The 72,089-nt window shown below is 44.3% G+C and overlaps 2 protein-coding genes and 1 pseudogene across 3 annotated transcripts; all 3 read right to left on the bottom strand.

The window, feature by feature from the left end:
* Positions 1-8,830: 8,830 nt before the first annotated feature.
* Positions 8,831-27,977, bottom strand: INTS15 (integrator complex subunit 15). Of its 2 annotated transcripts, none has more exons than XM_068244350.1 (7): positions 27,897-27,977; positions 22,262-22,457; positions 19,313-19,534; positions 18,148-18,313; positions 16,642-17,127; positions 11,941-11,980; positions 8,831-9,356 (listed from the first exon to the last, which is right to left on the bottom strand). In XM_068244350.1, the coding sequence occupies exons 2-7, from the start codon at positions 22,451-22,453 to the stop codon at positions 8,996-8,998; spliced, it is 1,467 nt and encodes a 488-aa protein (XP_068100451.1). In that variant the 5' UTR covers positions 22,454-22,457; positions 27,897-27,977; the 3' UTR covers positions 8,831-8,995. The 2 variants fall into 2 exon arrangements, with proteins under 2 accessions (XP_068100451.1, XP_068100450.1); XM_068244349.1 differs by lacking the exon at positions 27,897-27,977 and adding an exon at positions 27,408-27,488.
* Positions 27,978-37,746: 9,769 nt separating this feature from the next.
* Positions 37,747-59,690, bottom strand: DNASE1L2 (deoxyribonuclease 1 like 2). Its single transcript, XM_068244348.1, has 9 exons — positions 59,600-59,690; positions 56,790-56,923; positions 52,500-52,588; positions 50,939-51,025; positions 47,398-47,516; positions 45,728-45,840; positions 42,736-42,890; positions 39,819-39,915; positions 37,747-39,645 (listed from the first exon to the last, which is right to left on the bottom strand). Exons 2-9 carry the CDS (start codon positions 56,919-56,921, stop codon positions 39,592-39,594), a joined length of 846 nt encoding a protein of 281 aa, XP_068100449.1. The 5' UTR covers positions 56,922-56,923; positions 59,600-59,690; the 3' UTR covers positions 37,747-39,591.
* Positions 50,414-50,510, bottom strand: LOC137526285 (U6 spliceosomal RNA; annotated as a pseudogene).
* Positions 59,691-72,089: the final 12,399 nt, after the last annotated feature.

The following is a 72,089-nucleotide window of genomic DNA, read 5'->3' as shown; positions in this document are numbered from 1 at the left end:
ATGGTACGGTTTTTAGTGTAAGAATATTAGAGTACAGATTCTCTTTAAGGCCGCTATCGAAGCATCCTGGGGCTCCATAACACCTGAGCAGTGCCACAGGCTGATTGCCTCCATGCCACGCCGCATTGAAGCAGTCATTTCTGCAAAAGGATTACCGACCAAGTATTGAGTGCATAACTGAGCATAATTATTTGAAGGTTGACTTTTTTTTGTTTTAAAAACACTTTTCTTTTATTGGTCGGATGAAACATGCTAATTTTTAGAGATAGGAAATTTGGGTTTTCATGAGCTGTATGCCAAAATCATCAATATTAAAACAATAAAAGGCTTGAACTACTTCAGTTGTGTGTAATGAATCTAAAATATATGAAAGTCTAATGTTTATCAGTACATTACAGAAAATAATGAACTGTATCACAATATGCAAATTTTTTAGAAGGACCTGTACATGCTATTGTGTACATTTTTTCTTGTTTAAAGTATTGAATCTTTGCTCATTTTACTCTTTACCATGCAGCTGACAGCAAGCTAGATTAAATGGCTAAGCTGGAAAGATGCAGGTGGAAGTGAAACCCAGTGGTTACATTCTGTACTCACGTTTGTTGTTGTTCCCTGGGCAATGAAGAAAAATTTCTACAAGCATGTTGTGATCTCAGCAGTAAAATATATACAATACATTAAAGTATGGAGAGCTGCTAAAATCAAATACAAGGAGCACAATGTATTCTCCCCATTTGCCCCCTTGTGGTGTAATCCTAAAGGTGGCCATACACTGGTCGATTTGCCATTAGATCGACCAGCTGACAGATCCCTATCTGATCAAATCTGATCAGAGAGGGATCGTATGGCCACCTTTACTGCAAACAGATTGTGAATAGATTTCAGCCTGAAACCGATTCACAATCTGCTGAGCTGCTCCTGCCGCCTGTCCCCCCCCCCCATATACATTACCTGATGCTGGCTCCCGGGCATCTTCTCCGCTCTGCACCGCTCTGTTCCGGCTCCATCCCGGAGCTTCCTGCGTTACTCCGTGACCAGGAAGTTCAAATAGAGCGCCCTCTATTTCAACTTCCTGGTCACCGGAGTGACACAGGAAGTATAAGCGTACACTGGGACATGCGGAAATGCGGTGCAGCGAGGAGAAGAGGACCCCGGAGCCAGCTTCAGGTAATGTATACATGCGTCGAATCGGGCCCGAATCCTACGCCGCAAGCGACGCGCTCCTACCGCCGGGCGATCGAGGGTAATTTCCCGCACGGCGCGATCGACGGACCGATCAGATTTCGGGAGGAAATCGGATCGGCGGGTGCGTTTAGCGCAAGCGATTGGCAGCAGATTCGATCCCAGGATCGAATCTGCTGTCGAAACGGATGCGAATCGGGCCAGTGTATGGCCACCTTAACTTTCTTCATTCTCTAACAATCCCTGATCCCCTGCTCTGGGCTAAACAAGGGATCAAATTGCTCCAACGTTTATTTCCCAATGGTCAATTACTATCATGTGACCAACTAAAATCTGAATTTGCGCTCAACAATAAAATGTTTTTCAGATACCTCCAGGTCAGGCATGCTGTGCAGGTCCAATTTCCCAATCCAATTACATTAAAATCTGACCCACTTGAATCTTTATTGCTTCAAAAACAAATCGAATCACCCTTATCTACTATTTATGCAACATTAGACACAGGGTCCCCTAAAGTGAATAAGGCATTCCAGAGCTGGTGCAGAGATGTGCCTGATCTGGAGGAGTCAGAATGGAGGGACCTGTTGGAAGCCACGGGGGAGTATCTGATATCCATGAAGGATAGACTTATCCAGATGAAATTTATATATAGAATCTATTATAGCCCTACTCGTATGGCACGGATGTTCCCAAATAGAACGAATGAGTGCCCTAAATGTGGTGTTTCGCCTGGAGATTTTATTCACATGATGTGGGGATGTTCTCACATACAAACATACTGGAAAGGAATTAATAACTTGCTTCAAAAAGTGTTTGCGCAACATATCTCCCTTGATCCTCCTAAGTTACACTTGCTAGGAATCTCTGGTAAAATTCTAAATTCCAGCTTGATACTTCTATGGGATTTGTTGTGCTATTATGCACGGAAAACCATCAATCTTCATTGGATACGACACAATGCACCTACAGTGGCGGAATGGGTTAAGATAATTAATGCTGCGCTGCTGCTTTATACTGACATATATACTGACATATATCCAACGTGACTGCCCTCTAAAATTCCATAGAATATGGATCCCATGGGTAGAATATCTCAAGGAAAATGGTGTAGACTATGAGGCATAGATCCAACACTTGCCATTCACTGCTTTTATACGTATGTAAATTTGAAAATATAACTGACAGGACAGACCACGTTTGTGATGAATACAAATTGCAAATGCTGTAGTGAGAATGGTCAGATAGGGATGCAGAAAAGCACCCCAGTGTGAACCAGGCCTTATGGATGGCACCGAAAACACCTGATGCTGTTCTGTTCTATCAACTGCTACTGCATATCACTTGTGTTGTGTAGACAAAATAAAAATGTCCGAAAATGTAATTAAACACTTTTTTTATTCACATTTTGTAAAAAAAAAAAAAATAAAAAAAAAAGGATGAAATAACAGACATCATGACCAGTCTTCTTCCAATGTATTGGTTAAAACTAAAAAAGAAGTGTCAAGTCCATTCTTATGAATTTTTTTATACAAAATGACAAAAATGCAATAAAGTTTTATGGGGTATAACTCTGACCAAGGCATTAAAGGGAATATCCAAGCAAAATAAAAAAATGAGTTTCACTTACCTGGGGCTTCTACCGGCCCCTGCAGCCATCCTGTGCCCTCGTAGTCACTCACTGCTGCTCCAGTCCCCCGCTGGCAGCGCATTGCGTACATTTTTACGCATTCCCGCTAGTGCAGGAACATTATCACATACATTTTAAGCATTACTGGTTCAATGCGTAAAAATGTATGTATTGAACCACTAACGCGTAAAAATGTATGTTAATGTTCCTGCACTAGCGGGAATGCGTAAAAATGTACGCAATGTGTCCCGCCGACCTCCGAGGTCGGCAAGCTGCCAGTGGGGGACTGGAGCAGCAGTGAGTGACTACGAGGGCACAGGATGGCTGCATGGGGCTGGTAGAAGCCCCAGGTAAGTGAAACTCTTTTTTTATTTTGCTTGAACCTTCCCTTTAAGATAGGACATGATGAACAGTGTGTGATTGTAGATAGTATTAGCCCTACTAATAACTAGGCATGGTAAATGAGATGTTAATACTCGCAGGATTATGAATATTAATTGTGCAAATACATGCAGTTTGAAAACAGACCAATCCAATCCCGCCAACATGGAATTTAATTGTTGCTTTTTAAGCTGTATAAATTTGCACAATCCTGCATCAACTGGGAATGATTTGCTTCACATGGACTTGAACTTGTCCCCTTTTCAATATTTTTTTTCCATAACAAGAGTTAACAAACCAGTGTTTTATTTATGCAAATGAGGCAGTCGAATGCAGCCACAGATCTCCTGAAAAACAGAAACAAAACACTTCTGTTTGGCTGAAGAAACATTGCTGGTAGCAAGAGTGCTGAAAAGTTCAAAAGGATCATATTTCTTTTGCTTTGCTCAACCCTTAGATTAAAAATATGAGACATTAGAGAACTTCTATTTACCATTAGTATTACATATATAGTTAATTCTCAAGTTTATTTTCAGTTCAGGTTTGCTTTAAGGATTAGAACCTCTTGGGTTTTATTGGTTGTCTGCATCCCCAATTGACAGAATTTTAATCACTTTCTTTCCAGGCAGAAAGATGGGTAAAGCTCTAGAAAAGGCCTCAGGCCTGGAACCCACTGAAATCCGCAAACGCAAAACGCAACCGCTAGCGTTTTGCATGAGCGGTTTGCAAGCGGATTCATGCGAGTTTTCGGTCGCGTTTTGCAACAGTGTATTTTTTTCCTCAGCGGTTGTGTAGCGTTTTGCGTTTTTATCCTGATTGGTCCTGTGAATTATTTTTAATTTTGTTACAGTGTGCTGAACCGCAAAACGCTAGCAAAACCGCTCAGTTTAGGTTTTGCTGAGCGTTTCAATACTTGACATTGAAGCGCTAACGCTCCCAAAATGCTGCAGGTCCTGCGTTTGCGTTTCTGGGAAACACAAACGCTCCTGTGGAAGTTGCCCCATCCATTAACATCAGCTGAGCGTTTTGGCAAAACGCTAGCGTATCGCATCGCTGGAAAAATGCTCAAAAAAACGCTCTTGTGGGTTCCAGCCCTTATACAGGATTCATTTTCTGCCAGTCTTCAACAAGACTGAAATGATCAAGATTGAGAGGTGCTGCAAAGGAGTGAATGTATCACTTCTCCCCAATCAACTGCTTTTCAATCAAGCCCCTCTTTACACTAGGTGAGGCTAATTTTACAAAGACAGCAACGGCAGTGAGAATCACACTGTGGTAGATCCAGCTGTAAAACGTGCATTCAATATATGGTATGAACCCCAGACACAGCACAGCATTCTGTTGCATAGTACAAGCACCATGCTGTTAATCCATCAGCAATCCTGAGGCCTGGTCCACACCATGCAATTCCCATCAAACAGAATGGTTGGATCGATTATTACCGACAGGTGCGGTCTGATTTCTGATCGATTTCGTATAGAAGCAATTGTAAAATCGATCAGAAAAAAACGATCAGAAATGAGATTAAACCTCTTGGAAATAATCGATTCAGCTCGTCTATCTGACGGGAGATTGCATGGTGTGTACCAGGCATAAGGTCCTTATCAGCTGCTCCCCTGCACAGGCCAGGCGCTTGATAGCATTAAGCAGGTGTGTTCGACAGACTGCTCCCTATGGACCTACATCTGAGCCTGGCCCTGGCTGCTTGCACACTTGATGTTGTGTTTTCTTGCCACCGGATAACATCAGGTATCAAACAAGGTCACCCGTGGTGTTACAAATGCTGCCATCAGCAGGCAGATTTGTTATTAAGGGATACACGAGGCAAAAACAGTAGAGAAAGGCTTTACTCACCTGGGGCTTCTTCCAGCCCCTAGCAGTGTAACCGCTTCAGCGGTGAAGTTCTGCTGTACTCAACGCCACCAGTGCCCTCAGTGAGATCGCAAGTTGTACAGTGCTACGGAAGAGGTTGGTGCTATATATAATAATAATGCAGGAATATGAGCTGAAAGACTGCCCTCCAGAGTACTGCTGTCATGTTTGGACAGAACAGCATTTTGAGCCGACCGCCAGCTTTCAAAATTCATAACTGGCTGGAAGTTGAGATTGACAGATCATTTCTATTACTGTTACATCACTAATTCATGTTCATAATACATTTTAACAAAAAGTTGAATTTCCCTTTAAAAAGTGTTATAGGGTTAAAATTTAGGCTTATTTTACATGGATTTCTTTTTCAAAACACCTGAAACTGCTTGTATGTGTTTAGCCAGGTATCTTGGAGCCTTGGTTAATTTATCTGGTCCCAATATTTTAACTTTACGCATTCTAAAGGGAGCTTTTCCCATTCAAAAAAGTTAGGGTTAAGGTCAAGTAGAGGTAGCCTAAGCTCTATGCTATGTTACCACCTATCGCTGGGTGTTTTATGAATGCTAAGGCAGCCTCCATATCCCTCTTGCTTCAGTTGTTATTTAGGTCTGACCACATGACTGTTTTAGGTGTATGATTCAGACATTATACTGAAAGGGAAACTGAAGTAAGAAGTATACGGAGGCTGCCATATTTATTTCCTTTTAATGAATACCAGTTGCCTGGCAGCCCTGCCGATCCTCTGCCTCTAATACTATTAGCCATAGCCCCTGAACAAGCATGCAGCAGATCAGGTGTTTCAGACTTTAAAGTCAGATCTGACAAGACTAGCTGCATGTTTGATTCTGGTGTTATTCAGACACTACTGCAGAGAAATAGACCAGCAGGGCTGCCAGGCAACTGGTATTGATTAAAAGGAAATAAATATGGCAGCCTCCGTATACCTCTTACTTCAGTTCCCCTTGAAGTCAGAAAGATCAGCAGGACAGCCAAGTAGCTAGCATTGTGCTTGATTCATTTAGCTTGAAGCTGCGCAAGTTAAATTTGCGCACACTACGAGCAGTAGTGCTACGTAGCGTGCGCTGATAGGAAGCCTATTGGGCCAAAGTGCGGGGATCTTCAACACCCCCCCCACAGAACCCATTTAAGCTGCGCTGCTTTAGCAATGCAGCTTAAAGGACAACTGTAGTGAGAGGGATATAGAGGCTGCCATATTTGTTTCCTTATAAGAAATACCAGTTGCTTGGCTGTCCTGCTAATCCTCTGCCTCTAATACTTTTAGTCATAGCCTCTGAACAAGCATGCAGCATATGGAGGTGTTTCTGACATTAATCTCCTTGGCGTTATGAACGAGCTCAGCTCGTCCATAACCGCAGCAGGGTACCGCTCAGGCCTTGGTGGGCCGATTTTCGTATTTTTTTTTTAAAAAACACGCAGCTAGTACTTTGCGATGCGCTGCTACACGCCGCATAACAGCCCCCCTGAGACCCAGTGGGCAGCCTGGCCAATCAGTGCCAGGCAGTGCTGAGGGGTGGATCGGGACTCCCTGTGACGTCATTACGTTCGTCGCCATGGCGACAAGGGAAGCCCTAAAGGAAATCCCGTTCAGAACGGGATTTCCGGATGAGCTTGATTGCCGGCGGGGGTGGGAGGGATGCCGCAGGAAGGGGGGGAAATCATGTAGCTAGCAGGGGGGTCCTGGAGGCACACCATGGGGCAACAGAGGCTGGTGTTAGTGTGCACAACCAGCCTCTGTGCCCCACTAACATAAGTAAATCCCACCTCGGGTTCTCTTTAAAGGACAGTTGAAGTTAGGATATGGAGGCTGCCATGTTTATTTCCTGTTAAACAATACCAGTTACCTGGCAGGCTTGCTAAACTATTTGGCTGCAGTAGTGTCTGAATCACACCAGAAACAAGTATGCAGCTAATCTTGTCAGATCTGACAATACTGTCAGAAACATCTGATCTGCTGCATGCTTGTTCAGGGTATATGGCTGAAAGCATTAGAGGCAAAGGATCAGCATGATAGCCAGGCAACTGGTATTGCTTGAAAGGAAATAAACATGGCAGCCTCCATATTCCTCTCACTTCAGTTGTCCTTCAAAAACTTCCTTTAAAAAGAACACATACTTCCTTCTACATGAATCTAATTTAATTTTTCTTTGGATGTACAAAATGGACAAACAGCTCAGGATTTAACAGTGGGAGTTGGAAAACCCAAGTTCATTCAGGAAAGGCTATCACACTTTCTACATAAACTTTATTTAAAACCATTAAAACCAGTGCCTCGTGTTCCGCTTTGAGTGCAGATTGAGATTATGATGCTTAAAACTTCCATTCCTGTCTGGATGTCTTTAGGAGACCTGTGGGCTATTCGGGAAGCAGGCACTAAAACATGACAAATATCACATCTGGAGAGATAATTTAATGCAGTGTTCTCCAGCCCTGTCCCCCATCAGTGCCTGTTTTTACTGGGAATGCACAGAGATGGTTATTCAGCTCTACTGCAACACCAATTACCCCACCTGTCAATGGTTGCAGTTTCCTGGAAAGCATGCATTGTTGGTGGGCCTTGAGCACAGGGTTAACGTCTACCCGAAGTGAAACCTGCACGTAAAACCACTTACCTAGGTAGAGGGAATCCTCTGGATCCCACAGACTTCCAACGTTATCGTAGCCGTGCTCCCAGTGTGTACAAGCACAGACACACCAGCACAGTAGGCCACTGTGGTAATGCTCAGAAGCGGTTGTACTTGCGAGGGCACAGCATGGTTGCTCTTGTAAAAGAGGCATGCAGCCTGGGGCTTCCAGAAGTTCCAGCGACGCTAGGGGCAAGGAGGACACAGGAAGCCTATGGAGGATCCAGAGGCTTCCCTCCATCAAGGCAAGTTTCCGTTTTTTTTGTGCAGGTTTCACTTACGGTTTACTTTAAGGAATTCTGATTTTAAGCGCACCATCAGTGTGAACATTCCATTGACCCTCTTCTAACAAAGTTATAACAACCCGCTTGGTCTTTTTCTTCCCAATCCCTCCCGGAGCCCCGTGTCTACCGGACTCTGGCACATAGCTCTGCTCTCTTGCAGAAACGGGCCTCGGCACCTCCTCTATCTCAGATAAATAAAGGCATCAAGGCCCTTTTCTGGAACAGGGCAGGGCTGTGCACTGGAAGCCTGCAGACACCGGGCTCTGGGAGGGATACAGAAGAAAAAACCCAGCAGGTTGTTATAACTTTATATTAGAAGAGGATCGATCAAATGTGTAATTTACACTGAGGACCCTCTTTAAACAACATCTGTAGTTACAAATAAGTAAAGATATCAGTTTGGCCTCTAGGGACCATCAAAAACCAGACCTCCTATTTAAGATGTTCCGATAGAGAAATCTGGCCACTGAGATCTAGTGCTTCGCTTCACTAGCATATGTAACAGGGCTCAGATGTAGGAGGTGGAGTTTTCAAAGCTGGGGCGGGGCTCCCAAGGCTAGTGTGGTCAATGGCAGTGATGTTAGAAGGTCCAACCTCAGAAGCCTCAGCCATTGCGAGCTCTGCTTACTCATCCCTTAGCTTCATTTGATAGACAGGAGATGAGATCACAACTGACAGATGGGAGGAGAGGGACTAGGCTGCCAGAGACAGGAAGTCCAGTTCTCATTTCTGATATTGATTGGGGGCACAAATAGAATATCGTACTTACATGCATGAATACAGTTATTTTTTTAAGTAGCTGAATCATTTCTATAGTTCTGGCACAGTGACTAGAACTGCATCCATAAGAGGAATAATATTTTTATGTGATGAAACCAGGACACCCCACATTGCAACTACACCCTTGATAAGCCAGGTCAATAGCAGCCTGCAGACTCTGTAACTTGTCTCTGAGCTGTCCTCTGCTCCCTCCATAGTGACCATGAAAGTCTGTGATGTTCTGGAGGGACTCAACGCATAGGTCGGAACTGGAAATTCATGCCAGTCATGAAGGTCTGCACAGGATGTCCTGGTAGTTGCGAATGGGTGGAAAGAGCCGCATGTGTCGGTAATGCTGCATGTGCAGGGATTGGCGTGTGTGCTGGGAGGGCTGCATGTGCTGGTAGCGTTGTATGAGTGGACAGTGCAGTGTGTGCTGGAATAGAGGCATGGGTTGGGAGAGTGGGGTACCCTAGAGGAGGGGTGTGAATATGAGGGTAGTATGCAGGAGTCAGGGTAGGGTGAGCTGGCTGAGCCAGGGTGGGGTGAGCTGGCTGAGCCAGGGTGGGGTGAGCTGGCTGAACTGGACCAGAAACCACCAGCTGCATAAGGCTGAGGAGAAAAAAAAAAAAACATAACTGGTTAAAGCATAAATCCATCTGTGTCATATTTCTTCAGAAAACATATCTGCTGCCCCCCCCCCCCCTTTTACTTTTATTAAAGTATACCCGAGGCAGATATTCATGTGCCAAATGGGACACAGAGGAATGTTTACTTGCTAATGCCATGCCTCTGTGTCCCCTTCACAAGCAGGAGAGGGTTGCGGCCATTTAAATTGTATTTATTTTAATTAACAAGAGTAGATAAGAGCAACCTTTCCAGTCAATGGAGACCTCTTCTACACATACTCTTCTACTAATGCTGGGAACACATGATGCAATTTCCTGTCCAAGCGACAGATTATCTGATGGTACGTTGTATCCTATGTACATGTCCAAACTGCCTCCGATCAATAAAGGGATCTATTTTCCAATGATAACTTCGCAAAAAAAATAGATCAGAAACAGATCAGAAATAATCGCTGATTCCCATCAATCGGACCGGAAGTTGCATTGTGTGTTTCCAGCATAATAGACCTCAGCTGCCTCAAATCCCTTCTGATCTAATCTGCTCTACCAATAAAAGGTACCAGTCTCAGTCCGATGAATTATCCATATCCCTGGCTTACAAGTAAACTGATAGGTGCAACAAGTTATATTGTTAACTGCAGCTTTGATGCGAACTGAAGTGGAAAAATAATATTCACAAGCCATATCAGAGCAGCAAGAAACTGACAACCCTGTGCCAGGTTTTTGAGGGTTAGCTATACCCACCTTCTGGAAAACTTTTCTGCCTGTGCTAGGGCTGTTGTAGATCATGTTATATGTGGGCAAGTGGTGTACACACATTCACTTTCTGTCACCCGCAGGGATCGTGACTCAGTCCCTTTTGGGGCCCACTATGCAAGTCTCTGATTTGCTAGTCATGATGATGTGCTAAAGCAGGATGTTATCACAGCGAATCAGAGCTTTGCAAATCTATCAGCTGACAAACAAACCACATGCTCCTCCATGAGTTCTCCTAGACTTCTACAAGACAGACACAGAACATTTATATCACTCTTTTCTCCTGGCGGACTCAAAGCGCCAGAGCTGCAGTCACTAAGAGTGCTCTATAGGCAGTAGCAGTGTTAGGGAGTCTAGCCCAAGGTCTCCTACTAAATAGGTGCTGGGTTACTGAGCAGGCAGAGCGGAGATTCGAACCCTGGTCTCCTGTATCAGAGACGGAGCCCTTAACCATTACACTATCCAGCCTCTTCCATCACTACAATCCTGTACATGTGCTTCCAGCCTCATGGAGACTGCAGACTTGTGGATGGGAGTTTTCTTCAGCTCCCTCTAGCCATTACAGGTTACTGGTTGAAGACAGGTCCCATGTTCAGCATAAAAGAGACCCCGTCTCCCAGCAGCAGTAGCCTCTACCAGCTGCAGGGAAAAGGACCAGGCTTGTGCCAAGAACCCTGAGAACAGATGCGTATCTTGTGTGTAGTAAATCTGGACTGTCTTGAACTGGGTTCAAGCCCTCTCTCCTTGCTGTTTCAATGCAACCTGCCCCAGTTAAAATGCCCTATGGCATCCAGAGACTCCCTTCTAAAAAAAAGTCAGTATCTAACTATTCCTTTCTGTATTCTCGAACCAGAAAAAAAAAAAACATGCTGCTAGCCTGGGTCTGGGCAACCACCAGGCAGGTTACTGTGCAGAGGGCAGCAGAGCAACACTTTATACTCACATCCCAGGGATACAGCCCATCTCCTCCACATCCACCGGGGTTCTAGATCCCTCGGGTGAGGTCACGTGACAACAGACGGCAATCTCACTATAGGGATAGCGCGCCACCCCGAGGGCAGGAGGAAGACCTGCAGCGCTGGATCTCGGGGAGATGAGTAATATGCAGAGGCTGACCAGATCAGGGGAGGACTCTGGCATTCTGATTAGTTCTGAATTTAGGGCCAAGGAGGTTAAAGCAATCCTGAAATGGAGTATAAAAGTTACTTACCAGTAGTTAGATACTTACCTATAGAGGGAAATCTCTGGATGGTCCAGAGGATTCCTGGATCCCTGTCCAGCCCACAAATCCAGTGCTGGGTTCCTCTATACCTATATATGCTTTTTCTGATCAGCAGTGCAGCTGTGAAGAAGCACATCCAGTCTGCGCATGTCGGTAGAGAGAAGCTCTTGTGCACAAAGAAGAAAAACCTGTGCATGACTGCTTCCTTATACTGGGCATGTGCAGATCTTACTCACACATGCCCAGTGTTGATGTGCTTATTTATGGCTGTGCCCTTGGCCAGGAGATAAAGAGGAACAGTGCGCTGGATTGGTGGGCTGGATAAGGATTTGGGAAGCTTCCCATTAATGAGGTAAGTATCTAACTTTTATAGTTTTAACCCCACTTCAGGATTGCTGTAATGGAGAATTGCATACTACAAGAATCTTGTTTGTCCCTACCGCTTTACAGCCTCAGAAGAATCTGGTAAAAATGTACCAATAAGTAGATTCACTCATCAGGAATCAAGATATGCAAAAACATCACAGCGAATAATTTAATGACACAATTACCTATGGTCAATCTAAGCAGAAACTGTTCCAATACTCACTTGTTGTGTGGAAGACGAGAACAGAGGGTCCTAAGATCATCTGCAGGGTTTAGAAAAAAAAAATAAAGGATAAATATATACCATAGTTACTGAAAATAGAGTACATAATGTGTACATCTACTCGGCAAGGCTAACCCCCAGCACAAAGAGAATTGTGTACATCTACCAACTTTAAAGGACAACTAACCTGAGAGGGATATTGAGGCTTTCATATTTCCTTTTAACCACTTCCTGCCAGCCCATTGGCAGCAGAAAGTGGCCGGTATAGGTGTGCTCCCGATGTCACCAGAGCGTGTATTCTGATCGCCTGTCCTGCAAAACGGATCATCTAAAAACACTAAGTGCATAAGCAGAATGTTTTAAAACGTCTGTTTTGCAGGAACTAGTTAAAATAAAGCTCATTGCCTGGCTGCCCTGCTGATCCTCTGCCTCTAATACAATTTTAAACATTGGTATGCGTGGCTCCGGTTTTAATCCGGGCCAAAAAGCGGAGGCACGGATATGTTTTTTAAACATGTGTGAACCGGCCATAGCTCCTGAATAAGCATGCAGATCAGATGTCTGACTTAAAGAGGAACTGTAACGACAAAACGGCCCCTGGGGGGTACTCACCTCGGGTGGGGGAAGCCTCAGGATCCTAATGAAGCTTCCCACGCCGTCCTGCGTCCCTCGGGGGTCTCGCTGTAGCCCTCCGTACAGCGGTGACGCAATATTTACCTTCCTGGCTCCTGCGCAGGCGCTCTGATGGCTGTCGGCGCCGAAGTAGGCGGAAATACCCGATCGCCGTCGGGTCTGCTCTACTGCGCAGGCGCAAGTTTCCGGCGCCTGCGCAGTAGAGCGGACCCGACGGAGATCGGGTATTTCCGTCTATTTCCGTGCCGAAAGTCGCCACAGCGCCCCCGCTGGAGCCAGCAAAGGTAAATATTGAACTGACAGTCGGCACAGTCGCCGGCTGTTCGGAGGGCTGCAGCGAGACCCCCGTGGGACAGAGGATGGCGTGGGAAGCCTCATTAGGATCCCGAGGCTTCCCCCACCCGAGGTGAGTACCCCCCAGGGGATGTTTTTCATGTTACAGAGTCTCTTTAAGTTTGAATTTGATATGTTTGTTTCAGGTGTGTGATTCAGACACTACTGATGCATGAAAGATCAGCAGGATACCAGGCAACTGGTATTGTTTAAAAGAAAAAGATGGCAGCCTCCATATCTCTCTCAGGTCAGTTGTCCTTCAACAAACCCAAATAACCATTTCCAGAGATGATGCTCATATGAACTACAGCTAGCTTTATAAAGTCAGTGCATACGGCTGCTAGGGAAGTGTCCAGCAGACCGCAGGATGCCCCTTTCACCTGTTCAGACTTCCTTCCCCCATCCCGCAATGTCAGTCCACCTGTACAGGTGGGTGTTGCTGGGCAGGTCGGTGGGAAGTAAAAGCAAGCTTAGCTGCTTTCTTCACAAAGGGCATGAGCTCACTAGGAGTGTCCTCGGTCACCTCCCACAAGCTTGTAGCCAGTTACTTGGGGCTTTCCATGGCATGTACAGCATTGTTAAAACATCCACAGGATCTGATTCCGTGTAAAAAGTGCACTACGTCCCTCCTTTCTCCCCCCTTTCCTTCTTTACTACTTTCTTTATCTATTGTTAGACGGGCCTTCCAGATATCTACTCCTGCCTCCACTGGGAGACAGGTAGCATTAGCTAACCACAATATCAGAACAAGATAGGCTCATGCCCAGCCAAAATTTTGGTTCTGTGAATGGGCAAGAGACATTTTGTCGTAATTATAATCACCATGACTAATCTTTACATAATACAATGAAGGCAATGCCCTAAACTACCACAACCCTTTGGTTGCTTTATGTATGCCAGTCGACAATACCTCTGATACTTGATTATGTTTATCCCTATTATTCCTGTTATGATTGTTATTGATGTTAAATCCTGTACACGACTGTAACCTTTCCTACAGCCTATCCATATGCCAATGTCTATACAGTCTGTGCAGATTTATGTTAACATTTTATCTTACAAAATCCAATAAAAACGATTGAAATTAAAAAGTGCACTACGGCAGAGTTCCCCAACCCTGTCCTCAAGGCCCACCAACAGTACATGTTTTGCAGGAAACAACAAACATTCACAGGTGGGGTAATTAGTGTGTCAGCAGAGCTGCTTAACTACCTCTGTGGATTTCCACAAAACATGCACTGTTCGTGGGCCTTGAGGACAGGGTTGGGGAACTCTGCACTACGGGATTTCAGCCTGGCTGTACTGGAAGCAGACACAGCTGGAGGCTAGTTTCACAAATGGGGCTTGATTCACTAAACCGTGATAACTCAAATATCACACCTTATCTAAGTTAACACACCTTATCAGAGTAGCATAGCGAGCGCTACAAACGTATGCCTGCTAATTGGCAATGGCACTGCCCCTGTGGGTTCGTAGCGCTCGCTATGCTACTCTGATAAGGCATGTTAACTTTGATAAGGTGTGATATCTTTGATAAGGTGTGATATCTTTGATAAGGTGTGATATCTTTGATAAGGTGCGATATCTTTGATAAGGTGCGATATCTTTGATAAGGTGCGATATCTTTGATAAGGTGCGATATTTGAGTTATCACGGTTTAGTGAATCAAGCCCTTGGTGCGGTGCGATTGTTCTGTGGCACGAGAGCCCGGGGAAGGACAATTGCACTATTCCCCCTTGCACATCACCCTGTGGCAGAGCGCGCAGACAGGGTAAAAGGCTTAGCTCCTCCCCCAAAGTGACATGCTCCCTGTTGGACAGGAAGTATGTCACTGTTTTTTGGCCAATTGGCGCATGCGCACAGCAATGCACTGTAGTCTGCGTCGCCTTTGTGCCGTCAGAAGCACTTCCCGCCACATTGTGCCGTACCGCGGATAGTGTAGCCAATCTCATACAGACTACTGGCCAATACAACGGGGAACGGGTGGGGGAGCTTTCCGCAGCGTGAAGTGATGCACTATATGTGAAAGAGGCCTAAAAGCTACAGCTGGAGTAGCGAGTCTAGCATAACACAGGGTTTTACATCAGCATTTGGGAAACAAATAAGAGTTATATGGCACTTTCAGTTTTTATGAAAAATAGATTGACATTATTGATTGGACCAAAAAGTTTGGTTGGTCAGGGTCAGCCCCGTATCCCTCTCACTTCAGGTTCCCTTTAAAGGACAACAGAAGCAAGAGGGATATGGAGGCTGCCATATTTATTTCCATCTAAGCACTACCAGTTGCCTGGCTGTCCTACTGATCCTCTAATACTTTTAGCCATAGCCCCTGAACAAGCATGCAGCAGATCAGGTGTTTCTGACATTAATGTCAGATCTAACAAGACTACCTGCATGCTTGATTCTGGTGTTATTCAGACTCTACTGCAGCGAAATAGACCAGCAGGGCTGCCAGGCAACTGGTATTGATTTAAATGAAATAAATATGGCAGTCTTCGTATACCTCTCACTTCAGTTCCCCTTTAAACCAGGGCTGTGGAGTCGGTCCAAAATTCATCCGACTCCAACTCAGTTTATGAAACTACCAACTCCAGGTACCCAAAATGGCTCCGACTCCTCGACTCCGACTCCTTAGTCTAATACTTACCAGGGCTGTGGATTTGGTACAAAAATCATCAGACTCCTCAGTTTATTAAATCACAGACTCCAGGTACTCAAAATAGCTCCTACTCCTGGACTCCGACTCCACAACCCTGCTTTAAACTCCTCCCCACCTCTGATCAGTTGTGCTGTTTAACCACTTAAGGACCAGGCCTTTCTGCAGTGATCGGTGCTGCGTGGGCTCTCCAGCCCGCAGCACCGATCAGGATTCAGCCTTGGCGATCAGACTTCCCCCCTTTTTTCCCCACTAGGGGGATGTCCTGCTGGGGGGGTCTGATCGCCGCCGGCTGTTTTTGATCTGCGGGGGGGCTCTTCAAAGCCCCCCTCCGCAGCGCATTGAAGGATAGGCTTCAGCCTTTCATATGCCGGCGATCCCCGGCCAATCAGAGGCAGGGGATCGCCGATCTACGTCACGGCGCTGCTGCGCAGCAGCGCCGTGTGATGTAAACAGCGGGGATTTCTTCCCCGCCTGTTTACAGTTCACTGGCGAGCCGCGATCGGCGGCTCTCCGGATGTTCACGGAGACAGCCTCCGGGAACTGGCATGGAAAGGCCGCTCGATCGAGCGGCCGTTTCCATGCTATACCACTAACGACCCGCCGACGCCTATGGGCGTTAGGCGGTCGTTAAGTGGTTAATCTTTGCCTTTATTATTTCACTCTTCCCAGGCTTGCTCCAGATAGCACTAAACACACATCAGTTTAGCAACATCTCTTTGCGGTTTTTAATGTAATTCTCAGAATTCAAAAAAGTATAGGAAGACAGATTTCACTTTCACATCTAAAATTACTATTGTGAAAGTCACGACATGGCTTCATCAGCCTATTACATGAAGGCTACAGCTACAGCGACCGTCTCTATCCTATTCCTACCACCAACTACATATTAATCTGTGATTTAGTTTCAATGCTCCGAACAATGTAAGCCTGACAGACCTGGCTCACACGAGCAAACATAAGTTATCAGACAAGCAAAACCATCTGCTATTGCATGAACATGCTGTTCTGCTACTAGCAACTGATCAGACAATTCTGCAAAGCGCTTGCCTACCCAGTACCTTCGATTCACCACGTACCTCGAGTGCAAAGCAGGGCCCCTGTCGCCATGGAGACTTGTAATGCCTGCGCCAGGCGATCTAATGCCAGCTCCATATCTTGTTCAGCATTCAGCGGGTTAAGTTCATCGCACAGTTGTTCCAACTCTTCAACAAGTGGCACAAGCTGCTCAAACAGCAAAAGAGCCAGACGTCCATAAAGGCCTTTTTCTGTAAGGTGGGTCTTAAGGACCATAAGCCCTTGCAGCACGCTCAGGTGGAGTTTGGAGTAAAGAGTTTGATTGTCTCTGATTGGTTCACCTCCGGCTGCCTTCTGTTTGCGCCTGTAGGCCAGAGGGGCTGTGACACACCAACGCACAAGGCCCAACAGAGGAGAGAAGTCCAAGAAGCCGATGGGAAGGTTAGCCGTTATAGGCGTGTTGAGGAATGTAATCAGAATGAGGCGGGGATCTTCAAAAATCCAGGATACAATCATTTCCAGGAGATCGTGAGGCGGCAGGAGATCCTCTGCAATAAGTGACCAAATACAGGAAAATGTGTAAAACCAGCAATAGCAACTCTTATGTTCTTCATCATAGCCAGAACCTAGCCAGAATTGGGCTGCACTTTCACTCAGTATACAAGCTACACAACCATTTCCACAATTGTCTGACTACAGTAAAATGTATATTGGCATTGTCCAATAAATCTCAGGTGCAATGTTGCCAAGGTTCCTCAAACGATAATAGATCTGCCGCTTACCTGAGTCTTTTCTATGGTTGTCAATGGAAGTCATTTTATGAACCATTCATAAAATGGCCATTTGTTATAACAAGAATCTCAACTCTTATAGCCCATTTAGAACCCACTTGACATAAGGAAAGCTCTCCACATCCCAAAGCACATGCCACTCCCTCTTTACTTATAGTACCAATGAAGCACCGGCAATGATATCATTGTAGGGCCTTTAGCCAAGGTTCTGTCAGCCACTGTAGTAGGGTCACCACCAGGGATGCATCAACCTCGCACTGGGCCCCCTCTTCCCACATTGCAGAGTAGCACAGAGGAGCCAAATAATATTTACCTGCTCCAGGGCTGCATCATGTCTCCTCTGTTCTTCCTGGTAGCCACAGGCTCTATGCAACAACCAAGTGCGGATGCTATGAAGAACAGAGGAGACTTGAAGCAGCACTGGTGCAAGTACTTTTAAATATTACACTGCTCCTCTGCACTACTCTGCAGAAGAGGGAAAAGGAATGTTCCACCAAATCCCCCATAGTTACACCACTGGCAACCACATCATCATCACAATGGCTTGGGGTTTCTCACAGTGGCTGCTACAGCCCCTAACTCATGTAACTCTGACAAGTGGCCCCGGGCATGGATACAGTGGAATTATGTAGCAATGGGGGCAGCTTCCAGCAAATGGGCAAAGTAATGGGGGTGGAGGGATTGCTGAAATGCTATAAATACCTTCTGGACAATAAAAAGAAAAACAAAGTTCCCATCCCACAGGCCATACAGCTCCAATGACTGACTGACACTCACCTGTGGACAGGTCATAGAGTGCTGTAACAGCAGTGATAAACTGACAGCAGAAACGAGGGCTTACACTGAAGATCTGTTTCAGAGTCTGGATGGAGCCTGGAACTAGGCCACAGTAGTCATCCACTAGTGCCTTGGCCAAGCGGACACAGTAGACAGCTGGAGTACGCTGCCAGTTTTAAGGAGAAAAAGAAAAACAAGTTAAGATCAAAAAGCAAGACACAGAACATTCATATCGTGCTTTTCTCCTGACGGACAAATCACCAGAGCTGCAGCCACCAGGGAGTGCTCAGTAGGCAGTAGCAGGTCTTGCCCAAGGTCTACTTACTGAATAGGTGCTGGCTTACTGAACAGGAAGAGCTGAGATTCACACACTGGTCTCCTGTGTCAGAGGCAGAGCCCTTAACCAGTACACTATTCAGCCACGACCACCACACAAAATAATGTAGTTTAGAAAGAAGTAAATGTATAGTTATTTCTGAAATAATAACGGCACCATTAGTCTGCATTGATAGATGCTGCAGCAGTGGAGTTCCATGTTTGCTTCCATTTCAACACACTAGCGGCATGGTTTTTGTTCTTCTGATGGATGTGTGAACTGGAGTCTGATAAATAAGATAAAATCATTCTCTGACAGAAGGCCACAATTAAAGTCCCCTCAGTTTATAGCTCAGTCAACTATTTTTGTTAGGTATGCATGGGTCGGCTTATTCATGGACAATATGTGTGGGGCCCCCACATGCGGAGTGCACATTGGAAGCGTACTGTAATGATAGCTATCTCTCCTTGTTCCAGCTTGAGTCCTTGCATCTCCCCTCCAGCTTCATAACTCTTGTAACTCACTGCTAGAGATCCAGGCTTGCATAACAGTGGACCTGAAGCTCTAGCGGTGAGTTACAAAGCTGTTGGGGAGATGTGAGGACTCAAACTGGAGCAAGGAGAGGTAGGTACAGATGACAGCATGCTTCCAATGTGCACTCTGCATGGGGAGCTAGGAAAGCACATGGTGGTGGTGGTGGTGGTGGTGGTGGTGGGGGGGGGGGTCTGCCTAATAGTGAGTAACTTCATCTTCCCTTATTTTGGGAAGGGGGGGGGGGGGGGGAGGAGTGAGATTATCCACAAGTATATACAGTATGTCCCAACATTTTCCAAATCGGATTCTGCTTACCTGTAGCCACGAGGCTGCACTTTCCAGCACAGGCACCTTGCAGACAGCTACTGCCATGGAGGTCAGCTTGCCCAGCAGAGCCATGCGCTGCTCATCCGCCTTGTTGCCTTGCGGACTGAACAGAGAGTTGAACATGACCTGTCGGACGGCCTCCTTGCTCTGCTCCTGAAAATAATTGCACAGCATCTCCAGCAGCTGCAGCTCTTGTATGGCAGTGAGACGCTGGAAAGGAAAGAACAACGTGTCACCACAATGCTGCCAATACAGAAAATTCAACTAGAATAGCCAAATGCTCAAAGGAGAGCTTCACTAAAGCTGGCCATATGTGGGTTCATTTTTCCATCCAATCAATCAGTCCAATAGGACGTTTTATTAAACTGCCCCTAATGCAATTCTAAATTTCTGAACTTGACAGACCAAAAGAGATTGATATTACAATATAGAACCGACATGACTTCAACTGTTCGGGTTGGAGAGCTCTCAAATGTACAATCATTTCGGTTTAACATGAGAGAATTACAATGCATTTTCAGAGAAAAAAAAAAACAACCAATTGTTTATTATCCTGGGAATACATGGTTCGTTTTTGAGGTGAATAGATGGTTCGATAGACAATTTCCGACATTTCCGATCTCCCTTTTGATCATTTCGCCACTCGATTTTCTGAAGTGAAGGAAAAAAAATAAGAAAAACGAACGGAAGATAAGAGAATCGACTGCAGAATCGAGTGGCAAAAACGATCGAGAGGAGAATCGAGCGCCAGAAACGAACCGTGTATTACCAGCATAAAACCACACGTCGCCAAGTCACTATATAAACCAGGGCTGTGGAGTCGGAGTTGGAGCAATTTTGGATACCTGGAGTCGGAGTCTGTGGTTTCATAAACTGAGGAGTCAAAGTCGGGAGTCAGATGATTTTTGTACCAAATCCATAGCCCTTGTAAGTATTAGACTAAGGAGTCAGAGTTGAGGAGTCGGAGTCATTTTGGGTACCTGGAGTCGGAGGTTTCATGAACAGAGCAGTCGGATGATTTTAGTACCGGCTCCACAGCCCTGATATAAACAGGCATCTAATGAAGGCACCACATCCCCTATTTTGCACACCTAAAGAAATCTCTTCAGATGTTTGCCAGAGAGTGTGGGCAGTGTTGAATGGCTCTGTGCTGCATCTCATTAAGGCACAACTGTAGTGAGAGTGATATGGAGGCTGCCATATTTGTTTACTTTTAAACAATACAAATTTCCTGGCTGTCCTACTGATCCCTGCCTCTAATGCCTGGTATACATGATGCAATTTCCCTGTAAGGTTGATGGTCTAATCAATCATTTCCGACAGGTCCAATCTTATTTCCAATCGTTTTTTCTGATCAATTTTCCAATCACTTCTATACAAAAATTGATCAGAAAATCAATCAGAAATCAGATCGGACCTGTCGCAAATAATACATTTGACCATCAATCTAACAGAAAATTGTATCGTGTGTGCCAGGCATAATTCTTTTAGCTATAGACCCTGAACATGCAGATCCGGTGATCTGGCTGAAGTCTGATTGTATTTGCTGCATGCTTGTTTCAGTTGGGTGATTCCGACACTGATGCATGAAAGGTCAGCAGTATGTCAGGCAACAGGTATTGTTTAAAGGGAGATATGTCAGCCTCCATATCCCTCTCACTTCAAGTATGCTTTACAGCCAGTTAAAGACTGATTAATTTTAGTCCGAGACATTGTGAAAACTACAGGCTGGGCAATATGCCAATGGACAGGAATAACATTTGTTCTTTATGCATTTGAACAAAAAAAAAAAATTGTTCTGTCATCTTTGGGTCATGTGATAAAAGTGTCAGGATGGACTTTCCATCTGCAGAATTCTCATTTCACACACAAAGGTAATATTTAAACACCAGTTTCTAAGCTATTATCAGAGGTTTCTGACAAAAATCTGACAAGATTAGCTGCATGCTTGTTTCAGGTGTGTGATTCAGACACTACTGACCAGAAAGCAGAGCAGGACTGCCGGGGCAACTGGTATTTTAGTTTAAAAGGAGATAAATATAGCAGTCCCCATGTTTCTCACACCAGGTACCTTTTACTTGCAACAATCCCAATGGACAGCTTGGAAACTGAGTAAAAAAACACAAACACACATCTTTTATTGGTTGCAGTGCTCACGATGTACCAAACTTATGTCTACCAAAGATGAACAAAGATATGCAATGCAGACTAGCATGCAAATATAATGTAACTTGCATGCAGCTTGGAAATAAGCCAATTGAATACACTTTCTGCCAGCTTTAAATCAAGCCTGTAACAGGTCTTCACAAAAAAGAAAAGATACTTACCTAAGTAGAGAGAAGCCTCTGTCCAGGGTCTTCTCGCTTCATCCACAAGCTCACCGTTGCTGCACAGGGTCTCTCTGAACATATCTGATAAGAGCTTGTTGGATAGGTTCTCATGGCTACTCTCTCCCCTGTGTATGTGCTGTACTGTGCATGGATGAATATGGCTGCACTTGTGCAGGAAGCCAAAGTCACTCGTCTATGATTGACTTTGTGCTACTGTGCTGGTGCGACTATTCTCACGCATGGTAAGCATGGCTGTGCTTGTATATGGAGCGCACGGCCATGAAAGAAGAGGGTCCCAGACAGCAGCAGTGGGGTCAAGGACATGGGGAGCCTCTGACTCAGATATTGCATACAATTTGCATGCAAGTCAGTATTGTTTGCATGTCACTGAACATCTATGGTTGCCGCCAGAAGCTCTGTTAAACTGCCTTAGTAACTGCTAGCATTCACAACAAACTTCAGCTGGAAACCAAAGGTATGGTGCATTCTTCTGGAACAGGGACAATCACAATAGTGTTATCCTAAAAGATTATGGAGGCATTCAGGTAATTGATTCTGCATCATATACATAGATAACTGCAACAGAAGATGAGGTATGAAGTCCAACCTTCCCATGAGAGCTCCGATCCTTGGGAACTTGGAAGATAAATTCTTCAAGCAGTTCAATGGGACCTTTATCAACCAATGGCACTGGAGCATTCTGAAGCTGGCTGCTGAAGTAGACGTCCAGGTGATACAACACTTCCTTCGCTGCACTGAGAGCATCACGTCTCAAGAGTGAATGGCGAATGTCACTCATGTCCCTGGAATGAAATGCCAGCACAGTGTATTTAATTATGTGCTCTGCTTCCAAACATGCAAGTCAGACTGTAACTCTGCCATACTCAATAAGAGGTCCCAGAACACCACAGACATTGTTACAAGAGCAGTGACACAGCACTTCTGCTCCTCAATTCAAGCAAAAGCTACATAGAACTAGCATTTCTCAGCAGATAGACTGGACATTTTCTATCCTGAATACTACAATCATTCCTAGCAGATCATGGCTTGATGGTGTTTGATGAACTGCATGCTGGTAGAGGGGGAAGGTGGTGGGGTGGATGGGGTAAAGGACAAGGTACTGCAAAGTAGGTAACACAATAGTAGAATTGTGATAGTTTATCATTTAGTGGTAAGGCTAATCATTAAATGACATGACCAAGCTGCACCGAGGTTAAAGCGGATCCGAGATAAAAAAAAAAACTAACTATAACAAGTAACTTGTCTATATATCATATCTAGCTGCAAACAGCTTCAAAATTTTATGATTATTTATTCCTGCGATACCATGAGGGCAGCCATGTTCTGTTTGTCACATTGTCACAGGCGGAAGCCTGGAGATGCCATCACCTTGCCTGTGTATAAATTCAGTCCCCTTGCCTCCTCTCCTCTGCCTCAAAAATCAATGGCTAGTAACCTCCTCCTCCTGCCCAGACTGAGCTCCCATAAGCCCTTGCTACAGTGCCAAGGCACAAAAGAAGCTATGGGTGAGGCTTGTTTAGTTTGTAGGGAATTAGAGTATTAAAACAAAACAAAAAAAGTATTTGGCTTGAGGAATGCCCTATAAACAATATGAAAGGAACACAATTATGCAATGAATAAAAGTTTATCTCGGATCCACTTTAACACCTAACTGTAACTTGAAACCAGGGCTGTGGAGTCGGAGTCGTGGAGTCGTGCAATTTTGGGTGCCTGGAGTCGGAGTCGGGAAAAAATGCACCGACTCCAAATCCTAATGAATTTGTAATTGTAACTAATTAAAATAGAAAATATGATAAAATGTTCTATTTCTCAGATAATAGTCATTAAAAATAATGTATATATACAGTAATAGCTGTGCTTAGTCCACAAAAATGAAATAAACCAATCAAAATTAGTTACTTGTTCTGCTTCAATAAAGCAGTCCCCGTATTTTTAAGGTCAGATATACATATCTGATTGTGACTGTATATATGATGTGTACACAGGAATCTCTTATATATACTAAATAACATCTATGCTGTAAGTATAAAGCCTGATGTGTAGCCGTGTCACTAATAGAGATGGTCAATGAGATGGAAATAATTCTGCATTGATGCTGATTTATGCAAATGTATGCACTCCCTTTGCTGATGAAATCAAATAATTTGATATGTGTTGTTTAAAATTTGGTTTGGTGACTACAAATTAAAGGGTAACTGAGACGGATGAAAAGTAAAGTTTTATACATACCTGGGGCTTATTCCAGCCCCCTTCAGGCTAATCAGTCCCTCGCTGTCCTCCACCACCCGGATCTTCTGCTATGAGTCCTGGTAATTCAGCCAGTCAGCGCTGTCCGGCATGCCGCTCCCACAGCCAGGAACATTCTGCACCTGCGCAATAGTGCTGCGCAGGTGTAGTACGCTCCTGGCGGCAGAGTGTGTGCATGTGCACTATGCCCGACTGGCTCATGTACCTGGACTCATAGCAGAAGATCCAGGTGGTGGAGGAGGACAACGAGGGACTGATTATCCTGAAGGCAGCTGGAGGAGGCCCCAGGTATGTATAAAACTTTAATTTCATCTGTCTCAGGTTTGCTTTGTTACACAGTAGTACTATACTCTACATATGCACTCCCCACAGAGCTGCAGGGAATCCACTGAGAATGCTGTGCACATTGAACACAGAGGTGTTGTCTGTTTACAATCTCCTCATTCCCCTGCAGAGTACCTGCACATCACTCTTACATGTACCCACACTTACATTGCCTAGGGCCTGATAGATGTTCTTTGTTCCGGTGTGTACCTTTTACAAGTACTCTTACCAAGGACTAGTTTTAGTCTAAAGGGAATAAATATAGTAGTCTACATTTCCTTCTCACTTCAGTTGTCTTGTAAAATTCCTAAGCGTTGGCAGTTAAGAGACGAATTTCATGTTACATACTTTTAATCAACAAAATTGTAATATGCAAATTAGAGGAGTCGGAGTCGGTGGAATCCTAAACTGAGGAGTCGGAGTCGGTGGATTTTTGGACCGACTCCACAGCCCTGCCTGAAACAGTTACAAAGAAGAGTTTTGGGCTCTGTGTCTTAGTGCACCCGATTGTCCATTCTGACTATGTGCACAATACAATCTTGTGCTATCTTCTGACTCACTGAACCAATTCTCTATTTTTTTTCCCTGAGATTTACTATGGATGCTGAAACCTTTATCAGCTAAATGGCTGGCGCTAGTCTAGTTTAACCTCCCTAGCGTTCTGGACGAGCTGTGCTCATCCAGAGACGCTAGAGGGCACCGCTGGGCCGATTTTGATAATTTTTTTTTTCAAACACACAGCTAGCACTTTGATAGCTGCGTGTTTGCCCCGATCGCCGCCGATCCGCCGCTACCCGACGCGAAAGAGGCCCCCCCCCGCACACCCCCGTGTGCGATGACATCACTCCAGGGGAAGCCCTAAAGGAAATCCCGTTCAGAACGGGATTTCCTTATGGGCGTGATCGCCGGCGGCGATCAGAAGGGTGGGAGGGAGTGAGGAGGAAGGGGAGAATCATGTGGCTAGCTACATGAAAGGAAAAAAAGAAGAAATAAAAAAAAAAAAAAAAAAAAAAAAAAAAAAAAAAAATCGGGCGTAAAAAAACGGGAATTGAAATGCCCAGCAGGTTAAGGGACCCAGCAGGAAACCTCATAGGGAGCAGTTCTCCAATCACAGCACCCTCTACAGCAGGGGTCCCCAAACTTTTTTAGTCAAGGGCCGGGTCAACATACTTTAGACTGCTGGGGGGCCGGAGTGTACAGAAAATGATGTAGAAAACATCACATTGAACCTAGGTAGTGTAAACAGCACCTGGAACACAATCCCCCACACGCAAAGCAATCAGTGTTCAAAATACATACTGTATTTTCCAAAGTACCCCCCAAAACAACCTCCTTTCCCTAGTAATTGCAAGGACTGCAAATTATACACCCCTACACACACGCGCACACTGCTTTTATATTACCTCTAACCACCCAACCACCACCACCACCACCACTACCACAATGCTTTTGCGCACCAGACAGTGAAGCATACCCAGGTGACAACCTGCCATACAATTGGACAGCAGTGCCACATAATGCGGAATTGGAAGCCAGCAAATGACTTCTTGCTGGCTTCCATGTGGAAACGTGGTGCCAGCACTGCTGTCGCATCTATAAGAACTACACTTTGTGTGTGGAGGGCTGGTAAAAAAGCCTCAGGGGGCCGCATTCGGCCCACAGGCCTTAGTTTGAGGACCACAGCATGAAGTGTTGTGATTGTCCGAATAGTGAGGGCATAGTTTACTACAACCTATCTGGAACCTAGAAGTTTGAGAGGGTGCTGCCCACCCAATCATGTTATCAGAATTTCCCAATGAGATGTCTTGCTGGGTCCCCTAAAGTAGACAGAACTAGTATGGTGACCCAGCAGGAAATATAGGGAAATTCTGCTTAAATGATTGAGCAGGCAGAACCCTCTCAAACTTTTAGGTTTCAGATGGGTTGTAGTAATATTACGGCCAATCTTCCCATAAGATATGTCCTGCTGGATCACCTAAACCATACTAGATTAGACAAGCGACAATTGGTTTAGTAGCTTTCACTATCATCTTGCAGCTTCATAGTCCCAGGTTCAAACCCCAACCTGGTAGGCTAATTGGCATCGTTCCCAAATAAGCCCTAAATTACGGCAAGGACGCTAGCTTGTAAACTCCATTGAGAATTTAGTGCCATAAACCATATGGTGCACTGCAAAAAGTTTCAGTAATCTGAATAATAAAAAAAAAAAATACTATGAAGTGATTGCTGAGCATTCTGTTCCCAATAATAGTAACTCTTTTGATTGACTCTATACATAGCGGCCCCATTCAGAATAATCAACTGCTGCTCCATGCTCTCTACACACACTGCTGCTCCATGCTCTCTACACACACTGCTGCTCCATGCCCCTCCATCCCCCCCCCCCAAATACTTTGCCAGATGCGTCCTCTTTCGCACCCCCACACCCAAAACTTGGTCCTATGCGTCCTCTCTTCCCCCCCAACTTGGTCACATGCATAATCTCTCGCACTCCCCCCCCATACTTGGTCCTATGCATCCTCTTTCGCACTCCCCCCATACTTGGTCCTATGCGTCCTCTCTCGCACTCCCCCATACTTGGTCCTATGCGTCCTCTCTTCCCCCCCCCCCCATACTTGGTCCTATGCATCCTCTTTCGCACTCCCCCCATACTTGGTCCTATGCGTCCTCTCTCGCACTCCCCCATACTTGGTCCTATGCGTCCTCTCTCGCACTCCCCCATACTTGGTCCTATGCGTCCTCTCTTTCCCCCCCCCATACTTGGTCACATGCATCCTCTCTACTAAAGCCCTCCCCCCTCACCCCCCCGGGTCCTATGTGTCCTTGGTCCAGGTGCATCCTCTCTCGCACATCCTCCCCCCCATACTTGGTCAGATGCGTCCTCTCTCGCAACCCCCCCCCCCCCCTTTTACCAACTTGGTCACTTGCGTCCTTACTCCCCCCCAACTTGGTCACATGCTTCCTCTCTCGCACACCCCGCCCCCTCATACTAAGCCGGGTGCCTCCTCCATCACACAAAATACAAAGCCGATGTTACCCCAAACCAGCCCCCGCCCAACAAAATGTAGCCAAATACCTCCGGTTTCCCCACCACCTCCAGCCCTCCCTTCCTATCCCTGGTGGCGCTGTGCTGTGAGATGTGCGGCAGGGGTATTACTCACTCTGCCTCTCTGCAGCGCTACACGAGTCTCCAGTCTCCTCCGGTATAACTCCGGGCCTCTGTGCTCACAGAACGGGGATGCGGCCTGATGACGTCATCAAGCCGCGTCCCCGTTCTGTGAGCAGCAGGCTGAGGCCTGGAGCTATACCGGAGGAGACTGGACGCTCATCGCTGGAGAGAGGCAGAGTGAGTAATACCCCCGCCGCACATCTCACAGAGCCGCCGAGGATAGGAAGGGAGGGAGGGCTGGTGGTGGTGGGAAAAACGGAGATATTTGGCTACATTTTGCATGGGAGGGAGAAGAAAACGAGTGGGGGGGGGGGGGGGGGGGCAGAAGGAAGGGAGAGGGGTATATCGGAGGGGGATGCTAGGGACGGCAAGGCCAAGATAAAACATTATAAAAATATATATATATATGTTTGCTTGCACAGCCTTGGAGAAGCTCCAGGAAAGTTTTTCCTCCTAGATTGCTGCATGCAGCCAGCGTTACCTCGCTTCAACCACCGCCTTCCTCACTTTTCCCAGTCCCCACGCTTCTCTGCTACAAGCATGAGAACTAGTGATGTCCGGTTCAGGAGTGATTGGTTAATTTGAGCCGGTTCTTTCCTGTGAGTCGAGTGATCCGACTCATCACACTAAACTGAATCAGTTCAGTGGATGAGACAGGAACTGCAGCTGCACATGGTCCTTTTCCACTGCTGCAAAATGCAAAACTGGACCAATTTTGATGTGCGTTTTTTTATGCATTTGCATTTTTAGCTAATTATGTGCGTTTATTATGCGTCTGCGTTTTTCTGATTGGCTAGTGTTGTCTTGATTTTTGAAATTAGATACTAGTAGTTAAATCCATGCAAAACGCAAATCGGTTTTCGTGCGTTCCTATACTTTACATTGAAACACAAAACGCATCATAATTGCGCAGACATGCATTTGCTGTTTTAAAAAAATCGGAACACAGGTGGAAAAGGCCACCTGGGATTATTTTAAACAAACAGATGAGGAAAGATGGAAGCTGGCACTGCTGCAGGTGATCAATTTAATGTCGTAACATTATAGGTACAAACGTGCAATAGGGTAACAGACATGCAGGTTACAATTGATGAAGCACATACCCTGTGAGAAGAGGCATAGGTGGTGGTGGGTGCTGGGCACTGATGCCTGAAGGCTGTTTTGCGCTAAATAGCGCTTCTATGGAGGCCTCCGTAGAAGCGCTATTTAGCGCGAAACGGCCGTCAGGCATCAGTGCCCAGCACCCACCACCACCTATGCCTCTTCTCACAGGGTATGTGCTTCATCAATTGTAACCTGCATGTCTGTTACACTATTGCACGTTTGTACCTATAATGTTACGACATTAAATTGATCACCTGCAGCAGTGCCAGCTTCCATCTTTCCTCATCTATTTGTTTGCATCATTGTCAGCTTGAGCACGCATTAGTGGGTGTCCAGGATATAAGGAGGAGGCATACTTGAAAAGGCCCTCACACGTCTACTACATGATCTGCATTGAGTGGTATTAACCTGTAGTGCCAACCTTCTGTTTCCTTTTACTTGTAGATTATTTTAAACAAGCTGCACTTAATGGTGGCCATACATGTTACAATAGAAAAGTCCAATCATCCTGTTTATTCGATCTAAATGGTCGAATCGAATGAAAGTTGAAAATATTTTTTTTTTCTATCAAGAAATTCGAACGATTATCCCGTTTTTTCGAGAGGACATGCTGGAAAAATCTTTATATTCGATCTAACGGAATAATCAAACTAAATTATCTAATCTAAAAAAATGAAAAATTGTACCATGTATGGCAAAAACGCTAGTGGAAAAGGGCCCTGACACACAGCTGAAGGAGCCAGGAGGAGGAATACTAGATGTCTGGGCCAATTAGCAGGGGAGGGAGTGACTAGCAATGAGTTACTGCTAGCCATACTCTCCCCAGTGACATGAATCAAATGAGTCAAATGAATTGGTTCATGATCCGGTTTTTAATGAATTGAATCGAATGAATGGATTCATTGAAAAGAGCCAGCAGCATAAACTGGCAGGCAAAACAGGGTCAAGTGCTAGTTAAAACCTTCCTTCTCCTACCCACAATCCTCTACTTTCCAGCTTCCAGTGCGGGAAAGTATCGAATGTAAATATTGAACACCGCATAATTACCGATCTTTTTTCGCACACTATCCACATCCATATTGAACCACTCCCACCTGCTACCGAACTATCCTCGAACTCAGAAAAAAAAATGGTGAATAAATATTTCAAAATACCGTATTCAGTAAAATACTGAACTTTTATCACACACCAACATTCCTTCTGTGGATTGAAGCCAATGTATACTCTGTACAGCACTGCGGAAGATATCAGCTCTTTATCAACACTAAATAATAATAAACATACACTGGAAAGACTATATAAAACATAAATGAAAGAACACAGAGTTGCTTTAAAAGTTGCTTTAAAATTGGCTGCATCCTGGGGACATCATGCATATGTTCTGGGATTGCGATAAATTACACTAATCTGCTCTGAAATTTTAGAATTGTTAGAACATTTATTCCATGATTGTTACTTCTGAAGTAGCATTTCTAAATATAGCAGACACAATTTCCCTAGGTAAACATGAGAAAACTCTGTGAAGACTGATACTATTTTACACTAGGAAAAGTTTTCTTATATATTGGAAGCTAGCACAGCCCTCTAATCTAAACTAAGCTAGGAGCACACTAATTGCTAGCATTGAAGGTATTAAATGAAAAGTCAGTCCAGGGCTGAGCACTTTGCAATGGGAGGATAGAGGAGGGAGGACAGACGTTATGTCAGTTCAGATCTTCCTGAGACGCATTGGGTCAGGTGTACACGCACTAGGTTTTTGCAGGGACTGCCTCAGTCAAAAACATTATAGCACATGTGCCGGCCTTTTGGCTGGGACGTTGCTGTCTGATGTTTTACATCCAAAAACAATGCAAACTGTTCAGATCAGCTGGTAGTTGGGACTGCAGTAAGTATCTTTATGACCGTTGCTTCAGATCACCATAATGTGTTACTCAACAACTATTTGTATTTCTTGCAGGTTCAAAGACACCATGGTAAAGGTTGTTGGGTATCGTGTGGCAGAATGGTCCCTCCAGCTGGGGCAAATGTATACCTCCCAACTTTTTGAAATGAGAAAAAGGGACATTTAAGCCACGCCCATGCCACACCCCACCACATCCCTAGCCACGCCCACCATAAATATTTCATAGAGTCAATCAAACACATTTTTAGTAAAGAAATATATATATTTATACTGAAAGAGGGACAAATGAGGGGGAAAGAGGGACAGAGGGACAGGGCTCCCAAAGAGGGACTGTCCCTGCAAAAGAGGGACAGTTGGGAGCTATGCCATTGCTCTATATACTATCTTTTCATGCACTGTAATGAAAAGGGGCAATCCAGAGCAGCGAAGTGACATGCAGAGCCATGCCAACAAATGACTGAAAGCCCCCTCCCCCGTGTTCAGTGAAAGTGTGTTTCCCTGTTATCAAATTACTCACCAGCAGTGAAAGCATGGGACTAGAGCAGCTCACCCAGCTGGACAGCGTCTTCTTATCTCCTCCTGGTCTGTCTTCTTATCTCCTCCCTCCTCCTGGTCCGCAGCAGGTTGAGATAAACACAGCAGCAGGCTGTCTGTGTCTCAAATCCCAGATCTCAGCAGCACTCTGCACAGGTCATCAGGCATTATTAGCACAACACGCGGGGATTCTTTTAAAACATGCCCTTCCCTCCTCTTCTTTGATGGCCACAGCATCAACAGCATTGGCTGTTGGAAAGCTGCTGCTGCTGCTGCTATTGGCCAGATTTTCCTGCTCTGCAAGGGAGGGCGGGACTAGTCTACGGAGAGGAGTGAGAGTCTCCTGTCCGTGACAATTGCACCTTGCCACGTGATACCGTGAGTAAGGGTCCAAAATGGAACTGCCACGGGGAAAACGTGATGGTTGGGCCCTATGCAAATGTATTCATCCCCTGATGCCCTTAAAGCCATTGGGAATCAATTTTTTTTTTAAATGACATGGATGGGTGGCAAATCAAAATTCTTAGTACCTCTTTATATTTTCGCCGCTCCCCCGCCTCACGTTTGCTAACTGCAGCCCTATTTTCGTCCTTGCTAAATCCAAGATGGCTGCCGACCTTTGCTTTAGTTTCCGGGTCGGCAGCCTCTTCCTCCCAAAGAATCTCTCCTTTTCAAGCGCCGATAAATTAGCGCGAGAGAAGGAGATTCTCGGGTGTGCGGCTGTGATCACGTGCACGCGCGCGCACGTTTCTAGGACATCCACTCCACATTCACTCCACAAGATAATCCGCATTCGAATTACAAAATATAGTACGCTGATACTTACTTCCGCAGCGCAGCATGTGTTGTGCGCTGTCTGTCTTTGTACACGAGAGCCACGCAGAGAGATCTCCCCGCAGCGCTGCGCACTCTTGTAATGAGCCGGGGAGCCGCGCATCAGCGGGAGCGAGACTGAAAGGGCGGAGCCCATCGCGGAGGAGTGACAGAGCAAGCAAGAGAAGCTCTGCCTCCCCTCCCCTAATAGAATATTCGACCAAATTGGTCAAAGATGAAAAACGGAGCTCTGAGGGGCCAGGGTACATAAATAATCATGAAATGGGGACAGACTGATACAGGAGAAACAGGTAGGCTGTGATGTATTGATAAAAAAAAAATTAAAACGATTCCCATTGTATTTAAAAATGGTCTTGTGGATCAGCTAGTTCCAGAGGACAAGGTACGGAGCACAGCATGGCCCAGAGGTTTTCTGTTCCAGGTAAGGGTATCACATAAGAACCAAACCAGTAAACCTTTTTATTTCTTTTTCTTTTGTTTTTTTTTTTACAGCATTTATATTTTTCATGTGATATGTTTACTTTGACAAGCAAAGGACCATGTGCTACATTTTATAACAAAAGTTATCCCCCAAAAAAGTTAGGCATCCACCAGTTTTATGTTATGTTTAAGCATCGTTGGTTACGGCTTCTATTTTTAAAATGACACGGCCGTTTCCACTCTTTTCCTAAACCTTTCACCTGTCACACTTCTCTTGGCTGAAGTGTAATGGTGGCTGGATAGTGTAATGGTTAAGGGCTCTGCCTCTGACACAGGAGACCTGGGTTCAAATCTCGGCTCTGCCTGTTCAGTAAGCCAGCACCTATTCAGTAGGAGACCTTGGGCAAGACTCCCTAACACTGCTACTGCCTATAGAGCGCGTCCTAGTGGCTGCAGCTCTGGCGCTTTGAGTCCGCCAGGAGAAAAGCGCAATATAAATGTTCTGTGTTTGTTTGTTTTGTTTGAAGAGGTGACAGACACAGGCCGTTATGCTCGCACATTGTAAATTACACACAGAAAACCACCGAATAGAATGCGAAACAAAATGATGGTCAGTTTATCACAAACTTGGTCTTCTTTACACCCCTCCATCTCTAACCCCAAAGCAGCCAGTCTTTGCTGGTCCTGGCAACTTCTGGCAGGTCACATGGTACCTGTAGTAACAAAGTCAATTTCATGGTGAGGTCTGACTTTGGTCACCTCCCTCTGACTGCTAATGACCAGTCTGTCATTCGGTAGGATGATTTGACTGTGGTGGGGTATATAGCTGGATCCAGGGCTGTGAAGCGGGTACAAAAATCATCTGACTCAGATTCCTCAGTTTATGAAACCTCCGACTCCAGGTACCCAAAAATGCTCCGACTCCTTGACTCTGACTCCCTAGTCTAATTCTTACTGTGGCGTTTGTACAAAAATCAGAGAGTGGCTTGGAGGCATGTCCCTTTTTTATATTAAAAACTGCCTCAGATTCATTTTAGAGAATGTGATTCATCAGGCCAGGCCATCTTCTTCCTGTGTTCAGTGGTCATGTTGTTATATACTAAATTTCCCATTGTATGTTCTTTCAGGTCAGGGGCCGCATAAACACTGTGGTGTGGTTAAACAGCCTGCTGCAATGCACTGCTTGTTCTTACACTTTTTCCTCATGGTTCCTCTTCCTCCTCACTCATTTAGTCCACTCTGACTCTGAATAACCACATCTTATTCTGTACGCCAGATGTATCTGTCAAGCACTGCTTCTTTCAGTTGTTGCATAGCCATGTTCATAGCTTCACAAACATCTATCATGGTTAGTGTTACGTTTTTCATCAATCTGTGATACATTAACTCTGTTACTGAGGAATAACGGTAAATGTAAAAGCCCAGGATTCAATGCAGCTGCCAGTAGGGTTCGCGCTTGCGCAGTAGCACAAAGCCACACGACTCGTGTCAAATATGTTCAAAGGGCATTCCAAGTACAGGAACAGAGGAGTGTACTATCCGGAGACTTCTTTCTACTGAGGAAAGTATTTTCATTACAAGGAAGTGTTAACACATTAGCAGCTTCAAACAAATTGTTTTGTTTGAAATCTGCTGTGCAATGTACACCTCTGTCTGCAAATCTCATTTGGCTGCCTAGTGCGAGCGTTTGGACGGTTCTTCACTTCCTCTGAACTTCCGACAGGACTTCTGCGTCCTGATCACATGACGTGGTTGGGATCCAGGAGGCTGTGTCGGCATTACAGCTGTAACTGTGACGCAAGCTCCTGGATCCAAAACATATCTCGTGATCTGAACCAAGAAGACCTGTCGGGAGTACATCGCCACCGTTGTGGAGGAAGAAGAAGCCAATCCAGATGGGTAACCATAAAAGCTCCCTGCCACCCGCTCTGCATACCTGCCAGACTAGGGTAGGCGCACTTCCCCAGCAGCAGGAAAAATTTGGCCCTGCAGCCAAATAAAGTTCTTAACATTATTTGGCTGCTAAAGGGTTAAATAGGAATCACAGCAAGTTTATTTAATGAAAAAATACAACTGCACTGACATATATTTATAACTGATCAGTACAAAAAGTCCTTATAGTGAATGTGTACATGTTCATTATTTGTTTTCATTGTCTCTTAGGGCCCGTTTCCACTTGTGCGGTGCGAATCGCGGCGGTAAAAATTTGGATGCAAATTATTTTCACAGCTGGTAGTTTTGTCAACTTAATTAAAAATATTTTCTGAAGGAACTTCTTAAAATGTACCGTAGAAGACATAATCTGAGCAAATTATATTTTTTTGTTTCTTTGTACTGGTATCTATTTATCTATGGACGGGACCTGTAAACCTGAAGTTAGTTGGTGAAAAAGTATATATATAGTAATATGAAGGGATAGAGTTTGAATGCATCATTTTACATTCCAACGGTCTTAATCTTTTTTCCAGTCCAATTTCTTGATCACCTACAGCTACTCCCCAATCATGCTTAGTATTCGCTTTTTTCTTGTGTGTGTTTGTGTGTGTGTGTGTGTGGGGGGGGGGGGGGGGGGGGAGTGCTGTAGTGGGTGTGATCCTAAGGGTCTCCTACCTTTTCGCTCTAGAGGGCAGGTGCCAGCTCTCGTGTACTGTATTTTTGCCGTATTGCGTGCGTGCCAGCGTATCTCCCTAATTACATAGTGTAGCATGGGGCTGGGAAAGAGGGAGATCAGACTAGATCTGGCAACAGCGCCCCCAGTGAGGGAAGGAGGAGCCAGGGGGAGGGGAAAAAATCAGCCCAAAATGTCCCATCTCACTGACTGTAAAGATTTGATCTCTGTGCGCACCTTAAAGTGTACCTGAAGCGAACAGGTATTAATATACTGTACATACCAAAGAAGAGGGAAGCCTCTGGATCTTACAGAGGCTTCCCACACCATCCTGCCTTGGTCAAGTGTGGCCCATCTGACAAGGGCCTGTCGGAAAGGAATATTAGGGCTGCGCACCTCTTCAGATGTGAGCATGGCTGTGCTCATGCCAGAAGAGGGGCATGGCCCTAATGTTATGGAGGGTCTCAGGCAGCAAAGGAGGTCTGGAGGACAGCGTGGGAAGCCTCTGAAGGAGCCAAAGGATTCCCTCTGCTTGGGTAAGTATTTTGTTTTTCATCTGAGATTGGCCAAGGTAGTTCTATAGTGCCTGAGGTTGTTTTAAATAAGAAACAGTGGTCATGGAGTGCTGCTTCTCAGCTTAAACTGGGATTCCAAAATGTTTTATTTATTTTTTTAAGGAACCCTATATAAACAAACTACTACTAATAATAATAATAATAAATGAAGGAGGCATTTCTCATGGTAACATTTGTGCTTGACCTATTGAGCAATTACACACCACATGTTACAGGTACTCAGACCCTTCCTCTGGTGTACCAAACCCTACATCTTCCTCCCACTTATTTATGTAAACTCTCCTAAGGATCAGAATAATTTATTTTGCCAAGTACAAGGGGGGGGGGGGGGGTTGTAGCCCAAATTGCTTTTGGCTCATACAGGTTATGGAAAGAGCGGTTTGGATGGCGAGAGTAAGGACGGGAAATATCTGAAAGCTAAGGCTGTCATACTATGGTGCCACCAGTTGCTCTTGGCAATCATCTGTTATCCCTAAGGAGACATTGAAAGATGGGGGCAGGGGGAGGCGAAGGTTCAACAGTGATGGCCCAGTTCACCATAAAAGAGAATCCTGATTGCTGGCATGTGGCAGTGCTGGCCAAGGTGAATTTAGTTCAAAAGGTGCAGTAGTGTTCATTTCTGTGGTGAGTCTAGACTCCTTGGTAGCAATTGGCAGGTGGTCAAGATACTCTGGCTGTTACAGAAGCATCCAGCCCTGGCAGCCCTTACTTCCGGATTAGCAGCTGGCATCATGGAGAGGCTGAACCAAAGGTGAAGCAGCAGCAGCCGATGGATGAAAGGAGACGGCATCCAGCTAGGCCAAAGGTTTCCCGTTCGGCGTGGTATCTTCCAACCTCAGTGAGGCCTCGACCTTCTGGGTAACAGCGGTGGACTCCACATGGCCTGTACCTGCACAGACAACTGACCCAGGCAGTGGCAAGGCGGAAAAAAACTCCAGGTCCCGGACTCCCTATGACCCGCAGGATGTAAAAACACCCAATTTAATGCAATTTTAACTCTTATTAAATTGGTCTACACCCACAGGGGTTGCCCACAGATACATGCTAAGGTATGGGCTTAAAGAGACTCCGTAACAAAAATTGCATCCTGTTTTTTATCATCCTACAAGTTCCAAAAGCTATTCTAATGTGTTCTGGCTTACTGCAGCACTTTCTACTATCACAGTCTCTGTAATAAATCAATGTATCTTTCCCCTGTCAGACTTGTCAGCCTGTGTCTGGAAGGCTGCCAAGTTCTTCAGTGTTGTGGTTCTGCTATGAACTCCCTCTTCCAGGCCCCTCTATGCACACTGCCTGTGTATTATTTAGATTAGGGCAGCTTCTCTCTTATCTTTTACAAGCTGGATAAATCCTCCTCTGAGCTGGCTGGGCTTTCGCATACTGAGGAATTACAGACAAAGGCAAAGCTGTTTGCAGGAAGAAACGAGCCGCCTGAAACTTCAGTGCATGAGAGATGCAGGGGGAAAGAAACACACAAATGATCTCTTGAGATTCAAAAGGAAGGGTGTATACAGCCTGCTTGTGTATGGATGTATTTTCTATGTGTGGACATACTGTACATCAACCTACTTCCTGTTTTGGTGGCCATTTTGTTTGTTTATAAACAAACTTTTAAAACTGTTTTTAACCACTTTTAATGCGGCGAGGAGCGGCGAAATTGTGACAGAGGGTAATAGGAGATGTCCCCTAACGCACTGGTATGTTTACTTTTGTGCGATTTTAACAATACAGATTCTCTTTAATGGCAAAATTCTCCAATCACTGCACATGATACTTTATCAGTGTAACTATACTAGCTCCGGATTGAAAGCTGAGTCACCAGCGGCATATGAAGTTGACTTCTAGATGTTGTCTTGGCAATAGACGTGATGTTTGTTTAATGTATATAGTTGACTTTGTTATTTGTGAATAATGTTCCTCAATGCATAGAACAGTCAAACCTAGAGGTGCACGGTCTGTAAACATGGCATATTGATATTGTTGATTAATCTGCTCTTATCAGTATTAAGGTGGACTTTACGATTACACTGCTGTACTGTAGAATACTTGTCAGCTTTGCATTATGCTATGTACTGTTGTATGTATCATAGTGGGTCTGTAATGAACACTAGTTGTGTACAGTATTTTTAGTACTTTAGTAAACTATACTGTAGATGTATATGAAATGTAAAAAAAGTGATACAGTTTCCATCCAGGAAAATGAAATTGGCCTATAAGGGCGCATCTTATAGCAGCTCTGGGATTGGTTGTGTAGCCTTGTGCTGCTTTCTCACAGCACGGTCTTGCTGGAACGCGATCATCTATCAACCTGGTGAACGGAATTCAGACTGTACACCTAGTGTATATCATGTAAAAATGTTTTAATCACAGTTGCACTTTATTACACAATTAGCTGTACACAGTAAAATCACATTAAACATTTTCCCAGCAGTATTTTGAATGATACATAATTTATTCACAAGATGCCTAGTAATACTGTTCACATGATCTTTGTATTCAGCATTATAGTTTGAGGGGAAAAAAGAGAGAACTTGGCGTTACCCCTGACCATACAGGTGAGTGAGAATGTGTATACACAGAGAGGGGGCATAAAATACACCTCACAGCACAATTGTTATGCTCATCCCCAATTTGTGATCCCCCTGACTTCATTATTTTACTCAACCCCATTCCATGCTCCTTCCTCCATTGTCATACTCGCACTAAGATATGCTTCTCTCCAAGCTCATTTGTCCTACCCACCTACACTAATGCATGCTATTTCCCAGGGCCGCCATCAGGGCATCAGAACCATTACAACTGTAAGCCAAGTTGACTCCTGCATCCTGTGGGAGCCCCCCTTGTGTGCTACGGCAGTGCATATCCACGTTCTGGTGCAAAACACCACCAGGGAAGCTACAGTATAAGGGGGAGTGGGGGCCACTAAATACCATTAGGGAAGCTATATGGTGGAGGGGGCCACTAAACACCATTAGGGAAGCTATATGGGGGAAGGAGGGAGGAAGTACCACTCGGCACCACCAGGGAGGCACTAAACACCATCAGGGAAGCTATATGGTGGAGGGAGGGGGAGGCAACAAACATCAACATGGAAGCTATATGACGGGAGGGGGCACTAAACACCACCAGGGAAGCTACAATATAAGGGGGAGTGGGGACCACTAAACACCATTAGGGAAGCTATATGGGGGAGGGGGTCACTAAACACCATTAGGGAAGCTATATGGTGGAGGGGGTGCACAACACCACCAGGGAAGCTGTATGGTGGAGGGGGGCACTAAACACCACCAGGGAAGCTATATGGGGGGGAGGGGGAGATCCAATAAACACCTCCAGGGAAGCCATATGCCTATACAGGCAGCCTGGTGTACCCTATACTGGGGGAAGCTACATGTGGCTATCTATAACGGGTCACCTGTAATGGGTCAACCTTTACTGCGAGCATATCTGGGAGGGCTACATATGGCTACCTATACTGAGGGCAAATCTGGAGGGGCTACATGTGGCTACCTAATACTGGGGGCTACCTCTGGGTATCTCATATTGTGGGCTATCTAATACTGGGGGCTTTTTTGGCTACCTATACTGGTGGGCTGTATCGGAGTAATAATACTGGGGGCTACTCTGGCCACCTATACAGAGTGGGGGATTACCTCTGGCTAACTGAGTGTCCCCTCTGGGCTAGCTATGTTGGGGCTACCTAATACTGGGGGGCATCTCTAACTTCTGCATCACAATAGTGCACCCCAATCTATGGGGGGTGCAATTTAAATACCCTCTCCCTGGAGGCTCTTTGGCCTAGAAACTGCCCTTGTCCTGTAAAACCGCAATGTATACCTGCTTACTTATCCTACCAACCTTGTTCTCTAACCTGTGCATTACTCCATAGTCAGTGGCTTACCACTTAAAAGTGATAGGCTGAATTCAGTGCATTCATATAATTTATGCTGAGTATATACAACACCATAAATAAGATCCAGAGTCACTATCTCACTGATATTCTGAGGTCCCGAGGTGGTAAACCATCCATTCTGAGTAACGTTGACAGATGTGTTCCCACAACAGATTCTTTTGTGTGCAGTGAGTTAAAACACAATTCCTAATTGTATACTTCCAAGGACTTTCCAGGGACTCCTATTAATGATACATGATGGGCGCAATATTGGTCCAGTAGATCCAAAAATAAAATAGGAATGCTTTAAACTACCACCAGTTGTAGCTCAACAGGATAGTGATCACTCACAGCTAAGGCCTGCAGGAAGAAAAAGGAGAGTCCATCAATTATTATGCAACTTGTATTGGTTGGTGTGCAAACTGGATTATGTACAGGTTGCGAGGACAACGCACACTTATTTCTTTAAATCAAACTGCCAATTTATAGCTCACAATGTGGAACCTCACTTAACGTTTTATTTCTTCACTTACCTGCTCTAATGTGAGCTCATACTCTTCATGAAAGTTGAAAACCTGGGCAGAGTCTTCCACTATGGCATTCTGTAGGTCTGAGCCACTGACCACAATTCTAAATGCAAAAAAGGACAGGTCAGTATGCATGGTAACTTTTACCTTTAATCCATTAGCAGCTTCAATAGAGTTATCTTGTTTGAGATAAGTGCACTGCTTTTGACCTCAGTCTTGTGCTGTAAAATCTTGGAATGCTTTGATCTTTCTCTGCTAGCAGAAGATACAGAAACTGAAAGCAGAAGTCCTCTGTTATTGTCTCTCACTAATCCCAGATGACAAGTGGCCATAAATACACATTACAGCAGTATTATTTAGTAGCAAGCAAATGTAACAAATATGAAATAAAAAAAATGTGCTAAAAGTAATTGGCCTGGAGCACTTACAAGCCTCTAAAAAATTGGCTGATAAAGGGTTAATTAACTCAGTAAGTGATTGCACTTAAAGCAGATTGTTTATCCAAGTCAGTGATTGGAGCATGCAGAGAGGTTGGATCTATAGTGTGGTTGAAACTTCAGTTACAGTACATACAATACTCCATCATGCAATGCAGTTCACCCTAACTACAATATTTAGTATTGCTAGTGTCCAAATTGTATGGGTAGTGTATGCTTGTGGGCCTATTATAGAGAAACGGAAACTACTGGAGGTGCCCAGAAAGGATAAACTAATTAAACTCAAAAGGCATTGGCCCATATGCAATTACCATTTTTTTTATTTATTTTTTTGGTAATCAAAAAAGTACCAAAAAGTAAAGAAAAAGTGCTATCAAAATTATGTTGAGTATTTTCTTGCTTGCTGGTGGCTTAAAAGCGATTTTATGACGAGGTGTTAAAATATCACCTGGATGAAAACTCAGGAGAAAAATGGAATTGCATACGGCCATTGTGTATAACCTCCAAAAAGATCACACAGAAGATTTATTAGTTGGCACATGGCAATGCGTTTTGTGGTGCAATCGCTACTTCATCAGGTCAATGTCCCTTAAGAAGTCAATAGCAATAAAAGCCATTAAAATGCATGTGGTGCATTATAGACCTGTCTTTTTTGAAGTAGGTGAAATACTTCTACTCCATGTTAATGATTTAGTTTAGGGCTCCTTCACACCATGTAAGTTGCAGTAAGTTTTGACTCACTGCACATAGTGTGCGTTTTACATGGTAACATGAAAGTCCATAGACTTTCATTTTATCATTCACACTACAACAGTGAGTTGCTGTGCAGTGCATTTCAATTCATTGGGAGTTAAAACTCCATTGAGTCTAATGAGTGTGAACTGCAATGGAAACTGGACATAGACTTTAATTTAAAGCCAGTATGCAGTGAGTAAGAATAACATGGTCCATATTGGCAGTGCGTTGGCATGCAGAATTATTCTGCAAAGGACATAGGGGTTGAATCACTGTAACAAATAGTGTGCCTTATCAGAGTTAACATGCCTTATCAGAGTGAGTGTGCCTTATCAGAGTAGCATAGCGAGCAATACAAACTTATGCCTGCTAACTTGAAATGACGAGAGCTCCACTCGTCCTGCCCTGAGCCCCTGCGGGTCTAATCACTAACCAGTTCGCATTCAGTCGTTCTTCACTTTATGCATCCGAGCAATGTTCACCTCCCATTCATTAGCCTATAACTTTATTACTACTTATCACAATGAACTGATCTATATCTTGTTTTTTCCGCCACCAATTGGGCTTCCTTTGGGGGGTACATTTTACTAAGAGCCACTTTACTGTAAATGCATTTTAAAAGGAAGAATAAGAAAAAAACGGAAAAAAACCATTATTTCTCACTTTTCGGCAATTATAGTTTTAAAATAATACATGCCTCCATAATTAAAACCCACGTATTGTATATGCCCATTTGTCCCGGTTATTACACCGTTTAAATTATGTCCCTATCACAATGTATGGCGACAATATTTTATTTGGAAATAAAAGTGCATTTTTTCCGTTTTGCATTCATCACTATTTACAAGCTTATGATAAAAAAAAAAAATAGAAATATTTCATCTTTACATAGATATTTAAAAAGTTTAGACCCTTAGGTAAATATTTGTGTTGTTTTTTTTTTTATTATTGTAATGTTTTTTTGTTTTTTTTTTTAATTAAACATTTTATGTGGGTATTTTTGGGAGGGTGGGATTGAAATTGTATTTTTTTTGTAACTATGTGTATTTTTATTTTCATTTAACATTTAGATGTAGTTTACTTTTTGGCCACAAGATGGCAGCCATGGGTTTGTTTACAGTGACGTCACTCTAAGCGTAACACGTACGCTTAGAGCGACGTAGGAAGCAGAAAAAGCGCAGCTTCCGAGAGAAGCTGTTGCTTTTTCTGCGGGGGAGAGGAATCAGTGATCGGGCACCATGGCCCGATGCACTGATTCGTTGACTAACGAACCACGGGCTGGGAGCGCACGTGCGCGATCGGCCGCGGGAACGCGCAGGAGCGCACATGGCTTCCTGGACGTGAGTTTCACGTCCAGGAATGTCAAATAGTTAAAGGACATTATCCCTGCACTTTGATTGGCCCAATAGGCTGCCTGTCACTTGGTAGGAAACTTGACAGGCACCCTCCTTTGTTTTGCCACGGACATATGGACCCCTCTCCTCCAAGACTGCCTCCTCCTCTCCTCACTGCATTGCTATCACAGGCTGTGAAGAGTGGTAGGCAAGAGAGATAATTCAAGCTCCGAAGTGTGAAACAGAGCCGGAAGGACAATCTCAGAAGTTGGGTGCTATTCTTTCAGCTGTCTGGAAACCTTGCTATCCTGCCTACACTATCTGGCAGGTCTATCTGTCAGTCATCATAGGACTGACAAACATGAATTACACAATAAAACCACTGTACTTTCACAGCCACACCCTTTTTATTCTTACCGATCATATGCACATTGTGATTTCCCTACGGTGGTGTCTGTGTCATGAGAGATGAGCCAGAGGAAGTCCTTATTGGTGTGCATGCGGATGCTGTCCCAGTCAGATTCCCCAACATAGCTGCAGCCAGCGTTGAAGTCCCCTAGAAATATGATATTCTATAGAACAAAGAAAGCAAGTTTTTCATTTTTCTTGTATGCCTGTGTACTGCATGAAAAGCCAGAGAAGTCCTTGTCAGGACCAGAACTTTTGGACGTGTTTGCTGCCATCTTGGTATTTCAACATAATAGTGACATATCAGTAAATTAAAACCATCACTTGCTTTTCTGGTAGGTCATTCCCATTCTCTACCTGGTACTATAAAAGGACTAATTAGTACTATTAACCCTCTGGGCGATACAATTGCATCGCCCAGGAGGGGGCGCAGCACTTTTTAAAAAAAATTATTTTTAAAATCGTAGCGAGCCCTGGGCTCGCTACATGATAGCTGCTGCGCAGCGGCATCCCCCCACCCACTCCGATCGCCTTTGGCGATCAGAGTAAGCAGGAAATTCCGTTCAGAACGGGATTTCCTGCTGGGCTTCCCCGGTCGCCATGGCGACGGGGCGGGATGACGTCATCGACGTCATGGACGTCGTGACATCAGAGGGAGTCACGATCCACCCCTCAGTGCTGCCTGGCACTGATTGGCCAGGCTGCGCAAGGGGACTGGGGGGGCTGCACGGCGGATCGGCGGCGAGCGGAAGTTACACGCAGCTAGCAAAGTGCTAGCTGCGTGTAACAAAAATTAAATATGCAAATCGGCCCACCAGGGCCTGAGAAATCCTCCTGCGCGATATACCCCGAGCTCAGCTCGGGATTATCGCTCAGGAGGTTAATAATAATAATTATTATTTAGTATTTATATAGTGCCAACATCTTCAGCAGCGCTGTACAGAATATATATATATATATAAATTACCAAGGGGTGAGAGCAGCACCTAGTCTTGTCACTAACTGTCCCTCGAGGAGCTCACAATCTAGTCCTTACCATAGTCATAGATTTATATTGTGTAGTGTATGTGTTGTAGTCTAGGACCAATTTAGAGGGGAAGCCAATTAAGTTATCTGTATGTTTTTGGGATGTGGGAGGAAACAGGAGTGCCCGGAGAAAACCCGCACAGACGCGGGGAGAACATACAAAATCCTTGCTGATGATGACCAGGCTGGGATTCGAACCGGGGACCCATCGATGCAAGGAGAGAACACTAACCACTATGCCACCATGCTGCCCATAATCTTAAAATTTAATTAGGGTTTGGTGAGGATTACTAGTAGATTATGGTTGGGGTTTGTTGAGTATTATTGGTAGATTATGGTTGGGGTTTGGTGAGGATTACTGATATATTATGGTTTGGATTTGGTCAGGATTAGACAGTTGATGGGGTTTAGTAGGAATTAGATTATGGTTGGGGTTTAGTGAGGATTCCAATATGGTTAGGGTTTGGTGAGGATTAGACTGTGGATGGGGGTTAGTGATTATTACACTATAGTTAGGGTTTAGTGAGAATTACACTGTGGTTGGGGTTTGGTGGGGATTACACCAGGGGTTGGGTTTGGTGAGGATTATATTATGGTTGGAATTTGGTGAGGTTTAGGATATGATTAGGGTTTAGTGAGGATTAGACTTTGGTTGGGGTTTAGTGAGGATTACACTATGGTTAGGGTTTAATGAAGATTACACTATGGTGAGGCTTTGCTGAGGATTAGACTATGGTTGGGGTTAGGTGGTAATTACACTATAGTTAGGGTTTAGTGCGGATTACACTATGGTTAGGGTTTAGTGAGGATTAGACTATGGTTGGGGCTTGGTGAGGTTTAGGATATGATTAGGGTTTAGTGAGGAGTAGACTGTGGTTGAGGTTTGGTGAGGATTACACTATGGTTGGGATTTAGTGAGGATTACAATATGGTTGGGATTTAGTGAAAATTACAATATGGTTGGATTTAGTGAAGATTACACTATGGTTAGGGTTTACTTGGGATTAGACTATGTTTATGGTTTAGTGAGGATTACACTATGGTTAGTGTTTGGTGAGGATTACACTATAGTTTGGGTTTGGTGAGTATTAAATTATGGTTGTGGTTTGGTCAGGTTTAGGATATGATTAGGGTTTAGTGAGGAATGGATTATATTACAGTTGGGGATTGGTGAGGATTATACAATGGTAAGGGTTTGGTAAGAATTAGACTAGACTATAGTTAGGGTTTAGTCGGGATACGTGGTTGGTGAGGATTACACTATGGTTAGGATTTGGTGAAGATTACATTATGGTTGGGGTTTGGTGAGGATTACACTATGGTTAGGGTTTAATTAAGATTATACTATGGTTAGGGTTTGGTGAGGATTAGACTATGGTTAGGGATTAGTGATGATTATACTATGGTTAAGGTTTGATGAGGATTACACTATGGTTAGGATTTGGTAAGCATTACACTATGGTTAGTGTTTGGTGAGGATTACACTATGGTTTGGTGAGGATTAGATTATGGTTGGGGTTTGGTGAGACTAAGGATATGATTAGGGTTTAGTGAGGATAGATTATGGATGGGGATTGGTGAGGATTATACTAGGGTAAGGGTTTGGTAAGGATTAGACTAGACTATAGTTAGGGTTTAGCCAGGATTAGAGGTTGATGAGGATTAAGGCCCGTACACACGCCGGACTGGAGGCAACGACGGGTCCGTCGTAACCTCCCGCTGGGTGGGCGTTCCAACGACAGTCCGGCGTGTGCACGCGCTGTCGGCGGACTGATACGGCTGTTTCTGAGCGATCCGCCCGCCCGGCCTCCAGTCCGGTGTGTGTACGGGCCTTAAGACTATGGTTAGGGTTTGGTAAGGATATAATATTATTGCCCACATCAAAAATCCTTCTCACATTGCCTACTGTAGAAATAAATGTCATGAAACATTCTGCAATGTAACATTTTTCACAGGTTGGTGCCACAATGCTTACGTCAGTTTGCCACTTGTCTAAGACATCGAGGTAAACATCGTACAGGGCGTCTATCTCCCGAACAGCATCCTTAGGTGCAGAATGTAATGGGACCATCACAAAATCTTGAATGGCTAAGAAATAGAGATAAATAATTAAAATACAGACTACTTGCAGTCACTTCTACCTTTAGTGTTTAGAGTGTCAGTCCAACCAAAACAATAACATAGTTGCCTGAAAAAAAATATCTGTTTCTTATATCACTGGAACCTGTATGTTACCTGTATACATTTTTACCTGGTGTGCACACCTGTTATAAAGGGGGCCTCACTGTATTACAATGGGTGCTGAGGTTATTTTAGGCCTTAGACACCCCGTGAGCGCTTTCTTGGAGATTTATTGACCATCAGAGCTTTCTGAGCACTTTAATTGGTATGACAGCAGAGCTCCCAGAGCCGGTCAGGAGCTCACAGAGCTGACAGCAGAGCAAGTGGGCTGCAGAGATGGGAGAGCGACACAAGCGGCAAGAGAGACAGGTCTGTGCAGCGTGACGTCAGTGAGCACCTTTTTGTTTACCAGAGAGATTCTGGTCCAGAGACTGCTGGTACTTCAGTGGTTAAAGTGTACCTGAAGCAGAAGGAATAAAAATTAGATCCTTACCTCAGTAGCAGGAATTCTCTGATTGGTCCAGAGACTTTTCCGATCCTCCATGAGCCCACCATTTGTAGGTTTCTCTAAGCATACAACAAAGGCTTGTTTAATATGCCCTGGTGCCTGCACTCCTGTCTGAGTATGAGCTTCTCCATACTGGTCATGCGTGAGTACAGCTTTTTCCACAATACATGAGCGACGACATTCTACTGGACATGTGTGGAGAGTGCATGAGCAGCTTCTACCACTACTTAGGTAAGTAACTTTTAATGTTTTTCTACACAGGTTTGCTTTAAGTTTCAAAATGAACTAGACTTTTTAAAACTGGGACCAACGGCCAGGATATTTTGTCATTTAAGTTCATAAGACATATATGAAGCAAGTCTTAGGCGTATAAAACTAGTGAAACATGACAGCTGATTAGACCCGATCAGGCAGTGGATTTTGGGCACTATAAGGTGCTTTGATAAATAAAGACCTTTTCCATGTCATTTATAGCCTGATTCTTAAACAGAAACCATAACCAAGGATTGAACTTCATCCCAATCTGTAGCGGATACCCCCTTTCCCATGAGAAATCTATTCCTTTTCTCAAACAGATCATCAAGGGGCTCTGTATGGCTGATATTGTTGTGAAACCCCTCCCACAGTGAGGATGTCAGGGCCATGGTCCTGACAGTTTCCTGTCTGTGAGTCTTGCTGCACTGTGGGAAATAAAAGCTGTTTCCAACTGCCAAAACTGCATCATCTCTTTCCACAGACATCACCTGCCAGCAGTAAAAATGTCGCCATGTGATAGATGTCAGAATGTAAATAAGGGAGAGGAAAGATTTTACAATGGGCAAACACTGACTAAATCATTTACAGTATAAACAATGATTGTAAAAATTAAGCACTTTTTTTTCATTATGTTATTTTCACTAGAGTTCCTCTTTAACACACTGTACTCCAGAGGGTGAAATGGTCAGAACCAATCCATTATAATAAGTTTTAATATGAAGAAAACAAATATAGTGCAATAAAGTAGTTTGGAGTCTGACCTGCTTCTGCGCAGTTGAACATAACCACAAATGGTTCTCTGCTGAAGGTGTCTTCTTCTCCGGTGTACAAGTTGTGGTCGTGGTAATGGTAGGAATCCTGAGCAGTGACCTTGTCATTCCTGGAGGATGATGTAAGTTATGAAGAATTAAAATGCCATTCCACATTAGCTCGACTCTCTAACATGGATAGTCAGTGACAGCAACAAATAAAGTTTTCTTTGTAGATCTTTGAAAATTGTTGAGATTTTATTACTGCTCCCTGTTTCCTGTACCTGAATGTGAGGCAAGATCTCCTAAGTGAGAATACAGTATTAAAAACATGAACAAAGTTCTAACCTCTTTCTATATTATTCAAAACTACAGTTTTCTGGAGTTGGGGCTTAAAAAAATGACATTCCTTTTTTGTGACTATGGTACGGATTAGATTGTGAGCCCCTCTGAGGGACAGTTAAGAGACAAGATAATATGCACTCAGTACAGCGCTGCGGAAGATGTCAGCACTATATAAATACTAAATAATAATATACTTAAAACTCTCCAGCTTAACAAATGTTGCGTTGTCACACCCCACTATAGGTGGGCTGTGGGTGTGTGATATCTGTCCATTACATTCTATTGGCTTCTATGACAATGGGATTTACAGCCTATCCTACTGCTCATAATGGGAACTCCAAGCTATACTAAAAGTAGCCATACACTGGTCGATGTGCCATTAGATCGACCAGCTGACAGATCCCTATCTGATCGAATCTGATCAGAGAGGGATCGTATGGCTGCCTTTACTGCAAACAGATTGTGAATCGATTTCAGCCTGAAACCGATTCACAATCTGCTGAGCTGCTCCTGCCGCCTGTCCCCCCCCCGTATACATTACCTGATGCTGGCTCCCGGGCATCTTCTCCGCATTGCACGGCTCTGTTCCGGCTCCATTACGGCGCTTCCTGTGTTACTCCGTGACCAGGAAGTTCAAATAGAGCGCCCTCTATTTGAACTTCCTGGTCACTGCAGTGACACAGGAAGCGCCGGGATGGATAAAGCCGGAACAGAGCCGTGCAGCACGGAGAAGACGCCCGGGAGCCAGCCTCAGGTAATGTATACCTGATCGGATCGGCCGCCGCTAGCGACGCGCACTTTACCCGCGGGCGATCGAGGGTAATTTCCCGCACGGCGCGATCGACGGACCGATCCGATTCCGGGAGGGAATCGGATCGGCGGCTGCGTTTACCGCGAACGATTGGCAGCAGATTCGATCCCAGGATCGAATCTGCTGTTGAAACGGCCGGGAATCGAGCCAGTGTATGGCTACCTTTAGGGTTCTTCCAGATTTCATGGAAACTTATGTTGATCTTCATGCTGTGTATGAGTTGTTGAGTAGATAAGAAACTTTGCTGGTCTTCCTTCCAGTAAGCACAATCTTCACTAGAAGCATTAAAGTCATGTTCTCTTAAAACTGTCTTAACCCTTTCCACTCGGAGTTCTTTCCTAAAGGAAGTCGTTTTTGCTCAGTTTTTTTTTAAATGCGCTCTCCTTCTTACACTCTCTCCCATTTTAACATGGAACATAACACCGTAACATGGTTTATCTTATTTTAAAGAACACATTATAACGTTTAATTTCATACCATATTTGGACAGTTTGGCATCTTCTATTGGCTGGTAGCAGAGGAGAAATCCAAGGTATAGTAAATTGAAAAACAGTTTCCTGGGTGTAATCCGGGCCTGCGTGAGCAAGTGTCACAATAATAGGTGGTTTTATGCCTGCCACCCGGGGTCTTACTGTCCCTACACACAATGCAATCGTTGGTATTTCGATTGGGCAGATTAGCAAAAAAATACTTGCTACTATTTACAACCTCCCCCAGTCCATCCCATAGGATGCCATTCATTCTGTTAACAAGTTTGCAGGCAATCTGCAAGAAAAAAAATGTAATCTGCAATGATTTTTTTTTTTTTTTTTGCAGAATGGAATCTGCAAAACTGAATCTGCAGCTATTTTTTTTATTTAAAAAAAAAAAAAAGAAGAAGAAGAAGAAATGTCACTTCCTTATTCCGCTAATGGGGGTCGTCAGGTATGGGACTGGGGGCACTACCAGTGTGGGCATGTAGTATTACATGCCCACAAACTGGCGCACACAGAACGGCGGTTTGTGGCGGTCCCGATGCGCTGCAAACCGGCGCTGCAGGGATGCCGCGCATAGCGGGACATACGAGTGCAACGCGAAAGTCGCGATGTCCCGGGACATACGAGTGGAAAGGGTTAAGGGAGAACAGGAATTTTACCTTTGGCTCATGAATACACCCCCAAGTCCACTGCCTTGCATTTTACTGGGCTGTATGCTAGACTGAAAACAGACAGATTGGAAGACTGCAATGATTTTCTACGGAGTGGTGCACATTGTTTTGTTCTGTTTTTGTCTGCTGTAGTAAAGTCCAGCTGCACACATTTTTCCAGACCGTGGGTTGTGCTTTCATTCATTAGATGCATTGCACATGTCTGCTCTGAACTGGCAAGGGAACTGCAACAAGCCCTGCAACTGAGGGTTGCTTTACACTCGGGCGATTCTTCAGCGCTTTGCTGCTCGCCGGCAATCAGCAAAGCATTGCTGCAAAGTACAGTATCCCTATGGATACATTCACACTGCAGCGGTTGCGATATTAATTAATCGCAAACGCGTTGCATGCAGCGTTTTGGGGGCGATTGCTCCGTGATTCTCATCGTGGGCTTGCAGCGCTCCAAGCGACAAGTGTGAACTAGTCCTGAGACGTTAGCATTGTGTAAACATGCAATGGAATGCTAATATCTAGTGTGAGCCCAGCCTCAGAAAGAGGTTTTTTTTCGTACGGTTCTAGGTGCACTTTAACAGTAATGAAGAAAACAATGCTAGTTTACTGTTCCAGTAAACAAGTCTCTAAAGCTTGTCACACTGTCGCACACATATAGATTTCCACCCAATGTTCCAAAACGATAGATTCATAAAGGAATCAGTTCCTACCACACACAACACATTGATTTTCTTTTTTTTATAGAATGCTTCACGAATTTGCATGTCATTGTTGCGCAGGGGCCATGGTAATCTTCTCTGGGCCAGATTTATCAAAGCATTACTGACAATTTTTTCTTCTTAAACAGACTCTGTAACAGTTACAGAGTCTCTTTAAAGTCTGAAATTCCAGAAGTGAACCAGAGGCGGGGCCGGAGCATCGGTGAGTGGCTGCGCGGGCACAGGATGTCTGCAGGGGGCCATTAGAAGCCCCGGTTAACTTAATTTCCCCCCCCCACCCCCGACCCCCTACAGTATCCCTTTAAATCCACTTTACAGGTAGACTGTGTCTGGAAAAAAAAATAAAAACCAGAGAAAGAGTTAGAATTTTTCCCCCTGATTTCTAACTGTCCTTCACAGAGACATTTCCCTTTTCTTACAGCAGGATGGAAAGTGATGAATCGTGTTCTCATCAGTGGCACAGACAATGATTAACTCTAAAAAAAAAAAATTAGGCAAGAGGTGAGTAAAGCACAGAAAATTCACAGTAGGCAGTCTCACCTGTAAATAAATAGGTATTGTTCCTTATAGGCATCTCTTCCAAGGCTGTCACTAATCACGTGGGAATACAGGGGTTTGTCATAATCACTGCAAGTAAAACATGAAGTTATTACTATTATTAATAATGTTGCCATATTTTCTGCACCACTTTACACTGTACAAGTCATATAATGTCACTGTTCTTCAGGAGTCGTAACATCGAATGTCCCTAAACCAGTGTGCCCAGAGGGAACCTAGGAATACACCAACCAAGCTTCCAAGCAGATGTGTCCTGGCCAATAATTTAAAGGGAACCTGAAGGGACATGTGATAAGATAAACATATACGCATTCACATATGATACTTCCCTTACTAAGAAATTATGTGAAGTCCTTTTCCGTTTTCCAGTACAGGAAGACTTAAAAAACTTGAGTTGTTATCTATGCAAAAGAGCTTCTCTGAGCTTCTCAGCAGCTTTTCGAAGTCAGTCCCAGTTTCTAGAGAACAATTAAAAGCTTAAAGGACTACCGAGGCAAATAAGGTAAAAGAGAATTTACTCATCTGGGGCTTTTTCCAGCCCATAGCAGTCGTCTCGTGCCCTTGCCATAGCCCCGGTCCTCTGCGTTGTCCCGCTGGCCGCCCATGAACACCGCGACCCCGTCGGAGCGTCGGGCTTTTTGCAGGCACAGTACGAGTCAGATGACATGGACGCGTGGGCATTCGTGCCGGCGTGTGCATTCATGTTTATTTCAATAAAGCACTAAGAAGAGCTGTACAATACGTTGTGTGGTGCCGGTCCTTTGCTGGTTGTATTTATGTTACACAGGTGCAGAAGACCTGACCAAGGGTCGCAAATGTTCACAGGCAGCCAGTGGGACAACGCGGAGGAACGGGGCTACGGTGAGGACACAAGACGGCTGCTGTGGGCTGGAAGAAGGTCCAGGTGAGTAAAATCTCTTTTACCCTATTTGCCTCAGAAGTCCTTTAAAGAGCCAATAAACACAGAAAGCTTGAGATAAGGTTTTACTGCAGGAAAGCTCAAAGTGTCATTAGTTCTGCTTCTTTTACAGCTTAAACGTATGGATTCTAAACTGTAACTGTGACAATATGATGCAAATATTTAAATAAAGCTATATAACTAAAAATAAAAATATGAGACTTTTTCTTTGCTGCTAATGTTCTATTATTATCCATACTACACATTCAATTCATTATCTCATAAGTTTATTTTGACTTCAGGTGCACTAAAACCTGGCATGGTAGTGCTGCAAAGCAAGAGTCAGGGCCGGATTTACATCTTGGCAGCCTATAGGCACAGAAGTTCTGGCTCGTTAGACTCCACCCTTTGCCAAACCCACAAATCCTGATGCGTATGCGGGTTCGCCTGCTGAACTGCAAGAGTGCTGGCTGCTCCGTCACCTCTGCGCTCCTTTCTCTACCCAGCATGCCCGCGCTCACCATTCTGGAGCTGTATGGATGGGACTGTCAGCTGTGACCAGCCTGGCACTCTCTCAGCATATATAATTTTAAAAGTGGAAAAGGTAGAGGAAGAGCATTAGCATGGCAACAGTTTTCTTCTTACCTGTTCAGCTGAGTCATCAATAATTCAACAGCACTGAGATCGGAGTCCCTGACCTCCTGAATCAGAACAATGTCATAGCGAGGTAGTATCTGTAATAATTGAGGAGAGGATCAGAAGAAAAGGCCCAGAATACTCGTTTGATGCCTAAGGTGTAAGCCAGAAGGACTGTATTTTCAAAGCCGGATTTATACTTCTTGTGCCCCTGGGCCAAGTATGTTGTGTCTCCCCTTTCTTGTACAGCAGCAGCGCCCCTCCCATTCCATTTGCAGCCCCCTCTTCCATGTGTATCATCCATGTACTGTAGCCCCTTTCTTTCATGAACAGCTACCTTGAGCATCAGTTTCCCTTTTTTCCCCATTTCAGCCTTTTCTGACATATGTAGCAACTCCTATTTTCCATGTCCAGGTGCTTCCTTGGACTGCAGCTGCCCAAGGCCCAGGCCTTTCTTGCCTTTCCAGAAATCCGGCCAGAGATGTTGTAAGAGCCTATATTTTGTTTAGTAGTTACATCTGATGGAATGGATGCAGGTGCTATATTCCCAGTATATATATACATATATGTAATATTCCATTGTTATTGCTAAAAGATTTTGAATATCCTTTTAAAGTATTTAATTTTTAAATGTAACCATATATACTTAGATGTAAGTTGGCTTCGTGTGTAAGTCGACTCCAATATATATAATATACAAGCGCTGAAGCTGTACTTTTACAATAGTGTTTAAGTAGGTACCTGCTAGGCTGCTCTGTCTGTACTGACGCTGTCGGATGCTTCAGGCATCAGCAGTGCTGACAAGAAGACTTACTGATGGCAGATGGTTTTGAGTTTAGTGCTGCAAATTGTCAGTAGAACCTGCAATTTACTATACTAAAAGTCAGAAATGTAGGTCTGAGCTCACCTCCTATGATTAACTTTAACAAGTCAGACCTAAATTTCTAGACTTACAGTCGAGTATACATGATATATAAAATAAGTATACATTCCCTGATTCCATTGTGTCTAAGTAAGTTCATAATGATTGGATAATATGTGAAATAACAGATGTTGTCTCTTATTCAATCCACTTTTTCTCCTAAGTTTTCTCTTTGGTGATATATTCACACCTTATAAAAAATGTCTTTTAATCCACCAGCAAGCAAGAAAATTCTCAGAATAATTTTGGCAGTATGTAACGATTGTGGAATTCTCTCCGTGGTCAGCGCACAGGACGCGCGCTGACACTGCGGAAATCCTCCACAAGCGTATAATTTGAGAGAACCCAGCAAAAGGTGCAACGCACCTGTAGAGGGAAATTCCTGTCGGCAGATGGAGCTGTGGAGTGCAGAGGAACAGGTCCTCTGCCCTGCCACAGACGCCAGACAGGAATTGTACGAAGGGAAGAAACGCAGGGCAAGATAGCCCTTAAAGAGAGAGAGTAAAGCGACAGAGTGTATGTGTGTCCACCAATCTAGTCGCCACCCAGCGACGATGAACACACAACCATGAAGATCAGGTGAGAAGGCAATCGCAAGAGATGGCGATTGCTAACAGCGACACAAGACCAAATAAGCACAGAGGAGGAATGTATGTATGTCCACTAATCTAGTAGCCAACCTGCGACGGTGGACATCCAACAGAGGAAACCAAGTGAGAACGCAATCGCAAGAGAAGCGATTGCGAATGAGAATGAGCACAGGGACAGAATATATGTGTGTGCACCAATCTAGTCACGAACCCGCGACGGTGCACACACAACAGCAGAAACGAAGTAGGAACGCAATCGCGAGAGAGGCGATTGCCAGAGGTGACACAAGGCCAAAGCAAGACAGGGCACGAGAGTAGCAAAAGGCACAGCAAATCATACAATGAGAAGAGGAAAATAACAAACACTAACTAAACGCGAACACCGCACTCATTTGCAACAGCGAAGGCGTTTACAGCGCGATCTCCGCACATTAAGTGCAACAGAGACAAGCACGCCTAATTAACCCCTGCCACCCAAACACGAAACAGAGAACGCGAGCGCTTGCTTAACGGTTACCTCACCGAGCCTACAGCAAGCGTTCGTATCAGACAAGACAGACAGACAGGATAGGAAAGATCCACTGCTCTTTCCGCCAGAGCAAGTGCGATCCAAGTAAAGCAACGGAGCTTAGCAGGATCCACTGCACTTTCCGCCAAAGCGAGTGCGATCCAAGTTCAGGGACAGAATAGGAAAGATCCACTGCTCTTTCCGCCAGAGTGAGTGCGATCCGGGTTCAGGGACAGGATAACAGATCAGAAAGATCCACAGCCGCTACCGCTAGGGGCTAGTGCGATCCAAGCAGGACAGGCAGATGAGATAGCAGGTGGCAACCGCTGCTCCAGCTATACTCCAAGAAAGCAGATCAGAAGGATCCACAGCCGCCACCGCTAGAGGATGGTGCGATCCAAGTAAGACAGATGAAACAGAAGGGGCTACCAGTAGCAACCGCTGTACTGGTTAGCACCCACAGACAGACAGGACGATTTCCTATCGACCACCGTTGGCGACAGGACAATCCCAGCAGAGAGGCAACATAGACAAAACAGATAAGCAGGCTAACTGCACTAGAGGAGCTTCCTAGTGCAGTCCCCAGAATTACTCTAAGATAACTATAACAATCCAACAGGGAAGGCTGACACTCCAGGAGTGTATTTAACAAACCGTTATGACCAGCAAAGCCTTCTGGGTGCAGGCCTTCTGCACCCAGAAGGCTTTGTACTGCCAGCCCCAGAATGCTTTATACTGCCAGCCCTCAAAGGAGACAGCTGGGCAATTTGCATATATGCAAATCCCTCAGCAAAGCAACTCTGAAAGTTGCAAGATGAAGCCAGGTCTCTTTTCCAGAGACCTGCATCTCTCAGACACAAGGAATGGTCAAACAGCTGTCTGCCTGTGCAGCCAGCTGAGCGGATCATTACACAGTACTTTGTATTTCAAAGTGCTGAAAGTTATTCTAAACAGAAGATAAATAATGATCACTTAGAAGAAAGCTCAGGAGAAAAAGCTAATTGCATATGGGCTCTTGGCTCATATTCGATGCACTTTTTCTCTTAATTTTTTTTACTGGGTCATTTTTTCACAATTAATCAACAGAATGCATTTTAAGCCACCAGCAAGCAAAAAAATACTCAGAATAATTTTGACAGAACTTTTCGCCTATTTTTTGGTATTTTTTTAATTGCGGAGTTCGAAAAGTTATTTTAACCACTTAACCCCCCTGGCGGTATAAAAAATTCCGCCAGGAGGGAGCGCAGCAGTTTTTTAAAAAACATTTTTTAACTATATCATGTAGCGAGCCCAGGGCCCAGGGCCCGCTTCGATGGCCTTCGGCGATCTCCGATCAGGAAATCCCGTTCAAACGGGATTTCCTGGAGGGCTTCCCCCGTCGCCATGGCGGGATAACGTTACCGATGTCACAACGTCATTGGGAGTCCTGAACCACCCCTCAGCGCTGCCTGGCACTGGTTGGCCAGGCAGCGCACGGGGTCTGGGGGGGGGGGGCGCACGGCGTGTGGCGCGACGGATACCGGTGATCGAGCGCGGGGCGGCGGCGATCGGTGTGCTGACGCAGCTAGCAAAGTGCTAGCTGCGTCCAGCAAAAAAAAAAATTAGACAAATCGGCCCAGCAGGGACAGAGAAAACCTCCTGCGCGGCTTACCCCGAGCTACGTTCGGGGTTACCGCCAAGGAGGTTAAGTACCAGCGGTCTTGCCAGTGGTCTCTGCCCCCTTAAGGACCAGAGACCGCTGGTACAATACTTACGGAATCCCGACGAATCGCCGCGCACACCCGCCACAATCGCCATCATCGCCGCACGCCGGGATCCTCAGGACATAAACTCTGCAGTCTCTATGGCGGCAGAGTCAAGTGAGTCAGTCAGGAGCCGCTTTCATTGGCTCCTGCCCGTGTCTATCAATGCAAGCCAATGGGAGCAGCTTACATTGATAGACACGGCCAGTAGCCAATGAAATCGGCTCCTGACCGACTCACATGGCTCTGCCGTCATAGAGACAGGCAGAGCCTGTGAGCTACAGCGAGAAACGTCGGGTTTGAGCGGAGAAATCTGCGAGGAGCGACGGAAACAGCGAATGCGTTCTGTGGACGGTGATTGAAATCTATGCCTTGCCAGCCAGGAGCCCACCAAAACAGGGCGTAGATTTCAATCACCGCGGTCCTAAAGTAGTTAAACAGAACATAAAAAAAAAAAAATCATCTCCTAGGAGAACTTGGTGAATTTACTATGGGCCAACAGCTACATGAATTTGAGAATGTAAGATGGTCTCTTACCTTCAGTATGATTGATGATACGTCAGGATTGGTCATCTTGGAGTCTCCAAAAGACTGGATGTTGAATGCTCCGATCTTCAGAGCCGAAGCACAGCCCAGGAATAAGGCGAGAGCAATAACTGTTTTCATCATGTCTGTGATGGAAATATAATACGTTTATACCTCTGCATAGATCAGCGGGAGGAAGCATCATCAATGTACCCAAATCTAAAATACAAGTAGACATCTCCTCTTTTAGTGTGAACAACAAAATTCTGTTTGCCAGAGATAGCCAGTGAGATGGAAATAATTATGTGTAAATGCAAATTTTATGTAAATTGCGTGTAGCTTGGAACTGTCACAAAGTGGGCGATACCAAGCTGCATACAGTCTGCATGCTGGAATTATTATCTCATTGACCATCTCTGCTGTTCACTAATGCTGGCAAAAAGCCATGCTCATAATGTATGCAAGATGACAGCAGCTCTGTGGGAGGTACTTCACCATGAGAACAATGAGAGCTTGTACTAAGCAGAGAGTATGGGGAGGTTAGTCACCCTTGTCTCACCTCTACCTCTCTTTACTGCTAGCTGCAGTCATTATACTTTAGTTGTACGTCATCCTGAAAAGCCAGACACTCCAACAATTCCATAGAAATAGACTATAGACAAACATATTGATCTGTTACCCTCCATAGATATCTTGTAGGTGCCTTTGTTTTCTCATGACTTTAGCTTTAAAACGCAGGTGGCAGGCAGAAAGAAGTACCTCAACAATGAAGTGTATATTGTTAAGTGACATATTTGACTCATGCAGTTCTAAACAATAATCCCAACATGATTAATATTAATAACAAAACAGTAATTGACAACTGCTGAATTTGCTACAGTGGTGACAGATTAGTTGCTCTTTCACTACAAAGCATGATGGTAGCTGAAAGTGCCGTGGGTGGTTCCTTTAAGTAAAAAATCAGCAGTTGCAAACAGTGATGCGGCATGCAGCTGTCTGAAAAATGCCACCCCATTCCCAGCCTGAAGCAGATGCAGGACCTGCCTGTTGCCTGCACACACAATCCCTCGGCTACATCGTGGTCTGGTAGCCAGATCAATCAATATAGCTATGTGGCTGCTTTTTTTTTTTACAGTTGTGTTGCAATAAATCAGGGGACTGATAAAGTACATAAGGCCTCTTCCAGACAGACAGTTGAACAACACGCTTGTCCAGCAGTTCAGCCTTCTGTCTGTCAGGCATGAGAGTGTTTCGGCTGTAATGCAGCAAAATTGCAGCTTTTGTAACCCCACTCATTTCTGCATTTTACAGGGAGTAACTTTACCTGACAGCAAAAAAATGTAACATGTTGCATCTGAGCACGCTCAGATGTGACCCAGAATGGAGGCACCTCTGCATCGCCCGTGGCAAGTGCTTGGCCAGAGTGCGGGAGCAGCTGACAGGCGGTAAGTGCAGCCTCTTCTGTGAAAGAGGCCTAAAAATTTTGACTTAGTGGTCATTACTTGTACTTTAGAATGAACCTTAACTGAGGAATAAAAAAAAAAGTTGCACTTACCTGGAGCATCCCCCAGCCCCCTGCAGACGTCCTGTGCCCTCAAACCAATCCTCTATTCCCCACAGGCAGCTAGTTTCATTTTCGGCTAATGACCAGTCACCGGGCCAGTGCACCTGCATGGCTCTGGCCACGCTCATACTTGATCGCGCTCCCACCGCGGTGGCCGTCCTGCGCAGGTGGTACATTCAAAGGATCGGTTTGAGTTGTCACAGGACGTCTGCAGGGTATATTTTAATACTCAGTTAAGGTTCACTTTAAGGAGTCCTGTATCTCCATTACCTACCTATAACTGTTGCATATATTGTGCAAAATGCGCTGCTAGTGGGTTCCAAGCTTAACAGTATATTCTGGCAACAGCTCTATTTGTTAATTTATAAGAGGTTTGTGTAACATTTTTCTGTAAATCTGTAATTGGAATATTACAAAGTTCTATGTTTATGGTAAGGAGAATGAATAAAGAAGTTTATACTTGGAACTGTGTATAAAAAACAGGCGTGCAAACTGCATAATAAGCTGTTTCACTTGATTCATAATGTATCATCCACATACATAAATCAAACATAATCTCTAGGCTGTGTAATTATCACACTGTGTAATTATTATAAACCTGACTGTGGATACACTTCCTGGATAGCTGGGATACCATATCTCACACAGCACCATTATTTCTTTCGTTTTTCCCAGGATACTGCTGGAGAGAATGACAAAGATCAGTGAGGACTGACCCACGAAACAGAATACGGTAACGATCAATGCCCCCCACTGGCACTTGAGGGCAGTCAACCTGATAAGCAACGAAGTGTAATAGGGGAGGGACAGCTTTATAGCAGACCTGAACTCAAAACTTCCTATCTGCTCTAAAACATAAGCAACAGCATCATACCTTTAAAGAAAAACATTTCTCTGTTACAGCTGATACAAATCCTGCAATAAATCTGCAGTGTGTCTACTTCCTGCTTTACCTCTTTATATATTTTTCTTTATATATTCACCCCCTATGTCTGCTCTAAGTTCATCATCATCATGAATAGAAATTGAGGACTCGCCTGTCCTCTGAAACGGTGCTGCTACTGCATAGGCTGAGATGCATAACACAGCAGTCAAGTCTTCAGGAGTTATTCTATAATATTGTCATCTCCATCAGGCTGTGCTCTTTCTGATATAATTATTAGAAATCATTCTATAGACATTAGAGGAAAATAAATGCATAAGTTAGATACACCAGTAAAATATATCCTATCTCAGCCTTCAGGCTCACAATACTTACTTGATGCTACCTGGGCTGTAGATCTTCTGTGTCAGTCTGCTGATAATAGGTTCTCTGTCGCTGTAATAATAGTCTATAGCAGCAGGTTAAATAGTGCTACAGATCCTCCCACGGTGCAACAGGTGACCCAGTATTCGGCAATGTCACTCCTCCCAAAATGATTTTCTATCTCTCACTGTCTCACCTGCAAGCTGATGCTTCAATAATATTAGTCTGACATTTATCAGTTTGTTTTCCCAGCCATGAAGCAGCAGGCCTGTCCTAATGGACTTCTTTAGAAATGTTGTCTAAAGCACATGTATGTTGACTTTGTTATACTCATGTAATCTTATTATTATTTTTATACTACAGTATATTATTATTTTTTTGCCAGCTAACAGATCAATTGCCATGTGAACCACAAGCAATTCTAGCCCAATTGGAGTACCTGGCGAAAATAAAGATGATTCTGATTATAAATATACATTGTTACATTTGAATATTTCAAAAGTACTACCGGTACTTAAAGAGAACCCGAGGTGGCATACTGCAATCCTAATAGGACCCTGAGGCATGTCATGTGCACAATAACATGCCTCTGGGTCATCGTACTGCCGCTGCCAGCCCCTCCTATGCCGCACTGCACCCCCTTAAAAGGTCGCCAGGCTAGCGACAATCTGCTTGTCGCTAGCCTGCTTTATGTGAGGCTTTGTCAATCAGCGTCGTAGCATCTCCCCCTGGTTAATATACTCCCCGCACCGCTGTCTGCCTCTGTTAGCTTCCTCCAATAGGAAGCCAAGCTGCGACTTCCTGGGTCGCCTTTGGGTCCTATCAGGATTGCAGTATGCCGCCTCAGGCTCTCTTTAAAGAGGAACTTTAAACAAAGGATTGAACTTCATCCCAATCAGTAGTTGATATCCCTTTTCCCGTGAAAAATCTGTACCTTTTCTCGAATTGATCATCAGGGGGTCTGTTTGGCTGATATTGTGGTGAAACCCCTCCCACAGTGTGATGTCATGACCATGGTCCTGACAGTGTGCTGTCTGTGAACCTCATTGCATTGTGGGAAATAACAGCTTTTTCCAACTGTCAAGCAAGCAGTATCTCTCTATATGCATAGAACTCTCAGTAATGAACATTCCGTACAGAACTAAAGATGTCACCACCAGTGATAAATTTCAAAATATAAATAAGAGAGAGGAAACATTTTACAATGGGCAAACACTGACTAAATAATCTATAAGTGAATATTGTATTTCATTATATCATTTTCACTATAGTTCCTTTTTAAAGCCAGCTGGAAGAGCTCCTACTCATGAAGGGCAGTTTATGGACCACCCGATAATGCCAACTATTTACAAATGTGAATGAAAATTTTAAGAAATCAAATTTTGCAAATTCACCTATTGCTAGCATTGTGTTATTTGCCAAACCCATAAATGAAACGTGGGTACATTAAGAAAACACTCATCGCATGTCTCTGATCTAAGTATTATATTTAGTGCTAAAAATGCATGAATCTACTTATTTTACAAATGAATGTTTCCCACTTTTCAAAGCTGCAGCAACTTGTCTGCCTGGCAAATGTTGGATATGTTGAAATAAGCGGATAGGAATCTTCAGAAACAACAATAAAAGATAAATATCCAACTTTATTTTTTTTATCAAAAATTCAAAAAATATTTGTGGTAAGAAATTTTTCATATCCAAGGTTTCACAGATAAGAAGTCAATCCATACAAATTGAAAATTACAGACAAGAAGTATATACTTTGTTTGCGTAATAATGACACTAGTCTGTTTCAGGTCAGTATCACCCCCTTCATCAGGCCTTTGCACAACAAAGAATCTCCAGTAGATCAAGAAAAAAGCAAAAGGAGAAAAAGGCACCAGTGGACATAACACTATCTGGCCTTCAAAAAATATGGGGCATTTGAGCCAACCAAACGCACCGCTGCAGCATACTGTGGGCCTGGCGTGATGTATAGGCTACAAACGAGAGGACGGTTGAAACTAACCTGAAACTGACTAGTTTTGTTGCCTAAAATTATCATGCAAACAAAGTATATACTTCTTGTCTGCAATTTTCAATTTGTATGACCTTTCTCTGGAAGGATTGCCTTCTTATCTGAAAAGCCTTGGATATGAAAATTTCTTACCAGAAACATTTTTTACATTTTTTGTATATACAGTATTTATCTTTTATTGTAGTTTCTGAAGATATCTATCCTCTTATGTATTTGCTCAAGTGTGGTGGTCTGGTGGACTACTTGAATGGGGATATTTACTATTTGAGTAACAAGTCTTTTGAAGACTCCATCTCCCAAATATTTTTTACAAGGCAAAAGTTGGAAGCAGAATGGGTTGTACAGAAATAACTCAGACTCAAGACTCACCTGAATCATATGGTCCATTCCATACGTTCCCCCTGGAGGTTGATGCACGGCTTCCACCTGCAGTGATGTCTGCATTGCCGAATGAGACCGATCTTCGAGTGTGCTACACACCCACTTCCTGACAGCTATCTGTTGGGCATGGTTACCTTGAAATTAGTTACCAAGGAGGGACTTCACCAAGCAGCTGAGGTGCTAGCATTAAACTGACATGATACTAAAGCTGACCATACATTTAAGGTGCCCATACATCAGTCAATGCAGATCAACCAAGAGACAGACCTCTCTCTGATTGAATCTGATCCGAGAGAGATTTGTTGCCTGCCCATACACTGCAGGCCATATCCTGATCGATTTCAGCATGACATCTCTCAGGTATCAGCCTTGTGACGCCACATCCGATGTCCCCCCCAGTGTAAAATGTGCCCTGTACGTGAATACTTTACCTGTCCATGTCCGCCGCGGGCTCTGTGCTCTGTCCTCCATCTACATACACCTGCCCCATGTTGTATGTGGTCCGTCCACATACATGTGCTCCACTAATATGCCGACAACCATGTGGGGCGCGTGTATGTGGATGGAGGACAGACCATGGAGCCAGCGGCAGACACCGACGGGTAAAATATTCACACACGGGGCACCGGACGGCACATTTTACATTAGGGGAGACATCGATGGGGGTTCCGTTACGTTCGTCACTTGTCTCGTTATCACACGCCATTACCGCTGCGCACCTGACTGATCATGCCGGTCCTACATCTTGCAGCATGTCCGATAGATACATGCGCCATATTTTGGCCCAAAATTGGTCACATTGTCGATCGGGCATGCTCTTGGCAGCACAAATTTTCATCCGATACGATTATAATAATTGGCCATTAAGTCACCTGATGTATAGCTACTTTTATAGATTTCCACACAATGTTCCAATACGATTGATTCCTTTCTGAAAAGAACCAGAAGGAATCAATTCCTACCATACACTGCACATCAATTTCCAATAGATTCCAGCAGGGAATTGAAAATCTATCGAACTGCAGAGTTGCGCTTTTGGATGCAGTACAAAGATGCAGGCCATTGATCTACCAGTTGCTCTTACCCCGCCCACGTTTTCCATCCTGTCTGATGGATACTTTCGATCGATCTGACATTTTGGAGCATTGATTCCCAACAGATGAATCAAATCTCCAAGGAATCGAATGACAAAATCAATGAGTCTGTGGGCACCTTGAGTTAAGATCCTTGTTTATAATCAAAATAATCTTAGAGCAATGAATAAGAACACAGCAGGATACTAAGCTCCCTTGTTATCCAGTGTATATCAGTTTGTTAAGACATTATGATTGATACATGTCAGTGTCCTTTATATCACTATCCTCCTGTCGATTCTACACTGTTGTATTGAATAAAATCTTTAGTATAGGCTGGTGCACACCAAGAGCGCTTCTGAGCGCTTTTAAAAAAGTTAGCGCTTTGAAAAGCGCTTGACTAATGTATTTGAATGGGACACCAGAGAGATGTGATTTTCTCCCAAACACAAATGCGGGTCCTGCAGCTTTTCTGCTGATTTCTGAGGCGATTCAGTCTCAATGTTAGGTATAGGAAAGTGGAAAATCACTCTGAAAAGCGCTAGAACAGAGTGATTTTCCAGGCGATTTTGTTACAGAAGCTGTTCCGTTACAGCTCTACTGTAACTAAAAATAATAAAACGCTACATCAAAATACTCCAAAAATCGCTAGGCATGATTAGAAAATCGCTAGGCACATCTCCTAGAAAAATCACTGCAAAAAGCGTTTGCAATTACGCTAGCGCTTTTTGGTGTGCACTGGCCCTATAACTTATTTTACAAAAGAAAAAACTTACCACTGATATACTATGCTCTGGTGGTACTTTATTTATTTTAAAATGTAGCTGTAAAAAATGGAGACATTTCCATGAACAAAAATTGAGTTTATTGAAACCTTTTTACAAATACAGTATATTTTGTTACTCATTATACAAAAGACTAGATTTAGAGCTGGTTCACACGGCGCTTGGTGGGCGTTTACTCCTGGCGTCCGGGACTCATTGTTAAATGCTCCCATTCAAAGTGAATTGGAGCATTTGTATCAGGCTTTTACCGGCATTTGCACGAACGCGGCATTCTGATCCAGATTTTTGCCGTCGTTTCAGACGACCCTGGACGCTACATGCTGTGTCCTGGCCTGGGTCGATTACCGCAGCATCTTCGTGTCCCCCTGTAGAGATGAAAAACGCCGGTCGCCATGGGACGCCGTCAAACGAGATGCCGGAAAGCCGGGCAGAAGCCCATCTGAACCAGCCCTAAAAATTACAGCTTCGTAAAGTATAAAAATACATATAAAAGTACTTAAAGAGAATCTGTATTGTTAAAATCGCACAAAAGTAAACATACCAGTGCATTAGGGGACATCTCCTATTACCCTCTGTCACAATTTCGCCGCTCCTCGCCGCATTAAAAGTGGTTAAAAACAGTTTTAAAAAGTTTGTTTATAAACAAACAAAATGGCCACCAAAACAGGAAGTAGGTTGATGTACAGTATGTCCACACATAGAAAATACATCCATACACAAGCAGGCTGTATACAGCCTTCCTTTTTAATCTCAAGAGATCATTTGTGTGTTTCTTTCCCCCTGCAGCTATCTTCCACTGAAGTGTCAGGCTGTTTCTTCCTGCAGAGTGCAGACAGCTCTGCCTGTTTGTAATTCCTCAGTATGTGAAAGCCCAGCCAGCTCAGAGGAGGATTTATCCAGCTTGTAAAAGATAAGAAAGAAGAGATAAGCTGCTCTAATCTAAATAATACACAGGCAGTGTGCAGAGAGGGGCCTGGAGGGGGGAGATGCATCACAGAACCACAACACTGAAGAACTTGGCAGCCTTCCAGACACAGGCTGACAAGTCTGACAAGAGAGAGATAAGATGATTTATTACAGAGATGGTGATAGTATAAAGTGCTGCAGTAAGCCAGAACACATTAGAATAGCTTTTGGAACTTGTAGGATGATAAAAAACAGGATGCAATTTTTGTTACGGAGTCTCTTTAAGTTTAAATTACTTACAGTAAAGTCTGTAATACACCATAAGGACCGATTCTTCTAAGCAAATGACAACTCTCTCTTCTTCAGTCCCGACTGATTATTCTCATTGTACAGCTCCGACATCTCTCTTTATCTAGAGCTCAGCGCCCAAAATAATTGTCTGAAAGTATAGTGCAAACTAGTACTAAGCCTGAAGATTTATGAGCTAGCAGAACAAGTGTAGGCTCATGTGTGGATCATGTACTCTCCAGTAATATGACAATTAGTGCACAGGGATAATACATGAAAGGGTAAATTACTCACTCTAATACTTCTCATAAAATATATGAAAGCTGTAAAAGAAAGACGTGTAAACATTTTAATCAACACGGCAAACAGTAATATCAGTACAAGTATGGCTCAGTGGTTTTAAATGGGTAATTCTACTTTATTACTTTATTACTTACATAAGTATAAACACAGAGCCATTTAAAACAGGACTCCAAATTAAACATTTTTTTTTGGCTTTCAGTATTTTTATTAAAACATTGTAAAGTTTACTAAACAAAAGACTTGAGTAAAATCAGAATTTGAAGTTATTGGATGTAATATTCAAATAAGCTATCATAACATTAGCCCATATGCAATTAACTTTTTCTCCTGATTTATCTCCTAGGAGATAATGTTTCATATCCTCTTTGAAAAAACCTTTTCAACACTTTGCAACTAAAAAAGTACCAAAACATAGAGGGGAAATTAATATCAAAATTATGCTGAGTATTTTCGTGCTTGCTTCTGGGTTAAAATATATTTTATAGACAAGTTGTGAAAATATCACCAAGAAGTAAACTCAGGAGAAAGGGTGAATTGCGTATGGGCAATTATGTTAATTAACCTCCTTGCCGGTTATCCTGAGCTGAGCTCGGGGTAACTCACGCAGGAGGATTGCTCTGGCCCTGCTGGGCCGATTTTTATAATTTTTCTTCCTACACGCAGCTAGCACTTTGCTAGCTGCGTGTGGTACGCGATCGCTACTGCTATCCGCCGATTCGCCGCTACCCACCACGCCGAGCCCCCCCACACCCCCCCGACCCCTGCGCAGCCTGTCGAATCAGTGCCAGGCAGCGCTGAGGGGCGGATAGGGATTCCCTCTGACGTCCCGCGCGTCCATGACGCCATGGTGACGGGGGAAGCCCTGCAGGAAATCCCGTTCATCGCCGGTGGAAGAAGATAGGGGGATGCCGCTTGTCAGCGGCTATCATGTAGCTAGCGCTAGGCTAGCTACATGATTTAAAAAATAAATTAAAAAAAAGTGCTGCGCTGCCCCCTTGCCGAAATAACTGGAACGGGGTTAAACATAGACCAATTCAGTGTACTAACAGGTATTAGAGAGTCCTAAAGCTGTGACATATTGATCCACTTTCATGCAGACCAATCTGCCTGGAGTAATTGTTTTGGCAGTTAGAAATGTAGGAGTGTGACAATGGCCAGAATTCATTAAGCTCCTCTCCTGTCTTTATTAACGATTCTGTTATTATTCACTAAGCAATTTACCTCAGGCAAATCTTAAAATAAGGATACTGTCCTTTTAACCACCCTGGCGTTCTGATTAAATCGCCAGGGTGGCTGCGGGAGGGTTTTTTTTAAATTAAAAAAAAACTATTTCATGCAGCCAACTGAAAGTTGGCTGCATGAAAGCCCACTAGAGGGCGCTCCGGAGGCGTTCTTCCGATCGCCTCCGGCGCCCAGAATAAACAAGGAAGGCCGCAATGAGCGGCCTTCCTTGTTTTGCTTACATCGTCGCCATAGCGACGAGCGGAGTGACGTCATCGACGTCAGCTGACGTCCTGACGTCAGCCGCCTCCGATCCAGCCCTTAGCGCTGGCCGGAACTTTTTGTTCCGGCTACGCTGGGCTCAGGCGGCTGGGGGGACCCTCTTTCGCCGCTGCTCGCGGCGGATCGCCGCAGAGCGGCGGCGATCAGGCAGCACACGCGGCTGGCAAAGTGCCGGCTGCGTGTGCTGCTTTTTATTTGACGAAAATCGGCCCAGCAGGGCCTGAGCGGCAGCCTCTGGCGGTGATGGACGAGCTGAGCTCGTCCAGACCGCTCAGCAGGTTAAGGAGTAATATCTAAAGTTTGTTTCAATCCCTAAAATAACAGACAGGGGGCCATATGCAATTCATTTTTTCTCCTGAGTTTTCTCCTAGGTGATATTTTTACAATTTGTCATAAAATGCCACCAGCAAGCAAGGAAACACTCAAAATAAATTTGATAGTACTTTTTCACCAGCTTTTGGGTACTTTTTCAATTGTAAAATGCTGAAAAGTTAGTTTAAAGAGAAGATAAAAAATATCACCTAGGAGATAACTTTTTCTCCCGTGTTTTCTCCTAGGGGATATTTTTACAACCTTCCAAGAAAATTCTCAAAATGATTTAGGGACACTTTTTTTAATCTACTTTTTGGTACTTTTTCAATTGCAGAGTGCTGAAAAGTTATTGAAAATAGAAGATGAAAAATTATTTCCTAGGAGAAAAATCCAGAGAAAAGGTTAATTCACAGAGAAGTGATAACAACTGTAAAGTGTGTGAGGAATTATCACTTAGCTGAACTGTCATTAAGTGGAATGTTACTACAGACGACAATGTAAAGTAAAGCATTCTGAGCTATCTGCTTTAATTTTTTTGTTAGTTTATACAGAAGGGGACTCTGTAAAGACGGAAATATACACAGCAGGCACACAGAGGGTGGGAGAGAGAGACATCAAGCTAATATATATACACACAGACCCAGACAAACACACCCAGACACACACACACACACACACACACACACAGACCCAGACACACACACACACACACACACACACACACACACACACACACACACACACACACACACACACACACACACACACACACACAGCCACAGCCTCTCTCTTTCTTTCCCTGGCTGTCTTACACAGGCTGGCTATAATTGTCCAGGCAGCAGGAGGGGTGGAGCTACATCCTGCCTGCGTGTGCTCCTCCCCTTCCTATCTACTGCGTGTAAGAATAACTACAGAAATGATAACTAAAGGACTGGAGTGATAAGACAACACTCTCACTGTAAAAGCTTATCACTACATGTTAATAAGGCAGTGAATTAATACTTAAAATACTGATTGATGTATGGTGATAAGTTTTCACCTACCTTATTATCTACGGTAGTTTGATCATAGTGACGTGTAGCCATGTTATATTTTACCAGAATAAGTTAAGCAATCTTCATATAAGATTAAAAAAGGAAATTAGGAAGTAAGGACAGTATGGAGAATGGTTACAATCTCTACCTGGTTCTTAATTAGGTGTTGTTGTGAATATTCTCTTCACATCATATTCAACAGACACCCAGGTGGTTGCTGTGAGCTGAACTTCCTGTTTCCAGTCTCTGTTCTCAATATTTCAAGGAGCCCAAGAGCAGGGCGTAGCCAGGCAAAAGGGGGCATTGTTTGTGATATTTAGGGCAACCAGATGATCTGTAAGTTTATTAGAAAAGGACTTAGTTGGCAATGGTGGTGCTGAAATTACGAATCCACTGGCGTGAATAAACATGACGAATAAGGGGTCTGGGATTTAGTTGCCCATTACTAATTGGGCGGAAAAGTTGTGCAAGGGTTAAGCATCGCTTCACTCATGATGAATGCCCAACAGAACAAATAATGACATAACATCCTCTTTAAGAGGCCAATATCATAAGGTTTGCTGTACCAAGGGCTTCCTTTCTTTTAATAACTTATAGGGTTTAGTTCATATTGAGGGTAATGATATCAGGAGGCTTCCTACGCACGTATTCATGGAGGAACTAAAGTTGTTTTCCATGCACATCTGTGACTTATCTCCAAAGCTTGTTATAATTTGATCGTAAAAAAAAATTCAAGGTGTAAGTGGGGCCCTTCAACCCCTTCTGAACAATGCAGAATTAAGTTGAGGAAAAGGTGTATCAAGGTTCATGCATACGCATATGTACCCTAGCACAAGCGCGTGGAGGGGCCCAGGTCATTTCAGGAAGGACGGGGAAGGAATGCGGCCTGAGAGAATCATTAGAAGCCGGGTTCTTCATGTTGGCGGGCATAAGGGCTTGACTGGCCAGCCTGAATTGCTGTGGCAGGACCAAGGGTGGATGTCCCGACTTATCTTTAACCTCCTGGGCGATAATCCCGAGCTGAGCTCGGGGTATGTCGCGCAGGAGGAGTTCTCAGGCCCTGGTGGGCCGATTTGCATAATTTTTTTTTTGTTACACGCAGCTAGCACTTTGCTAGCTGCGTGTAACTTCCGATCGCTACCCGCCGTGCCGCGCAGCCCCCCCCCCCCCCGACCCCTTGCGCAGCCTGGCCAATCAGTGCCAGGCAGCGCTGAGGGGTGGATCGGAACTCCCTCTGACGTCACGTCATCCCGCCCCGTCGCCATGGCGACCGGGGAAGCCCAGCAGGAAATTCCGTTCTGAACGGGATTTCCTGCTTACTCTGATCGCTGATTTTACCAGTTTAAAAACGTTTTTTCTTTGAATTTTTTACATGAATTTTCTCAAAAACTACAAGGTCTTTTTGAAAAATATATAGTTTTTACTCCTTCCCACAGAATGAAAATTCACATTTTTGGACCGCTTGCATTATTGGGTCATTTGTAAGTCTAGGACTATCTGTAGTAATATTAAGTAAATGGAGGTGCTCAAAAATATAAAATCATTAAAAACTGTTTAAAGAGGAACTGTAGTGAAGGGGGGGGGGGGGGGGGGGGGGATCTATAGATATAACATCGGATGTGGGTGTGTGTGTGTGTGTGTGTGTATGTATGTATGTATGTGCCGCGATCACTCGAACGGCTTGACCGATTTGAACGAAACTTGGTACACAGATCCCTTACTACCTGGGATGATAGGTTCTGGGGGTCTCACGTCCTCCTTGCACACCTGGGCGGAGCTACAAACAGCAAATCAGATTTCACCCATTCAAGTCAATGGAAAAAATGTAAAAGGCTGCCATTCTCACAGTAATCAAGCCACAGTCCCCACACTTGGCACAGGTGGTCACTTGGTGACCGAGGTTACAAATTTCAGCCGTTCATTTTAAATGGGAAAATGTAAACTGCAGCCATTCTTAGACTGTTAAAGAGGAGCTGTTAGGTATAAGGTCTCAGAGAAAATAAACACATATATCAGTAGCTAAAGATTGGCTGTACTTACATTACATATGCATTTCACTGTCCACGTTTGTACTTCACAGAATTTTTATATAGTATATGCAGAGATTGATGCTCCTGACAGCTCATGGCAGGTTCCATGTTTTTCTGTCAAATGTGTCGTCATGTCCTGCCTGCTTCCTGATCACAGAAAAGCTCGTACTGAATAACACAGTGTGCAGTGAATATTAATGAGCCATGTGGCTAGGAACAATAGCTGACTCCTGCAGTGTACTCTGCCCGGAGATTTATCAGTGCTACGCGCTGGACTGATTACAATCTGCTGTAACGTCTCATTAGCAGCCGAGGGGAGGGCCCCAGAATGCTTTGCAGTATAGTATGCGGCTTGCGTCCTCTTAGGTCTAACAGCTTTTCTGATAAGCACACATCAAAGGTAACTGAGATTTTTATCTTCACTAATGGCTTTTTGGCTTCCTTCTAAACTGAGAATAGAGGTTTAAATTAGCTTCTGCAGCCTGACAGTTACTCTTTAATCGCAGGGTTCTCAAACTTGACACAGTTGGTCACTGGATGAATGCGATTAAGATTCAAGAAAATGGGTGGAGCCTACAACAGCCAATCAAAATTCACCTATTGATTTTCAAGGGGAATATTAAAACTGCTGCCATTCTTACACTGTTAATGGCAGAGGCTTCAAACTTGCTACAGTCGTCATTGGGTGACTGGGGTCCAAATTCACTAAAGGGGCGGGGCCGCATACAGCCAATCAGATTTCCTTGGTGGATAAACTGCTTCCATTCACGCATTTTTTATGCCAGGAACCTGAAAGCTCACAAACATGGTCATTGAGTGACTGTGTGTCAAGGTCACAAAAAGTGGGCGGAGCCAAAACCAGCTTTTCCTGGGAAAATATAAACTGCAGCCATTCTTACATCGTTAATGGCAGGGTTCTCAAACTTTGCACAGTTGGTCACTGAGATTAAGATTTTGGAAGGTGGGTGGAGCCTACAACAGCCAATAAAAATTCACCTTTTGATTTTCAAAGGGAATGTTTAAGCTGCTACCATTCTCTTACTGTTAAAAGCAGATGCCTCAAACCTGGTACAGTTGGTCATTGGGTGACTAGGGCCCAAACTCAGAAAGGGGGCAGAGCCACAAACAGCCAATAAGATTTGTTTTTTTTTTAAATGGGTATATACAAAGTATTGATACCAAGGACCCCAAAGCTGATAAACTTGATAATTTAGTGACTGTATGTCAAGGTTAGAAAAAGTGGGCGGTGCCAACAACTACATTTTTAACATGGCAGGGTTCCCAAACTTTACACAATTGGCCACTGGGTGACTGGGATGAACATTCAGAAATGTGGGTGGAGCCTACAACAGCCAATCAAAATTTACCTATTGATTTTCAAGGGGAATATTCACATTGCTACCATTCTTACAATGTTAATGGCAGAGGCCTCAAATCTGATACAGTCATTGGGTGACTGGGGTCTAAATTCACTAAAGGGGTGGAGCCACAAACAGCCAATCAGATTTGTTAGATTGATTTCAGCCATTCTGTTATTGGCAGGGTTCTCAAACGTGACACAGTTGGCCGCTGGGTGACTGGGACTAATATTCAGGAAAGTGGGTGGAGCCTACAGCAGCCAATCAAAATTCACCTTTTGATTTTCAAGGGGAATATTGCAACTGCAGCCATTCTTACACTGTTAATGGCAGAGGCCTCAAACCTGCTACAGTCGGTCGTTAAGTGTCTGGGGTTCAAATTCAGTAAAGGGGCGGAGCCAAAAACAGCCAGATTTCTTTACTGGATAAACTGCTTCCATTACCACAATTTTGATGCCAGGAACCCAAAAGCTCACAAACTTGGTCATTATGTAGTGGCTGTGTGTCCAGGT

Source organism: Hyperolius riggenbachi, chromosome 7, assembly GCF_040937935.1.
Source record: "Hyperolius riggenbachi isolate aHypRig1 chromosome 7, aHypRig1.pri, whole genome shotgun sequence".
Lineage (NCBI taxonomy): Eukaryota > Metazoa > Chordata > Amphibia > Anura > Hyperoliidae > Hyperolius > Hyperolius riggenbachi.
The sequence above is the reverse complement of the archived record's forward strand: the minus strand, read 5'-3'. Positions and strand labels throughout refer to the sequence as shown.

Coding starts and splice junctions, on each gene's coding strand:
- INTS15 (XM_068244350.1), bottom strand. CDS start 22,453: ATGAGTGACATTCGCCATTCACTCTTGAGACGTGATGCTCTCAGTGCA. Junction 19,535..22,261: donor ATCGGAGCTCTCATGGGAAG/GTTGGACTTCAT, acceptor TTTCCTTTCCAG/CGTCTCACTGCCATACAAGA. Junction 17,128..18,147: donor ACTCTATGACCTGTCCACAG/GTGAGTGTCAGT, acceptor CACTTATTGCAG/AGGATCTCCTGCCGCCTCAC.
- DNASE1L2 (XM_068244348.1), bottom strand. CDS start 56,921: ATGATGAAAACAGTTATTGCTCTCGCCTTATTCCTGGGCTGTGCTTCG. Junction 42,891..45,727: donor TAGACAAGTGGCAAACTGAC/GTAAGCATTGTG, acceptor TTTGTTCTATAG/AATATCATATTTCTAGGGGA. Junction 39,916..42,735: donor TCACAATGTGCATATGATCG/GTAAGAATAAAA, acceptor TTTTGCATTTAG/AATTGTGGTCAGTGGCTCAG.